This window comes from Homo sapiens, chromosome 7, assembly GCF_000001405.40.
Source record: "Homo sapiens chromosome 7, GRCh38.p14 Primary Assembly".
Taxonomy (NCBI): domain Eukaryota; kingdom Metazoa; phylum Chordata; class Mammalia; order Primates; family Hominidae; genus Homo; species Homo sapiens.
Genome location: NC_000007.14, coordinates 41465229 through 41537317, shown reverse-complemented (window position 1 = coordinate 41537317; position 72089 = coordinate 41465229). Strand labels below are relative to the sequence as shown.

Genomic DNA, 72089 nt, shown 5'->3' with positions numbered 1-72089 from the left:
CAGGCTCAACATCTGAATTTCCATAGGCAAGAGGGAGCTACTGCAGGTTTTTCAGCCAGGAGATGACAAGATGAAAACAGTATTTTAGAAAATTAATTAGGGAGTGGTAGTGGTGTGGGCTGGAGATGGAGAGATTGGAGTCAGAGAAAGCAGAAACCTTTTGCAGGCCTCTCCATTCCTGAGAGCTGAGGCTGGCAAGAGAGTGTGGAAGATGGAGCGACCCTCCTCTGCCTGTAGCATTGCACACTTCTGACGATGTGCTCCTCCCTCCAGCTCTTGGCCTCTGTGATGTTTCAGTCTCTGCTTCTCCTTCATCTCGTCTCCTCTTTGGCCTCCTTCACTGGTTTCTTTTCTCTGACTCACCATTAATGTAGGTGTTCCCTGAGATTCTTTCCATCTTCTTTCTCATCCTCCACTCTCTTGGCTTCAGCCGTAATCTACATAAACATTTATCCCAAATTTATGTCTCTATTCTTGATCTCTATCCAGCAATCTTTGCCTGTATTTCCAAGTGCCTCTTGAACATTCCCACCTGAGTATCTCACCAGCATTGCAAAATTAATGTCTAAAACAATACACATCATTGCTGAAGTCCAAACCAGCCTCTGCCTCAGATTCTCCTCTTTCTGTAATGAAAACAAGATTCACCAAGTTACAGAAGCTCAAAATCTCAGACACCCATCCAAAGCAACTTTTCCTCTTCCTGGCTCTGAGGCCATAGATGCAAAATAACTTGGCTACTTTTCCTTTGCTCTCAATAGTAATCAAGTGCTATAGATCCCAGCTCTTCTCCCATTTTTATGTCTACATAGCATTATAATTCTGACCTTCAGTCCTTCTCACTTACGCCTTTGACATTGCCACCCCACTCTGATCACAGCCCTGCTTGGCCCAAAAACTTCCCCCATGATATATGATCTCAGGGCAGTCTTTTCAGATGTTTAGGCCTTATCTCTCCTGGCTTTGTACTGTACTCCAGCCACAACTGGCCACGAAATATGCATTATTTATGCCCCAAATCTCCATGCAACCACACCCTTGCCTCATCATGTCTCTTGAGCATGAAACTCCCCATTTCTCCCTCACAATATGCATCTATAGAAATTCTTTCCACCTTTTGCGATCCATTTCAAATCCTACTTTCTCTGTAAGGATTTTCTGCATGTCCCCAACACAGGAGCCTCCTTCTTTTTTGACTCCCATCCCAGTGACATTTTTCTGCTTTATGTCCTGGTTCACTGTATTCCCACTACAGCATCTCTATGAGATGACATGTTTCTCATGGCCCAGGAAGGTGTCTTAATCATTCCTATTTTTCTTACAACTACAGGATGCCCTGCACACAGTGAACACTTTATCAATATGACAGAAAATAAATAAATCCAAATAAATGTAGGAAAGGAAACTTGACAAAATGTCGTGACAATTCACAGAATCAAAGAAATTGCAGGGTCAAGAGACATTGGTGCCATCCAGCAGAGATGGTCATTCCTTGGAACAGATGCGAAGGATTCATAGTGCCTTTCAGCTCTGCTTCAGGGAATAATTAATAGGTAAGTTGTGAGGACACAGATATAATTTGTGTTAGGTAAGAAAATAGTTCTAGCTATAATCTTTAATATTACTCTGTACTTCTAGTCTGAGGAACATATTTATTCCTTTGCCATAGGCAGCTTACTGGAATTCTGCTTTTTCTATAACAAACTCCAACAGAAGATTTGAGTTCATTCTTTCCTTAAGACCTTTTGCTTGTTTGTTTTATTTTGTGTAGGAGGAAATAATGTTAGCATAAGTGGGCTTATTTCAAAACATGTGAGTTGAACAGTAATTCTCTCCTTCATCCCACCACTCTGGCTGACTGGAACCAAGGAAAATTTACAGCCCAAAGCAATCCTAAGTCTGGTTTGTGTATTAGTAACGCTCTCTGACTATACAGGGCAAGCGAAGGCAGAGCTCATGCTCCACAGCTTTGCAAAGCCCTGTGTAATTTTCAAATCTTCCTGTGTTTTTTGTAATGATCTGGCAATCCAAACTCTTTGGTTTAAAAGCTGTCCTAACTCATTTACCCCCTCTGGCATTGTATAATGGAAACCAAAAAACTGCATTATGAATATTATAAAGACCATTCAGATATGAATGTAAATATATAAGACATGTATTTTTTTACAGCAGTGGCTTCAGGAATTCACGAAATTATAAATTTTGGTGTTCTGGACAGAGTTACCACCTCCCTGATTTTTAGTGGAGCCCTCTTAAAATAAAGCATAATGCCAACAGCAACCAAATCATAAGACAGGTTATTTTAAAGCATGGTGACAATAATTAGCTAAGTAATCAAACATCTTTCCAAAGATAAAATAATACTTCCTTAAATTTAGCCTTGAAACCCTCTCTAATCCCCTGGCTCTATTTTTTTCTTAATCCCAATAGGGCTGGCAAATAGAATATTATTTATAACTCAATTTTAGAGGATAAACATGTTTTACTATTAAAAATCATAGAGGCTGGGTATGGTGGCTCACACCTGTAATCCCAGCATTTTGGGAGGCTGAGCCAGGAGGATCACTTGCATCTCGGAGGTTGAGACTACAATGAGGCATGGTTGCGTCACTGCACTCCAGCCTAGGCCACAAAGCAAGATCCTATCTCAAATAAATAAATAAATAAATAAAGCAAAAATCATAGAGTGTAAGAACTACTGCAGATCCTTGGGGAAAGAATACAGGGTAACAATACTGTTCAGAGATTTTGTCACTTGAGTATGAGGTAATGATGGAGAACATTAGAAGAATGATTAGAAATAGATGACTCAGTTTTCACCAAACAAGAATCAACCCAAACATGATGATTAATTGACCCAGAGATCCACATCTTTTGAGGATCAAGTATATTTTGTTGTTGTTCTTTTTGTGAGTAAATGCTAGTTCTCTCTTTTTAAATGTTTTTATTTGGTGGGGAGAATCAGTAAAATAGTGAGTGAAGAGTTTAATAAATGAATGACAAGAGTAGAAATCCTTAAAATGAATTGAGGAGTTGGAAGCAGGTACAACCAAACAAAGCAGATATGGGAAATGGCATGTGACACGGGAGAGTAACCCCAAAGAACAGGCGTTCACAGGCTATGCTAAGCTCAAAGTCAACCTGGAAGTGATAATAAGACGTAGCTCCTACAGATCCCCTTCTCCAGTCTTGGCTTAGGGCAGAAATTCTTCTACCTATGAATGGCAAGCAAAAGGATCTTGAAATTGTAAGGCAAGGGTGGGACCCCTGAAAAAAGTAAATGGAGGTGATTTTTACATAGAATAAACATTGCTTTCTGCACTTAGAAAAAATCCTTGAACCTCAAAATAAAAGCACAACTGAGAGTAGATTTCGATAACAGGAAGGGAAGGCAGCCCCATGTACAGTGACGGGAACAAAGCACTGAGGGTTGAGAGTCCCGAGCTCTCTCCTGGGCCCTACTGCTGCTTTCTGCTAAGCCTGGTTAAATCACTTGGCCTCGGAGTGCTTGCCTTTCTTCCCTGGGAAATCAGAAAATGAAGTGACCTCTTCTTTGGTCAAAACAAAGAAACAACTGGCCACCCCTCTGGTGTTGCCTATATCAGTAAATGGCAATATTTTGTACCCAGTTGTCCAAGCTGGAATCTTGGTTGTCATTCTTGGCTTTTTCTTTCCCTTTAACTCTCACATTCAAATTGGACCAAATTCTGCTCATTCCCTTTCCTACATATCTGTCAAAGAAGCCCACACAGCTCTAGTTCCATTGATTCCACAGTAATCTAGCCCACCAAAATTTGTCCCCGAAATACTGCAATCATCTACAACAGATCTCCCCAAATCTTCTCTTGACTCCTGCCAAACAAGTCTCCCCACACTGCAGCTAGAACAAGACTTTAAGAACACAATCTAGTTTTTTCATTTCCCATATTAAAATGTTTCATTCAACTTACATTGCTCTTGGGAAAATTGTAGCAGCTACTTGCTCTGTTCTTACTATTCCATCTATGGCAGATTCATCTAAAGTCCTTTGTCCCTCCACAACTCTGTCCTCCAGCCTGTGCCCATTATCCTCCTTAACCCTGGAATGCTCCTTATGCCACCTACCTCTACCTAGAGTCCTTCAGGTCTTGATCAACATGACCTCAGGAAAGCCTTCCTTAATCCCCAACTCCAGGCCAGCCACCATCTGAGATGGCTCCATGCTCCATACTCCACCCCAGCACTTCTCACACCTGCACTTCTTTCTTTCAAGGTAAGTGTAGTGGGCTGAGTGGTGGCCCTCCCAAAAAGTTATGTCCACATTCCAACCCCCAGAACAGAACCTGAGAATGTGCCCTTCTCTGGAATAAAAGTTTTTGCAGATGCAATTAAGTTAAAAATCTCAAGATGAGATCATCCTGGAGTCAGGGTGCCTCTAACTCCAATGACAAGTGTTCTTCTCAGAGAAAGGCAGAGGAAGGTTTGAGCCACAAACACAGGTAAGACGATCATCTGAAGGCATATGCAGAGATTACAGTTACGCAGCTCCAAGCCAAGAAACACCAAACCCTGGAAGAGGCAAGAAAGGACTCTTCCCTGGAGCCACAGGAGAGAGTCCAGCCCTACAGACAACTTGATTTCACACCTCTAGCCTCCAAATTTGTGGCAAAATAAATTCCTGTTGTCTTAAGCCAGTGAGTGACAACTTGTTACAGCAGCCCTGGGAAGTAAATACAGCAAGAAAGAATATCTCTCCCCTGCTATATTGTAAACCCCAAGAGGAAAGACCTCTGCCTGCTTACCCCTGAGCTTGGCATATCACAGGCCACTTGTAACTGATAGACCCATTAGATGGCTAATTCTCAGCTTTGTGTAAACAGCCCTGAGGTCAAAATAACCTATGTTAACTGGAGAAATGGCCATCCAGGCTGCCATCTTGAAGAAGGAGTTATGGAAGAAGAGATGATTCTTCTTTACTCCTGAAGTTCAGATCCTCTATACAGCCTCCAGTAAACCAATAATTTAGCTCAAGGCTGTGGGTTAGGCTGGTGCTCTGCTTGGAAAACCACTGCTACCCATCACTCTGAACAGCAGTGATATTCAAAATACTTAACAGTATATCGTGAGTTCCAACCCAAGAGGATAACTGCGGTCATAGAGGAGGGCAGGATCTTGGAAACCCCTACCATGCTGAAAATTATCTCTTCAGATGTGTGTTTTGGGGCACTGTCCCTGGAAAGGATCTGCACTGGGGGAGGGGCAATGGGAATATTTCAATAATTCCACACCTGGCACAGTTCTTCTATTGTATGCAGACTGTATATATACATTCTGCCCCTATCATCCCAGTCACCTGCCCTGTAAGAATCTATTCATTTCTCTATTTTTCCATAAAACAGCTCCAATGACTCTAGCTTTTCTGAGCTATGAACTTCTTCACTCTGATATTCAGAATCACATTTGTAGCAGCCTGCATTAGCCTCTCATGATGGTACCTCACAGACGCATACTATATTGATGCCGTTTCTCAACTGTCATTTCAGATTCTTGACTGTAAAGGGTCATGTTTTATTTTTCTTCCTATTTCCTGGAGTTTGCTCAGAGTTTTTTGCGTTTATTTTAAAAGTTTGATGCTTTGTAATTTGTTTCCATGCTTGATTTGCAGACAATTGATATCATGAATTGTTCCCTGAAATCAAAGCCAGTTTTTGTGACAGCCATAGCTAGTGGAACTGTTCATAAAGAATACTGTTACTTGGAGTCAGTGCCATTCGATAAACTGGTGTGGATTTGTAACAGAGGTTGGCCATCTTTGTAACTTAATATCAACTTACTTCAACAATTGGTATAAAATATAATTTGTATTTGGGTGGAAATCAACTTCTTAAGCACTTTCATATCTTTTAGAGCATTAAGCCATTACAAAAATCTTTTCAGATAAAATAATTCTTTGAGATAAAAATAATGAAATTATGTGTTCAAATTTATAAGGAATCTATATATTATAAATATTTCTCCAAATATATTTGGCTCCTGGGTTTAGAGGGTGAAGATTTTATTTTATTTTATTATTTTATTTATTTTTTGAGATGGGGTCTTGCTCAGTTGCCCAGGCTGGAGTGCAGTGGTGCAATCTCGGCTCACTGCAGCCTCTGCCTCCAGGGTTCAAGCAATTCTCCTGCCCCAGCATCCTGAGTAGCTGAGTTTACAGGCATGTGCCACCGTGCCCAGCTAATTTTTTTGTATTTTTAGTAGAGACGAGGTTTCACCAGGCTGGTCTCAAACTCCTGACCTGGTGATCTGCCTGTCTCTGCCTCTCAAATTGCTGGGATTACAGGCGTGAGCCACAATGCCTAGCCTGAGAGTGAAGACTTTAATAGTGAGGAATAACTGTGTTATCTCATCTAGTTTTCACTAATACCTTGCCGAGTTCATATCATAGGATGAATAAATTCAGAATAACAGACAGTGACCTTCCCCAGGTCTCACCTTCATGAAATGGAAGTCTCAGGGTTGGAGCAATTCTTCTGACTCCATGTTCAGTTTTCTGATCATTTATTCCTGTTGAAGTTTATAATCTCATTTTGCTCACAAGGAAATAATCCCAGATAGACAATCCATAACATGGAAATTCAAAGGATAAGTAAACTGGAAACAGTATTAGTGCATAAAGGATACCTGAAGATCAGTTTGTCCTGCACATAGGCTTATGTGAAACCCCTTCTAGTGCTTACCAAGGTACACTGGAACCACTGGAGTGGATGGGACTCTGTGTTCTCCCAATTTCATGCAAAGCTACATTGATTTTATATAGTTTGTATCAATGAATCTTCTTAAAATCTTAGTTTTGGAAAGGATTCAACTCCTAAAAAAGCAAAACAAAACAAAACAAAACAAACAAAAAACCCATAATCACACAATATAAAAACCACATAAATATGGAATCCCTAACATCAAGGATGCAGACACATTACATCCTGGCAAAGCCAGGGCTAGAACTCAAGTCTCTGGCCTCCCAACCCTCACTATATGCTATACCAGGCCCATTTCCCCGTTCATGGCCTCAGGGAATGGGCCCTCCACGTCACAGGAAAAGGCCTTAGTTTTCCTTCCACACAGTCTGGAAGCATGAAACGTGGCTGAGAGGGAGAATGTCATGGTGGCCACTGAAGTCTGCACGTTCCGGCCCAGGCTGCAATTTCAGGCTCAGTTGTGTCTTCCCGGGAAAAGTAGACACTGAGGTCTGTGAGAGGAATCTGTGGAGCTTTTCATCCATTGCCCTAAGCCAGGCTCTTTTGTAAGTGTGATTCACACAGACCTAACAATAGACTGTAACAGCTGAGACAAGACCAAAGCTTGTCTTCCTCAGTTATGAGAATTATTTAGATAGGCCACATGTAAGCTGCTCACCTGGAATTTGACTGAGTTGCTCTAACCCTTCTAAGACATGCTGAAAGATCTTTAAAATGACCTCTTACGTGATCCTCGGAACATCCTTAGACCAATCTATATTGATAATACACATAGACTTTTCCCTTAGATCTTGGATGTTTGCCCAGGTTCCTATTGCAATTATCTGGATTCTGCCAGCGGAAGGCTCCACTAGTTACCAAAATCTCAAACAAATGAAGATAGAACCTTATTAGAAATTTGTAAGAATATTCTGCAGTTATATCTGTTATTGGAAGCAGAAGTGTGTTGGCCTTAAATAGATGAAGAACATTTGTCTACTCCAATGACAAGTGGTAGGAAGGCAAAAACAGGGTTTATAGCAAGTCGTTTTGGGAACAATGTACTTTTTGATACTGTACGCTTTCTATTAAATTTCGTATTATTAGCCTGTCTATATCAGACCAGATATCTTTTTACTCTTTTATTGAACTCCGCATTTTTACATCTGACTGTACTAAAGCCCTCCACAGGAAGTAATTCCTTGCCAACATTTAGGAATGACTGGATTGGATGGCTAATGAGAAATCCTAGAAAAGTAAAGACAAATGAACAAATTGAAAAGGTCTTCCACTTGATAGATGTGATAGAAACTTTTCTTCTTCGTTTTCCTGTCAGAAATGCAGTGTTCTTTTTGCCTGCTCCACCAAGGAGGGGCAACCGTTCTTAAACAAGATCTAACATTTACTTGAAACCAATAGTTTCCAGTAAAGGGTTTTTAGGATAAATGCAGGCTTACTGGTAAATATTGGTCTAATCTTCAGGGAAAATTAAAAGCTTGTGGTTTGGGGACTGACAGCAGAAGGCAGATGTATAAGGACTAGGGACTAAAGGGTTGGTAAATCCCCAAATAATGTCCCTTTTCCAGCTCCAGGCTAAAGAACCAGAGCATACCCTCTCATTTTCTCTTAAAGGAAAGAATTATCCCAAACTTAGGAGCCTTGAGTAAAACTCAATCACTCTTTTTCAATGCTTTGCTTAGTAGTGCCATATATTAAGCTCTCCTCATAACTTAGCCACCCAAGGGCCTGGTAGAATAGAAATCATGGTAATTTGTGCTACTTTTTGAGGAGACTCTGTCTTATAAACCGAGCATAATAGTATGTTGTGCAATGCCATTTATTGTCGAATTATAGTTCACGTGGGCATGTTTAGCTGAGCAGTGTTAAGTTGCTTTCTTTCACATACAGTCTTGCAGGAACTTTTGGAAAACATTTTTCCTGATCTTAACTTACTATAATAGTTGTGCATGTCTTATTTAACTCATTCATCCTACACGAAAGAGTTGCCTCATTTCCCATGAGCTCCTGGCTTCTGCTACTGTTTTTTGTTTCCTTTTCTCTTTCATGGTACGGTATTAGCCCTTTCAGAAAGAGTGCAGAATAGGACACCAGCAAGCATTCAGCCCCACTATCTGTGTATGTTTTGAAGTGAGGTTCACCCCTGAGGAACCAGAGGCCAGGAATAGCCATTAACCCCAAAAGGACACTTCCTGACCCTTTGTGTCCAACTCCCTGCCCCACCTCAGAGGATAAGAACATCACAACCCACTCCCAAGATGAGCACACATACAACCAAGGGAACCAGGCGTGGTTCAGCTAGCCACTTGCCCAGAAAAGGTTTTCTCTAAAACGTATCTGTTAAAGAGGTCTTGAGGTCAAGAAAATGTAGGAGACAACAACGTTTCACAGGGAAGGATTTCATTATCACTGTTGGTGGTTCATTTCATGGTTTTTCCTTATTATGTGAAAGATACCACAAGTAAAATGGGTTAAATTTTATAATGGGGCTGAAAGAAAAAACAACAACAGCAAAAACTAACCCATGGACAATGTTAGGCAGAAATGCCCTTAGCAGGGACCTTCTCCCTTGCATAAAGCCTTGAGGTGTCTGTGTGTCATGGAGGCCGTTGGTTGGTGGACTGCCAGGGAATCCTGCAATCTCTTTGGGTGACAAGAGCATGCCAGCAACCTGTGTACTTCCACTGCTGGGGGCATTTTCCTCAAGATGTAGTTCTCAACAGTCATCAAACAGTGTGGTTCGTCACAGCTGCTCAGCATGGACAGGTATTTTCTTTTTTTTTTTTTGAGATGGAGTCTTGCTCTGTCACCCAGGCTGGAGTGCAGTGGCATGATCTCGGCTCACTGCAACCTCCACTCCCTGGTTCAAGCAGTTCTCCTGCCTCAGTCTTCTGAGTAGCTGGGATTACAGGTGGATACCACCAGGGCTGACTAATTTTTGTATTTTTTTTTAGTAGAGATGGGGTTTCACCATGTTGGCCAGGCTGGTCTTGAACTCTTGACTATATGATCTGCCCATCTCGGCCTCCCCAAAGTGCTGGGATTACAGGCGTGAGTCACCGCGCCCAGCCAGTATTTCCATTTTTGACTTGGCTATTGGTCTTCAGCATGAGAAAATAATGTTTTGGGATACAGAGTAAGCAGAACACAACTCCCAGTGAAACAGGCTTGTTAGCCCAACAGAGACACAGAACACACAGAGTCCTTTATTATTGAATAATTATTAGATTGGTGCAAAAGTAATTGCGCTATTTTTTTTTCTGTCTGCCATCTTCCTCTCTCCTACCCAGTACTTCAGCCTGAAAGCTCAACTCCATTCTTATCTTTAAGACCAAACCTTAATTTCAGAAAAATGGTTTAGAGAAACCTCTCTAACCTCTAATGTACGGCTTCTGTATTAATAATAACTGAACTTTTGGCCTTGGTCTTGAAACCCAGACACTACATTCTTTCCCAGTCCTGGCAGTAAGTATCCTTATTTTCTCAATCAAGGCTGCCTTGGGTCCTCATGGCTATCCTAATCCTTCCTGCGTGGGAAACACTTTAGTCTTTACCATACGTCTTCCTAAGAGTGGAGTTCTGCCTCTGACCCTCCATTCCACATCCCCTAATCATAGAATATCCTGAGGCTGTTTATTTTTCTTAGTGTCACCTAATCCCAGACTCCTAATCTTTGTGTCCACTCCACCTGCAGGACACTCTTTCCCTTCAACAGGCATGTTAACACTGTCCACTGTTTGCCGTTGTTGGCCTTGCCCTTTAGAGATTCTCTTCTGCCTGCTAGACAGGACTTCTCCCAGCACCTGTGCTTCTACTCAGCTTCAGGACAACCCAACCCCAGGGACTGTGTCCTGCCTCTTCCTAGCCCACCCCACCTACTATGGTTGACCAGGTCAAGGTCTGAGATGCGGTACAGGGGTAGCATTACCTAGAAAGGAACATCACTGCAAACTGCTGAAGGGTGACGGTGCTTTAGACATAAACTGGAGAGGCAGGCAGGTATGAGATAGGCTGCTGTCCCTGGAGGCAGGCTGCCCCAGGACTGAGTGAGGATGGTGGTGAACGCTCCAACAGGAAGGGGCCATCAAGGCACACTCCAGGTTGGCAGGGCCCCTTCTCCTTCTTCCCTATGGAATATGCACCCTCACTTCAAAGGTAAATTGAGTAAATCCATTGAATCTGGAGAAAAGTGTCACCCTATGAAAGGTTGTTCATCAACCTAGGAAAAATTATGCCTATTTTTTATTCCTACATACCAAGGTCTTCATTGGAAAGTCTCTGGATAAAATTACATTGGTCAGTCTTAAAAATACGAGTGAATAGTAATTTTATGCTTACTATTATGTTGATACAAAAGTAATTGCGGTTTTTGGCACTACTTTTATATGTCAAAAACTGCAATTGTTTTTGCACCAACCCAGTATATACCAGGACCTAAGCTAAATGTTTTCTATATACCATATTATGTTATTTAATTTCCATGAACCTCTTCAAGATAGGTATTATTATACTCCTCATTTTGAGGAGAAAACCAAAATTTACAGAGATAAACATCCTTCCCAGGGACCCACAACTGGACGATGAAAATTTGGGGTTTGACCTCAGGTCTTTCTGCTCCAAAGCTGTATTTTTACCCATTACACAGATGCATTGCAAAGCCGGCACAAGAAGACATGATACTAGAACCTGTTGATTTCCCTTCTAGGTGTTTTAAGGAAACTTTAGCTTAGCACTTTCGAGATTCTGAGGTATGTTGTCAAGCTGAGTGCTCTGCCTGGCTCTGGATGCATCTAGATGTGCAGCAGAGAAAATGAGAAATTGGCAGGGTATGGTGGCTCACATCTGTAATCCCAGCACTTTGTGAGGCCGATGAGAACGGATCACTTGAGCCCTGGAGTTGGAGACAAGCTTGGGCACGTGGCAAATTCCTATCTCTACAAAAGATACAAAAAATTACCTGGGCTTGGTGGCACATGCCTGTAGTCCCAGCTACTAGGGAGGCTGAGGTGGGAGGATCACTTGAGCCCAGGAGGCGGAGGTTGCGGTGAGCTGAGATCACACCACTGCACTCCAGCCTGGGCAGTGGAAAGAGACACTGTCTCAAAAAAAAAAAAAAAAAAAAAGAGAGAGAGAGAGATAGGAATTAAGCACAGTCATCTAGGCCCAGGGTGAAAGATGGAGTGACAGAAACCATGAATAGGAAAAGCAAAAATTAATTGAAACAATCTTATAAGAAAACTTAATTATCTATTACCACCAAAAGGTAGGGGTAGGGTTAATCTTCTTCTAGAGCAAAAATAATTTTTGCATAATGTTTCCTGTGTACAAATTTTCTGAATGCAATGTGCCTAGCTTTTCTATACTATCCTTTGTTCTTTTGATGTTGTTATTTTTGTATATAAATAAAACCCTTTGTTTACATTACTGCTTCAGAGGCTTTGGGTAGAAAAAAAGAATGATTTCTTAAATTGGTCTACCCTCAAACGATGCCGTAGTTAAAACAATACAATGGAGAGAGCAGGGTGGCCCACTCTGTCAAGCGCAATTTTGACAACTGGAAACAAGTGTGGGGGTGGAAGCTGAGACTGTCACACAAATCCTCATAGGAAGCATCTTGGTTTTGGTTAAAGCAGTGTCAGTGGGAGAGTATGCCTGTGGCACTGGAGCACAGAGATGGACAGGAGAGCAGCCACCAAAACGTTGCATTTCCACAGCACAAGCTGTTCAAGTCAATTTTTTTTTTTTTTGAGACAGAGTCTCACTCTCTCACCTAGACTGAAGTGCAGTGGCCCAATCTCAGCTCACCGCAACCTCCACTTCCCAGGATCAAGTGATTCTCCTGCCTGAGCCTCCCAAGTAGCTGGGATTACAAGCGCACACCACTACCACCTAGCCAATTTTTGTATTTTTAGTAGAGATGGTGTTTCACCATGTTGGCCAGGCTGGTCTCGAACTCCTGACCTCAAATGATCCACCCACCTCAGTCTCCGAAAGTGCTGGCATTTGTTCAAGTCAATTCTAAGAATGTTGGTGAGATGTTGCTACAGGCTCAACATTAACTAAGAGCAGGGTCCTAAGAGAGCTGTGGTCTCATACTTGGAGTACAAAGCCAAGAAAAATTAAATAAAAGAGTAGCACTGAGTCAAACCTTGATGCCCAGGAAGCGGGACCATGGGGCGGTGAGGGGTTTTCTGGTAGGGACAGATGTGTGAGGCTCTGAGAAGATGGGTGGTAATGGAAGTGGCAATTAACAAGCAACTTGGGGACAGCAGGCTCTATGTTAAGATCTTGCTCTCTGGCCTTGTGTAGTACTCAAGGCCAGCAGTTGTGGGAAGTCAGGGACCTGAACAGAGGGATCGGCTGAAGACATGGCAGAAGATCATAAACTGTGAAGATTTCATGGACATTTATTAGTTCCCCATGTTAGTACTTTTACAATTTCTTATGTCTGTCTTTACTGCAATCTCTGAACATAAATTGTGAAGATTTCATGGACACTTATCACTTCCCCAATCAATACCCTTGTGATTTCCTATTCCTGCCTTTACTTTAATCTCTTAATCCCATCATCTTTGTAAGCTGAGGAGGATGTATGTTACCTCAGGACCCTGTGATGATCACATTAACTGCACAAATTGTTTGTAGATCATGTGTGTTTGAACAATATGAAATCTGGGCACCTTGAAAAAGAACAGGATAACAGCAATATTCAGGGAACAAGAGAGATAACCTTAAACTCTGACCACCAGTGAGCTGGGTGGAACAGAGCCATATTTCTCTTCTTTGAAAAGCAAATGGGAAAAATATCGCTGAATTGTTTCTCTCAGCAAGGAACATCCCTGAGAAAGAGAATGCCTCCCTGAGGGTAGGCCTCTAAAGTGGCCACTTCGGGGGTGGCCGTCTTTTACGGTCGAAGCTGTAGGGATGAAATAAGCCCCAGTCTCCCGTAGCGCTCCCAGGCTTATTAGGATGAGGAAATTCCTGCCTAATAAATTTTGGTCAGACCAGTTGTCTGCTCTCAAATCCTGTCTCCTGATAAGATGCTATCAATGACTATGTGTGCCAGAAACTTCATTAGTAATTTTAATTTTGCCCCAGTCCTGTGGTCCTGTGATCTCGCCCTGCCTCCATTTGCCTTGTGATATTCTATTACCTTGTGAAGCCTGTGATCTCTGTGACCCACACCCTATTCGTACACTCCCTCCCCTCTTGAAAATCACTAATAAAAACTTGCTGGTTTTACGGCCCAGAGGGCATCACAGAACCTGCCGACATGTGATGTCTCCCCTGGACATCCAGCTTTAAAATTTCTCTCTTTGGTACTCTGTCCCTTTATTTCTCAGATCGGCCAACACTTAGGGAAAATAGAAAAGAACCCTTGTGAAATATCTGGGGTGAATTTTGCCTGATATCTGGCTGAATTTCCCCCAATAGCCAGCTCTATGAAAGGAGGACTGTTGGCACTTTAGCACTGCCATTTTACAGATGAGGACACAAAACATCAAGAAAGTATGAACTTGCCAGAACTCACGAAGCCGGTAGATTGCAAAGATGAAATTCAGGCTAAGCACTAAGCCACGGTCTTAGCTGCCCTCCTGTGCTATCTCTTTGGAGACATGGCCTTTCAACAGCACAGGAGGATAGGGAAGCAGGCCTTCAAAAGCAGTTACATCGTAGCTATGTACTGGGCATTGCTGTGGACCTGATACCACCCTCCATCACTCTGTAGGCTGTCCATGTGCACTCTCTTTGGAGAGAGGTTCTGGCTGAAAGACTCCGTAGCCAACAACCCTGCAGACCCTGTTTCAGGGCTTGTGCTTGGTGAGACTGCCCAGGCTTCAGAAGCTGGGATCTCTTAGGAAGCCCTCCACCCCTTCTCTCCTCTTGGTCTCTCCTTTAGCAAGTTCTCTGCCTTCCCGTCCTAGTCTCCTGGGCTTCTGTGTTGTTGTCTCCCTGTGCCTCACCAAGGATGGAAGGAAAGGAATATATGAAAAGGACCCTGCTAAGATATTAAATGGATATGGACAAACTAAGAAAGGTAATCAGAGAAGGGTGATGGAGGTACTAAAATGATCATTTGCTGAGATGGGAAATGTGATGAGAATTACATGTTTTCTTGGGGGAAAGAATCTGGTTTTGAACTTGCTGAATTCAAACTGTTTATCAGAGGCATCTCTTTCCTCCTATCAATCTGAGATACTTTTTACTTTTCTGACATCCCTCTTCCTCTGAAATGGAGAAACTCAGGATGTGGGGCAAATTAATTTTATTTTTATAGTAAGTTAAAGGGGCTTTATTACAGAATTTAGTCAATTTTCCTGCTATTCCCACTTCATTCCAGTATAAGCCTCTTTGTGAGATTTGCGTTTCCCTTTTAGAAAGCAGATCTCCGCTCCTTCCTTCTTTTCCTTCCTTCCTCCCTCCCTCCCTTCCTTCCTTTCTTCCCTCTTCCTCCCTTCCTTTTTTCTTTCCTTCCTTCCTTCTTTCCTCTCTCCCTTCCTTCCTCACTCCCTTCCTTCCTTCCCTCTTCCTCCATTCCTTTCTTTCTTCCTCCCTCTTTCCCTTCCTCCTTCTCTCCCTCCCTCCCTTCCTTCCTTCCTACCTTCCTTCTTCTTCTTCTTCTTCCCTTCCCTTCTTTCTTCCCTTGCTTGCTTCCTTCTTTTCCCCCTCCTCCTGCTTTGCTTTCTCCTCCTTCTTCTTTTCCTCTTTATCCCCTCTTAGCCCTTTTATCTCTTCCTCCTTGCCTAGAATCTTCCCTTTCTTCATTCCCTAGTCACACTTCACTGAGTGGATATCAAGAACCTGGCAGCCTGTGATGCTTTGAGCCCAGGGACATGAGAAAGCACTCAGGAGCTCAGGGGTTCAAGAAGAAGTTCCCAGTCAGGACCTTAAAGGCTCACGGATTTCTTCTTGGTAAAATTAGAGACCTTCTTTGGGAATAAGTTTTCTGGAAGGGAAATGTTCACTGGAAATCTGGCAACAGATTTTTCCCATTAATATGCAAAGGAAGACACCATTTTCTGTGGCTTATGAAGACAGGTATTTGTTCATCTGTTTAGGAGATTATAAAGGGGTTCATTGGGGAGACAGTTCCAGACCGAGGCTACACAAAGCCAAACCCTAACTTCTAGCAATAGCTGTGCTCTTGATTAGAATGTGAAGTCAGCCAGATGCCAATAAGCAGTCCAACTCCTGTCCTTCAGAGGCACCCAACTGAACAAGTTGGGTGCTAGAGGACAAGTTGGTGTCCTCTAGCCAGGCCACTCACAAGAAAAGATCAGAACACTCAAAGCAGAAGACCCAGTCTTTTAAAAAAGATAAGATTATTAGAGAAACTAGAACTTATTAGGTACCAATAAACTCTCATGTGATAAACGAGAAACACCCTTTTTATCTAAACTCATCTTCACAAGATTTAGATGTGGGCATTCTCATTTTATTCTAAACAGACAGGGAAGTTTCTGGCTGGAGAGACTAAATGCATGCCTGGGACAACATGCCAGAAAGGTGCAGGGCTGGGATCTGAATGTGGGTCTGCACTGCCTGGCCTCCTCCCAAAGTCAGCCATTATCTTGTCCAAGATGCTGCATGTGAGTGCAAAGAAATCCTCAGGATCATGAAGCCATGCATGGCAAGGTCCAAAATTGCCCAATACCTGGGATGTTAGTTACCCCTGCCCAGGAAGGCTCCTGTTTGTCGGACATGTATTCATGTCTGTGTGTGCATACATTGATATAATCACATCCCCCTGCACACTCACAATAATCATCCACCAAATAGCCTTATCCGAAATTTCCCCTTGAAAGCCCACTGACCTGCAGTGACAGGCTCCCCATCTAGGGAATGGCATGCCGCTCAGGGATCCCCATCCCGTAGGGGAGGTCACCTCCGGTTTCGTGGCTCTGACACAACCTGTGCAGAATTTAACAGCTGATAAGCAGGAGCTTCTCTCCAGGCTCTGCCATGTAGTCAGACCTTTTCCTCCTGATAACACCAACCATGATATGGCCCAATCACAAGAGTTCGGATCTCAGCAGTCTGTGATATTGTGATGTGTGCTATTAAAAAGGACTTAAGCGTGCTGATGGGGATGGAAGCCAGAGCCTAGACATCAGTTCACACCCAATGTCCTTAAAGGTGAAAAGGAGGGGACAGCAGCCCTGTAGTCAGGGTTCTTCCCCAGTGTGAGAAGGCCTTACTGGGTGTTGAGGCTGCCCCCACGAAGACCGTGGGGCCCTTATTTCTGCTCCCAACCAACAGCAATGTCACAAACGGGCCCAAGAGATGTAGTGTTTTCAATGCCTGCAAAATAAATAATTTCAAAGTACAATTATGGAAAAATATGAGTTTGACTTTTAGATAATGAATAATTTGGAACTGATGCAAAATGGTTCACAAAAATTCACTAGTGTATATTACTACTCAGAGTCTTGAAAATCCAAGTTCTGATCTGAGAAAGGAGAAAGAATTTATATGCTCTCAAAATAACAAAAAAGTAGAAAATCAATGTATTTAACTACATGAAATTAAAACCTTTTGCATGACAAAAATATGCATAAATACAGCTAAAAATAAAATTCAGGCTTAGAAAAAATATTGAAATTAATATGGCAAGAGCTGATATTTCTAATACATAAATATATCTTTAATAAATACAATGTTTATATAAATTCTTTTAAAATTGAGTAAGGGACATGAACAGTGTACCAAACAAAAAGTAGTAGAGTTTCACAAATGGGCCACAACTTCAAGGTCATTAATAACAATGAAAAAGGAAATAAAACTATAATAAAATGTCTCTGATACAATTATCTAGATTTTTTTTTTAAATGACACTTTCAGAGCTAGCAAAAGGGTCTTGTAATAGTTATTCTCATACCTAGTTGGTTGGAATTTAGTTTGGTATAAATTTTATGAAAAGCATTTTGGAAATTATAATACAAATCTTTAAAAGATATTCTTAAACTAAAATATTTCCTTTCTGGAAATCTCCTCTAAGAAATAACACAAGGAAAATTTACACACGAAGATATTCATTGAAAATTATTTATAATAGAAAAATTTGAAACAACTTTGAATTCCTACATAAAGAGAACAGTTAAAGAAATCATGGTCTATTGGCCTGGTGTGGTGGCTCATGCCTGTAATCCCAGCACTTTAGGAGTCTGAGGCTGGAGGATAGCTTGAGTGCAGGAGTTTGAGACCAGCCTGGGCAACATAGCCAGTCCCTGTCTCTCCAAAAAAAATAATAATAATAATAATGGTATATCCTTAAAATGACACATAGAGCACCTATTGAAGGTGGAATTTTTGAAGAACAATGACTGAGATGGGCAAAAACTTCATAATGTATTAACTAAAAATATTATAAATAGTATATATAAGCATCTTATTTTATGTTGAATATGGATAGTTCTAATATTATTTTTAGAAACATTCTGTAAAGTAAAAGATGACTGGAATTGCAGAATTTATTAGCTGCGTTTTTCTGGATTTGGTAACCCATCCTCTGTAGCGATGTAACAGACCCAGAAAGAATACAAATTATTGCATGCAGTGATTACTGTGATACTAAAAAAAGTAATGCTGGCAGATGAAATTTGCTCTTCCAGGATTTTCCAGGGTGGAAACTGGGCCCCCATAAGTTCCTGGCACACTGTGTGTGTATGTGGTGGGGGTCTGGAGTTGTAGGTGACTGTTGCCCATTGATGGGTTTGACATGAGCTGAGGGAGACGCCCCTTGTTTTTGGTGAAGCTAGAGAAAGGGTGTGTGATAAATATTGAGTGTCAACTTGATTGGATTGAAGGATGCAAAGTCTTGTTCCTGGGTGTATCTGTGAGGGTGTTGCCTAATGAGATTAACATTTTAGTCAGTGGATTAGGAGAGGCAGACCTACCCTCAATCTGGTTGGGCACCATCTAATCAGCTGTGAGTGTGGTTAGGATAAAAGCAGGCAGAGGAACAAGGAATCACTTGCCGTCTAAATCTTCTGGCCTCCACCTTTCTCCTGTACATCAGAATCCAAGTTCTTCAGCTATTGGACTCTTGGACCTACATCAGTGGTTTGTAGGGGACTCTTGGGCCTTTGGCCAGAGTAAAGGTTGCACTGTTGGCTTCTCTATTTTTGAGGTTTTGGAACTCTGACTGGCTTCCTTGTTCCTCAGCTTGCAGAAGGTCTATTGCGGGACTTCACCTCCTTGTGATCGTGTGAGTCAATACTCCTTAATAAACTCTCTTTCCTGTATATGTCTATCCTATTAGTTCTGTCCCTCCAGAGAACACTGACTAATACAAAGGGCAATGGAAGAAAGGAGATGTCTTCTATGTCCCCGTTCACATGCTCCTGAAGAGAAGGAGAAGAAATCACACTCTCAACATCTGTGTTGAACACTGGTTCAGGATGGTCCCAGGCCTGTGAGGATAATGTACACCTCACAGCTGCACCTTCCAGAGTAATCAGCAAACAATCCACAAGCATTGTTTTTTCTTTCTTCCAAAATATTTAACTACAAAATACATCTAATATATAATTCTAATACAAATTGCCCTACTGCTATCTCTTATGCCCAGCGGTCAGCTGCTCCTACTGCTTTCTATTTGAGGTTAAAAATAGAACAGCCGAAACAGTGTGTAATGACAAGACAAGTGAATGAGATGGACTATTTGAGGCAGAACAATATACTAGTGAACAGTGTGGGTGTTGGAGTCAAATTTCTTATTTGAATCTCAGGTCTACTTGATTCCCTTGGGCAAGGTGCTTAATTTCTCAGAGCCTCAGATTTCTTGTAACTGAAGGTAGTAACCTACTTCCTAGGGGTGTTGTGAGGATTTAATGAGATGACGTGTATAAATCATTTAGCACACAGCAAGAGCTCACTAAATATTAGCTGTTATTATTATGAATGCTATAAAATTTACATAATATAAAATATTTATTTGAGCACTTAATGTTTTCCAGGAACAATGCCAGGTGCCTAAGATACAAAGATGTGTTCATTTACTCAATGGAGATGTGTATTGAGCACTTACTATACACCACATACTGATCTAGACCATTGGGATGTATCACTGAATGAAAGGAACTGAGATCCCTGTTTTTGTGAGGAGGACAAACCATAAATATCAAACATAATACACAATAAAATTATATAGTATGTGAAAAGGTAAATATTAGAAAAGAAGGAGAAGAAGGTTGCAATGTTAAATAGGGTGGTCAGGTATAGGATTCTAAAACATGACTTGGTTTTAAAGAGCTCTTGTCCTAGTAGAGACACTGACAAGACTGGCAGGAAATGAAATGGGAACACAGGGAGAGCATGATCAACTTGCTTGGGAAAAGTGGAGGTAGCTTTGCAGAGCTGGCTCTTGATGGACAGATGGGAAGCACATGTGAATGGACAAGACAGGAAGAGTGAATAGCGGATATGGAGGCATGAGGATGAAAGATGACTCACACCTGTAGCATTACAAGTGGCTGGGGTGGTGGGAAGGCAGGCTGTAGGTGCAGGAGGTGTGAGGTGAGAAGGGCTTCCTGGGTGAGACTAAAGATTTCAAATGGATCATGTAGGCAACAAGGAGGTATTGAAGTTTGAGCTGGGGAATCGTAGTCCAGTATACATCTTAGAAGGCATATTCTAGTGTGGGAGATCTATGTGTTTGGCAGTAAGATCTTTTAAGAGGTAATGAATAATCCAGATGGACCAAAACAACTGCAGAGAAAAAATGGATTTCAGACACATTTAGAAAGTAAAATAGACAATATTAATCACTACTTGAATGTAGGGATGAACAGGACAGAGGAAACAAGGGTGATCTCTACAAACTTGGGTTTGATGATGAAACGGACAGTGAATTATGATATGTGGACTGGAAGATGAACATTGTGGGAGTAGGGCAGGAAGGTGGAAAGATAAGGAGTCTTGAAAGCCCCAGATTACAGTAAACTCTGCTTCTTAGGGAGGAAAATCAAGGGGATTAAAAATTCTTTTTTTCAGTTGAGAATGTATAATTGATGTAATAACACAAAAAAAGGGAGCATTACATTGAAATGTGCCAAAATCATGCCTCAGAAAGACTACAGGAAACCATGACTCTCCAGCATTTAAATCAACACCACTACAGCCAGATGTATGTGGTATCCACCTGGGCAAATGTGAGAGCATGTCTCTCCCGGGAGCTCCCAAAGCCCCATGTCAAGTGGGTTGTGCAGGACTCTACCAATACCAAGGGCCCTCATTGGGACCACCAAGGATGTCTCGTAAGCAATATTGTTGTCTCAACTCCCTATTTCTGATTCTTACCTTAAGAGCGTATACAGGGCTTTCATAATCTTATTAAGGAAACTTGCAGATCTCTGTCTCTGCCATTTTAAATATTAAGAAGTCATGGCCCAGAGAGGTTGTAGGAATCATTCAAGGTCATAGAATTACTTTGTGGTGGGGGACAGGACAAGAATCCAGGTGAGTTAAAGGGCTTTGAGTTGCAAGTAAAAAAAAAACCTGTTTTCAAATGTACTTAAACAAGAACATTTATCATCTCATCTCAAGAGAAGTCCTATATTAGTCCTTTTTTGCACTGTTCATAAAGACATACCTGAGACTGGGCAATTTACAAAAGAAAGAGGTTTAATGGTCTTACAGTTCCATGTGGCTGGGGAGGCCCCACAATCATGGTGGGAAGCAAGGAAGAGCAAGTCATGTCTTACACGGATGGCAGCAGGCAAAGAAGGAGCTTGTGCAGGGAAACTCTCATTTTAAAAACCATAAGATCTCATAAGACTTATTCACTATCATGAGAACAGCATGGGAAACATCTGCCCCATAATTCAATTACCTCCCACCAGGTTCCTCCCACAACATGTGGGAATTTAAGATGAAATTTGGGTGGGGACACAGTGAAACCATATCAAGTCTGGAAGTCAGACTGGCTTCTAGCATGGTGCTACAGGAATCCTACATCATTTTTCTTCCTCTCTTTTGCTCTGCCCTCCTCTGAGTGCCAGCTTGTTCTCAGGCTAACTTCCCTCATGGCCCCAAGTTGGCTGCCAGTAGGAAGAGGGACAAAATTTTTTCCTATTCCTATTCATCAGGACAGAGGAAAAACATTTGCTCCCAGATGAAAACTCTTTTCCTTCAGCCTGATTGGTCTAACATAGGTTCCTAATCACCTCTAGATAAATGGTTATAAACAGGGGGATAGCAAGCATTGGTTGCCCTTAGCTTGGGCTCTCCAACTAGTTCCTGACAGGAAGGCATGAAATTACTATCATCGGCTTCCTAATTAGGAAACTCTCTTGTGATCACCTTCCACTGAATAATGTGGGCAGTGAAGAAGGGGGGGAGCTATTTTATTTTATTTTTAATGAATAAATAATAATTGTCATGGTGAAACCCCATCTCTACTAAAAATATAAAAATTAGCTGGATGTGGTGGCACATGCCTGTAGTCCCAGTTACTCAGGAAGCTGAGGCAGAAGAATCTCTGGAACCTGGGAGGCGGAGGTTGTGGTGAGCCGAGATCGCGCCACTGCATTCCTGCCTGGTCACAGAGTGAGACTCCGTCTCAAATAATAATAATAATTGTATATATTTATGAGGTACAATATGTTGTTTCCAGACATGCATACTTTGTGGAATGATCAAATCAGGCTAATCAGCATATCCATCACCTCAAATATTTAGCATTTCTTTGTGATGCAAACATTTAAGTTCCTCTCTTTTAGCTATTTTGAAAAGAGGGGAACTATTAAAAAATAAGGGTTCAGTTAACACTGTGCAATAGGATTTCTGGCAATGAGGGAAATGTTCCATATTCTCACCATCCAATATGGTATCTAGAAGCCAGATTTGGCTACTGAGCACTTGAATGTGGTCAATATGAGTGGATAATTGAATGTTTTGTTTGATTTCATTTTAATTTTTTAAATTTAAGTAGCTGCAGAGTTAGAAAGATGAAAGGGGGTGTGGATGCTAGGAGGTGATCAAAGTGTCCCCCACCCCAGAACCCACTGTGTTGTCCTCTGTCCTGCCCTCCAGTGCTTAGTCTATCCCTATGCTCTCTCTCATGGTTGTTTCTCTCCACTCTCTGTTTTCACCTTCACACATTGTCATTCTACGACATGCAAAGCGAAACTCAGGATCTGATGAGGAGGTCAGAGTGGGAGGAGAATGACAACCCTTTAAGAAAATTAAGCCATAGGAGTTGGATCCCCTGAAAATCACAGAATCCTCCTGCACACTGAAGGCAGATACAAAATAATTTTTTTCAATAGCACAGATTTCCCCCAAATATAAAAGATCATTTGTAATCAAAGAAGAAAGGATAATCATAACGCATAAATCCATGGAAAAGCAATGTATCAACAGCATCTATTAAACTCAGGGAAAAAATGTGAGTGATTACTACAGAAACAGAATACTTTAAAGGAAATTACCCAGAGATGGAGAAAGAGCAATCTTTTTTATAAAAAGAAAAACTGAATAATCAAAAACGATTATTGTGATAAGAAGTAGCTCTTCCATGCTTATATCCAAGCAAAACACTGAGGAAAAGATGATCTTGACAGCATAAGGACAGGAGCAAAGCCCATGGGTGCAGTGACTACGCATTCCCATCTACTCAAGACAGCTCTGTGTGCACACTTGTTATTCTGAAAATTAGTAGTAGTGCCCACTTTTACTCATAGAAGTGTGTTAGTTTGGACAGTAAATTCTGTGATCATTCTACCAATGGAATGCAAAGAGCCAGAGTGGTCTTCCTCTCTGGTGGACAGAAGGGCACATCTTCATCTCCAGCACATGCGAGGTGTACACACAGATCAGGCACTCACTGGCTTGCAGGGAGAGGCTCTTAGCACCTCTGGAAACCATCCCACAATGTGGAAAACAGGCCTAATCTCAGCAGCACGTTCCATTGTCTTCACTCTACATCACAGCCCGGGGCCCTGAGCTACCCTTGAAAGCAATATGGTGGTGGGTGAGGGCCCAGAGAGAGCAGCAGACATGGTTTATGGTTCAACTCTGCCATTTAGAATTATGTGATCTTGTTTGAGGTCTTTGACATGTCTGTCCTTATTCCTCAGATACATGGAACAGTGACCACACCTAAAAACCAAGTCATTGCAATGTTATCTCATTTGTATTACCAAGGAGCATGGAGCATGCACAATAGGGAAAGAATTGGGATTTCTAGTTTACAGTATTTGGTAATGTAAACATACCAATATAAATGTAATGTAAAAGAAATAGAAGGTTGTGTTTTTTGGTTTTGTTTTGTTTTTTATTGTTGTTTGCTTTTGTTTTTGTGTTTTTTTGTTTGTTTGTTTGTTTTGACATAGTTTCACTCCTTTTACCCAGGCTGGAGTACAATGGTGTGATCTCGACTCACTGCAACCTCTGCCTCCCGGGTTCAAGGGATTCTCCTGCCTTAGCCTTCTGAGTAGCCGGGATTACAGGCATGTGCCACCATGCCCAGCTAATTTTTTTTGTATTTTTAGTAGAGACAGGGTTTCTCCATGTTGGTCAGGCTGGTCTCGAACTCCCGACCTCAGATAATCCAGCCACCTCTGCCTCCCAAAGTGCTGGGATTACAGGCGTGAGCCACCACTCCCGGTCAGTTGTGTTTTTAAATAGAGCTATTGTAAAGTGGCTGCACCAAATTATCTCTATCAATAATTGTCTTGCCTTGGCTTTCTAGTCTTTAAAAATACAACTGTGAGCATTCCTTACTAAGCTTTATAATGCATACAATGTATCTGGAAGAGTGTTTGTGCTTATAGTACCATGATAAGTATTGGTCTAGGATTCTCGTACCTACTGGCAAGTGCGCTGAGCAGGACCCTTGTGCAGAAACAGAACGAGTGTGCTTTTCTGTAATCTCATGGAAACAGACAACTAGCTCGGAAATGAAATCACCATTATTTCAGTGTGTAAGGAAAATGTATTGTGACAGTGACATTTTTTCTTTCTCTCTTTTGGTCAGCCCAGCTAAGCTAAATCTTGGCTAAAATGACTCCCCTTTTTTTTCTGTGCTGCTCTCCTGCAACTAAACTTTTCCCTGGAGTTGAGGATTATCTGAAAAACCTGAAGTTCTTTCAGAGTTTCAAAGTCAAGGCAGCACTTACAAAAGCTACCTATGATGATAAGAAGCAACTTTTGGTCAGCTATTCACAACTTTGCAAAGCTCTCTCTCTGAAGAAGAATTTGATTGATGGTAACTTAGTGTCCACTTAGCCTACCACAGTGTCTGCAGAAATCCTTCCTGAGATGTTGCTGGTGGACACCAATTCAATGTCCCCTTCCATCGCTCTGGTGATGGGGAACTCTCTGGCTCACATGATACATTCCAATACTGGCTAGCTCAAAATTTTATTTTTAAAATAATCTTCTTTATATTACTCTGGTAGTTATCTAGCTCCCTACAGCCCCTCTTTTTTGGCTCTGGCTCTGTCATTTGGACAAATACAGGGAGTCTAGTTTCTCTTCCTTATGGAAGATTTAAAGTCATCCTTGGCAGAAATTTACATTTGGCCATTTTCTATCTCCTTCCTCAACTGGTCCCTTTTTTAGGCCTCATCTGATGGTTTAACAGTTCCATCATCCTGCCTCTCTCTATCTATCACTTTGTGACTATTCCTAGGATCTATGAACTGGAATTGCAGACCTGACCAGTGCTGAGTCCAATGGAACCAGGGCCTCTCTCTGTATCTAATATATTCCAGTCAGTGCAGTGTACACGCATGTATTTTTTTTATCTTGGTAACTATCATGAGACTGCTGAGCAAAGTGGTCCTAGACACTCAAGCAATTTAAATGGCTGCCATCAATTAATTAGGGGTGCCTAATTTTGTCTGTGAAAACCAAAGTGACAAATCTGTCTAATGATAGAAAACTAAGAGAAAATAAAAACATCTAGAACCAATTTTAAAATTCTGTAGAAATAAATAACATTAAATATGATTTTGAGGTTCGACACAAGTGTTTCTCACATGATGTAATTCTATGAAAAGAAACATGGAAATTTACTTTGTCAAGGAAAGAGACTCCTACAAATGCCAGGGACTGGTGATTTGTGTCATCACTTGCTGTCATCCTGGTTGCTCTGTAGTCATTCAGAGGAAGAGGTAAACTTGGGCCACAATCATTTGCTCCATGCTTTCCAGCTTCCTGGTTTTCTTCTCTGAGGAGGTCAGAGGCCAGCAGAGTCATATTGAGTCAGGGAAAATTCTCTTGTTTTTTAGGACATACGAAAAGAACAGTTGAGGAAAGATGTGCATTTTTTTTTTTTTTCAGACACATGATTTCCAAGAGTGAAGAACCAAGTGCGGTGGGTGAGTGACATAGAAGCCTGAGGTTTAGCTGCTAAATCAAGGCCATATTTGTCAACAGGTCTGTTCCAGCAAAAGGGCCAGAGTGACCATAGGATGGGTCCTCTGAGAAACATTCCAGAACAGACATCCAGGATGCGGGAGCAGCTGGATACTTCATAAGCATTCTGCAATGGGACTGACTGTGTGTCAGCAACGAGCTCAAGACTACAGATATTTTGAGTCATTGCCATGTTGGTGGAATTGTTGGAGAGCTAGAATTAGCACTTTTCGAATTGTCGGACCCAGTGCTTGGGGCTGCCAAAATCCGCAGGCTGTTCCTTTCTCTGGTCTGAAAGGTGTTTTTGAAAAGGTTAAATTTAAGATGCAGGAATATACAAGGAATTCATTTACTAATTCTGCTGCCATGGCATAATCACCAAAAAGGTGAGTTGATTTGATATCTTAGAACCAAGATTGCTGCGAGAAAAGCTGAGCACTATATAGGATCTGGCATGAATCAATCAATATTTATTGATCATCTATATGGATGAAACATTATGGGAAACATCCATAATGTTTTCAGGAGCACTAAGCTAAGCTTTCGGACTATTCAAATTGAAGACATGATCTCCAAACTCAAGCAGGATTAACTATAGGTAGCGAGTTAGGACTAATACATTTGAATCAATGCCCAGGTTGATAAGATAGAACAATATTTAAATGTTAAATGGCAGAGTATAAATCATCAATATTATAGGCATTCACAGAAGGGAGCCATCGATGTGTAGCTGATGCAGGGCCTTGAAGGGAGGGAATATTTCAGAGTGCCCAGAGATGGGAAGCTATTCCAAACGAAGGAAGGACATGATGAAGAGAGCTCAGAAAGTAAGAATGACCTAGATGAGTAGACACGGGATAGACTGCATTTTTATTCCTTAAGTACCTTCAATTCTAAAAGGAAAATTAAATGAGGGCAAGGGGAGATGAGTGGAAGTCTATCTGAGTCTGCATTTGCAGAGTTCTATGACATGGCATTGAAGAGTCCATTCTCTTTTGCAATAGAGAATCTCTAGAAATGTGGCAAAGGTCTTTAGTCTAATTAGGGAGGAAATAGCAAACCAATGAGTTCCCCTGAGCAGAAGAGCAAGGTTTTGTAGTACATATTTAGAGAAGATTGGACCTGGGAAGTGGTATGAAGTGTGCACTGGAGAAGAGAGGCTGGTGTCAAGGAAGCCACTGGAGATCGGTATGAGCAGCCTAGCGCGTACTGTGAAGGTTCAATGGAGAGGGTAAGAGCGAAGAAATGAAGGACTTGAGGCACTGTGAAGGAAGCAGAATATCAGACTATGGTCACTTACTGGTCCCAGGGGATCAATGAGTAGAGTAAGTGAAGGCTAATTTAAAGCTTTTAAGGCTGAGGACCAGGCTGGGCATGGTGGCTCATGCCTGTAATCCTAGCACTTTGGGAGGCCGAGGAAGATGGATCACCTGAGGTCAGGAGTTCAAGACCAGCCTGGGCAACATGGTGAAAACCGTCTCTACTAAAAATTAACTGGGTACAGTGGCACGTGCCTGTAATCCCAGCTACTCTACTCAGGAGGCTGAGGCAGGAGAATTGCTTGTGCCCAGGAGGCAGAGGTTGCAGTGAGCCAAGATTGCACCATTGCACTCCAGCCTAGGCAACAGAGTGAGACTTCATCTCAAAAAAAAGAAAAAAAGACTGAGGATCAGTGCTTCTGTTAACAGGAAGTTGTAGGATAGGGAAGATGATGAATATGGCATCATAAGCTTAGGGACATCCAGTTTAAAAGGTGCAGTAAGTCACTGGAGATACAGAATTATATTTGGGGTAACAGTTCAAAGTGGTCCAGGTTTGTCATTACCTGCAAACAAATATAGAAAAACAGAATTCTTCCTTTGCAGTTGGGGGTCACTTTATTTTGCATAATGCTCTCTGTGTGTCTGTTGTTTAACAAACACACACACATGTACTTTTTTCTTTCTAGAGTTGAGCTTTAAAAAATGTATTGCAATGCACACAAATAGAGAAGACAGGGAAGAGTACTCCCAGCAGAGTGACTGACATTAGCAAAGATTTGAAAGTCACAAAACAAGAAGAGAAAATGTAAGATAACAGTGGAGCAAGACTGGAAATCCAGCTCAATAATGTAACTGCTGTTTACGATGTGTTCCCTGAGCATGCCAGGCCAGGAAGAGGTTCACTGCTCTGAGCTGTACAGCTCAAAGGGCACTGACAACTTTTTTCCTACTTGCGTAAACATTTAATTTCCACTTTTAGATTACGAGATTTTAGTAGACAAGAGTACGTCAAAGTCATCATGGTACTCCATAGAAATGCATGCTTGATAAAATATTCCTGATTTGTTAATGGTCTGTTGTTTTTATTTTCAGGTTGTGAGGTGGCATTCAAAAATGTAAACAGGAAACAACCCTGCTTCCTTTATGCAGCCATTACCATGTGAAGACAGGCTTGGGACATGTAGGGGATATTTGTCATCATTTCAGCTCTCCATCTGATTTTTGAGAGATTTCTTGTTTTATGAACCCACCTCCCACTATAGAAGCTGGAGAAGCAGCATGGCCCTTTCTCATTCCATCTTGCAGTTAGGATGTGGGGATGTAAATTAGGCACAGCTCACAGTATTTTAGATATGGAACTACAGATACAGTGAGGGAACAACAGGGCAGAAGTTGGTCTGATGATAGCAACCATTTGCAATGTCTAGGAGCAGAAGTGGTGTCTGGGGTCAGCTCTCTGGGCTAGGGGCAGTTTCCAGCTGCTTATGTAGAGAGGAAGCATCAGCAGGAGGTCCTAGACTGGCCAGTGGCCTCACTCTGGCTCTGGTCACAGTCCCTCACTGTCTTTTCTTTGTGTTCAGTTTTTGAGTCTGTTCTTCTGTCTTTCTAGTGCTTCTTGGAGGCACATAATATCTTTTCAGCAAAACTTTTTTCTTAAATTGTCCAGAGCCAGTTTCTCCATTCCCAGTGATTACTGGGGATGCCCCATCTCTAAATATTTTCTATAGTACTTAAAATAGGCAGGATCTATTCTCATTCTCTGTTTAAGATCTAGAGGACTTCACTCTGCCCACCCTGAAAAACATAGCTGAATTTGTGACCTTGGGATGTGTTCACACTGGCCAAGCCTTTGATCTTCAGCAGCTTCCCGTCAACATGACATAAATCTACCCTGCTACCTCCTGCCCTTGGGAATAAAGCAAGCTACCACAATGCTATGCATCAACAGCATGCTTGATGCCAAGGCGGTCATGACACCCCAGGTTTGCTCAGGGCAGGTCCAGCTGGAAACCCCTTGCCAGGACAGAACCACAGTGAAATCCTCTCCATGTCACATAAAGGAGGAGAACTGTGGGAGAAGGAAGAAAGCCTTCCCTATGCCTTCGAGGAATATCTGTTTATTCACTTGTTCAGTTTTTCAATAAATACTTATTGGACACTTGCCTACTAGGTAAATAGACACATTCCTGGGCTTAATGAGTATGTGGCCTGGCTAGGAAGATTTGAAGGCCGCCAAATGAGTACTGCACAGTAGGGTTATTGATGTAATAGAGCCACAAAGTGAAATTGGGAGGGAAGGAGGATCTAAGATCAGCAAGGTGTCTACCAAGGCTTCATAATAAAGGACTACTGCTTTGTCTTGCAGGATGAATAGGAACTGGAGGAACATTCCAGGAAGAAGGAAAGATATGTGCAAATGTCCAGGCATGTGAAACAAGCACACATGCCAATAACCCCCCGTGGTCAGAATGTAGTATATCTAGGAAGGGGAGGTAGGAGATGAGAATTTGGCTTTTATTCTGTGAACCCATTTAAGGATGTTAGCAGTCATCTGCAACTTCTTATGTACTCAGATATTACTTTTAATTTTTATTTGTGCAGGAAAGCAAAAATGTTAAATTCTACAGTGTATGCAATTGGACACTGCCTGGCACATCAGAAGAATACCACATTTAGTGCCTGTTAGGTCAGTTAGAATAAGGGCACCTGGGTTGCAGAGCTGTTCTAGGTTTTCTGGTAGGACATTGGCCTTTTTGAGAAGGCCAAAGCTTTGTCCCTCTTTCTGGTGTTGGCTCTGGCTCTAAGCTGTGCTTGAGCCTGGCCATCCATCCTACAGAGTCCCTTTGGGTTAGGCTTCATGGGGAGTTGAATGGAAGTATGTATCTTCTTCCTAAGTTGTCACTGGTATATTTCATAAGGCCTGCATTCATGGAGGACATCAGAGCCCTGCAATTTACTGATCTTAGTGTCTGGAGCTGGGAATGTTTCCTTTCATGTTTTGGGAGGATGGGTAAGGAGCTGTGTATTGCGGCGGTTGGGGGGCACAAAGGGGTGGCTAAGTGGTCAAGGAAAAATGAGAAAATTCAGTAACAGCAGGGAAGACACAAAGTCATTTGCTAAAGATAGGGGTGTTGTGCAAGTAAACACAGTTTACTTTTAAAGGGAATCGCTTTATGACAATACAGGAAAAAATCTCTAAAGTTTATTTGGAAAATGTGAAACAGCTAAATTTACTTACAAAGCTAGTACATCCTCTGATACTTTTGCTAAAACTGGACAATGATATGAGGAAAGATGAGGAAAGAAAAGAGACCAAAAGTGGGAGGGAGAAAATGGCACAGAGAGTAGGAGACGAGGTATGAGTTTGCTGGATGATCAATATTTGAAAAACTCGTCCAAATAACTCAATATAACTCACATCTTGTACCTTCAATCTTCTTAAAAGAGTGGCTTCGATGACACTGTCAGTTATCCCCAAGCATGACCAGACTTCAAAGAGCCCAGAGGTTCAGAAAACTTATTTCTAGCTCCAAGAAGACAAACAACAAAACCTTCAAAGGAAAAATTAAACTACTTTGCATAAATAAATATATATTTGCACATATATATGCATTCATTAAATCTCTCCACCAAAACTTTAAATGATACTCTAGACTTGAAAATGTCACTTTCAAAGTCTCAAAGGGGATAAAGACAATGAAATGTAGGGGACTCCTAGCAAGTCTTCATGGCTGAAGCACAGGTTGCAGCCCAGAGAGAGGCAGGGAGTGTCGGTAACATCTCAAGTTCAGTCCTCCGAACGAAGATCCTGTGGGGACAGGGTTCTCCTGAAGGAATTTCAGCAGCTAGGTCATATGATCAGATTCTCATTTTAGGATGATCATCCCATGAAGGGAACTCAGAATGCCGGGACGGAGTTGATCATGGAAATAGGGAGATCATTTATAGGGTTGCTGCAAGAGTCAGTGATAAATAACACAATCCTAACCAAGGCAGCAACAGTGGAGCGGATTTGAATGTGTTGAGCAAACAGAGGTTGGGATAGTGGTGGCTAAGAAAGCAGGTGTTGTCCAGATTGCCTCCCAGAAAAACTAGGCAAACTATGCCATCGGTCATGAAAATGGGAAAGGCGGGGAAGTGTAGATTTGCTAGTGGGAAACATGATGAATTTCTTTATGGAGAGGAACCTGTATCCTGTGTCTCTTAAGTGTCATGCATTTGGAAACCAAGCTTTGGTTGAAATCTTGTATATTGAATTAAGTCACCCAAAGAGAACCTATCAAGATTCAAGACAAAAGACAGAATTTTACAGGATGCTATGCTTTATGGTCACTAAGGAAAGAAAAGCCTATGCAGGGTCCTAAAAAGAAGAAGCAAAAGAGCTAGCAAGAGAACCCAAGGAGGGAGAACAATGTCCTGGAATTAAACAAAATCAGAGACCAGCTCACGAATGAAGAAGCCAAAGGGGTGAGTTGCTATAGAGAAGTCAAGTGAGATGAGTAAAATCCCTTTCAGATGTGACAGAAGTTATTTAGCAAACATATTTTACTCTAGTAAGGATAGAAATGAATGGGGACAGGTCTGTCATTGGAGCGGTAAAAGAAAGATAGCAAGAGGAATCTGTTCTTTCAAGGATGAGAGAGAGTGTCTGCAAGAGAAAAAGTAAACTTGGCACACTTGGAACAGACCAGCCCATGTCTGTCGGCTGACGAGAAAGGACAGATAGAGAACTGGATAGATTCAAGCCATAAGAAAGGGGATAATATTAATATAATTAATAGATTATGGTAGTAGCAGAGATGGGAAGCCCAGAGCACAGGTATAAGGAGGAGGTTTGATTGAGAGGTGGAGTACTTCCTTCCCTGAGGCAGCAAGGAAAGCATTAAGTGGGGCATTAGATTTGCTTATAATTTGTGGGGTCATAACGTTGATGGCATCCAGTTCTGAGAGGCAGTTTGGATGTTTGGGGACAGTGTTGGCCCCTTGGGAAGGCTGATGTTATGATGAAAGAGGAAGCTGATGGTGGAAGAAAATTGCTAGGAAGAACTGCAAATGCAGCTGAGGTTCTCAGTCCTGGAGCTACAGGGGCACCGATCTGCACGGGGTTGTGAATTCCTAAGACAACACTCAGCTGCTTCCCTATGAAAGCAGGGAAAGGAGGAATCTGGACCATTCCAAGCAGGGTGAAAAATCTCTCTGTATTAAAGAACTCTGAAGTTAGAGCACCTGGGACTGTCACTTAAATCAGCACAGTGAGCTCCCATTATTCATTTGGAGGGAACAGGGGTTTAAACGCACAGAAACATTAGGTGGAAGCGCATACCCTGGAAGTAGAGTTTAGTTTGCCTTTACCCTGTGTAAATCCTCACTGCCAAATTTATACTTCTTTTTTTTTTAAAAAAAACCACTAAATAACTTTAGCAGAAGGGTCTTGCTTTTCGGCTTTGTAGCACTTGTTAAAGTACAAAGATTACTTTAAGGAAGGGTTGGAGAGATGGTTAAGGGGATGACCACTGGTGTCTCAATTATCCTGAGGGATGGGGTCTGGAAAACTGATGACTCAGACTTGGTTTGGTAAGTCGGCAAGCTCAGGAGTCTGGCTGTGAAGTCTCAGGGCAGTGGTGTGTCTCTGTGTGTGTGCGCGCACATACGTGTAAAACAGCCAACAAGGAAGTTTCTCTGAGACATATCCCTTTCGTTGGCTTAAGAGATTCTGCAGGAATCAATTAAATCCTGCATATTTTTCACCAGAGATGGAAATCTGGCAAGTAATACCTTCTAGGTTTCTTTTAGAAAAAAAGTAATATTCAGAGCTATGGTTTCATTTGCTGGGTTTCATTCATATCAGACTTTCCCTTTGAGGTAAACACCGTCTATGCTGGCTATTGGGCATTACGAGCCAAAGAAAGAATAGACTTTGGTTGCCAGCATTGCCCTAGCAAGCCTGAAGAAAATGCTGGAATGAAGGAGTTCCTGGTCATTAGTGCCCCCAAGAATGTAGCGTTCATTCAATGGCCTGTGGTGGCTTCTTTTTTCTCTTGAGGACAATTACCTTTGAATTTGATAAGATGGCACATGGCTAGGTTTCTTGAAGTTGTATTAAAATTTTACAGATGGCCTGTTTGTTCATGAGCTGCCTAGCTTCTCATTTCACTTTCTTGTTTGTTATCTACCTTAAAATCTGACAGCAAGATCTCATTCCATAGCATTTGAATTTGAAAGATGGGAGTAGTATCTTAGACTTACAGTCATAAAATTAACAGCATGAAGGGAACTTTGAGATCTTCTAGATGAGTGTTTCTCCATCATAGTGACAAGCCTAATGGTTGAGTCATGACTGAAAGAGCAAACCAGGAATCCACAAAAGAAAAGATACACATAGTTATATATAAATAAAGTTTTAAATGGTGCAAAAGAAACCATAAACAAAATTAAAATATAAATCATAAACTCAGAAAAATATTTTCAACTTGTATGACAGATAAAGGATTTATTCCTATAATAAAGAAAGAACTCTTAGAAACAGCCCAAAAGAAAAGTGAGCAAAGGGTATGAATAAGCTCTTTACAAAGAGAGAATCCAAAAAGTCAATAAACATATGAAAAGATGCTTAACTTCACTACAGATCAGAAAAATGGAAATTAAAGTAACAATGAAGTATAAAACCCATCAAACTGGTAAATATGAAAAAAAGTGGGAACCAATACTACTGGCTGGGATGTGGAGAAAGGCATCCCCTCACACATTGTTGGTGGATAGGAGAACAATCTGGAAATATCTATTCACACAAAAAGAACACACATTCCTTGACTGGCAACCTCAGCCTTTGGAATCTATTCCCTGGAAAATAAAGCAGGTCTTTAAAATGCTGGCAAAAAGATGTTAATTGCAGCATTATGGCTAGTGCCAAAAAAACTGCAGAGTGAGTTCTCAAAAGTAGTCATATCATAGGAGAATTTCAAGACCTTAAAGAGAATTAATAATACCAATATGAGTTGATTTGGCAGCTTTCTGTGCATTAAGTGGGAAAAAAAGCAAAATGTTGGAAAGTGTGCCTAATACAACACTATTTAGAAAAATAAAGACAAAACCATTATTTACACGCATGTATATATTTGTTCTTTTGTCTATGATTATGTTAACATGGAGAATGATTTATAAAAGAGTATATATCAGGTTTATAACACTGCTGATACTCAGGTGGAAAGAGGAGAAATGAGTGAAAAAAACTCACAAATAATATTATAATAAAACCTCTTCAGTGGTATAATTTGTGTAGCAATGTAGGAAAGAGTGGCCACTGACTGTTGATGGTTGATGAGATTTCAGACAACTTTAACTTTCTTATGCTATTTCATATTTCATTTTTACAATTAACAGAAGAAAAATGCATATTCCTGGGGTCCACATCACCCCAGTGAAACGGAATTCATGAAGATGAGGACTGGTTGTTTCACGCTCTCCAATGGGTTCTATGCATCTTACAGTGGTTTGTTAGCCAATGATCCAACACGAACTGTCAGTGGCATCTCTGAGAGATGATCTTCCAGTCCTTGGCTTGAATGCTTTCACTGCCTATCAGCATAGCCTTTTCCCTTTTGGGTCAGGTTATATCAATAGAACTTTATCTAGATAATGAGCTGAAATCTGTTTTTCATGGACCTCTGAAGTGGTAAGACAGCATTCAGATGCTTGGGGAAACCTGTCATCATCACCCCATGTTGTCTTCCTCTTGTGATAACCTCTCCAGAACACAGAGATTTGAGTATCTGATAGAAAATCAGATAAAGAGGTGACTAAAGAGGGTGACCATATTATCTATCATCTAAATTGGGATACATTTGAGAGTGAAAGGAGGCTTCAGTTGCATATAATATTGGGTCACCAGGTAACAGCACCCTATGACAAGTTGAATTTGCTCTCTATGGGATATACAGGTATCCATCTGATCATGTATTGAGCATGTTCCCTGCTTCTACCGGCTGCATGTGTGTGCCTGAAGAAAACCATCACACTGAAGAGTACAACAATCAAAGAGAAATAAGCCAGTGGCAATCTTTGAACACAAAGTAAACTCAGTTGCAATAAGTTGCTCTTCTTTGTGGCTCTAAGAGTGGTTATTAGTTTCCAGGGCACCACCATTCTAAAGAATACTTTCATTATTACCATCTTTTTATGTTCATGTGCATAACTTTCTATTTAAAGGTCAAGGAATGTTTTTCCCTCTTCTTTCTAACGACATAGGAGAATTAGCCACAACCTTAGGCTTCTGTAACACAGGCCCCATTGTCAATGATAAGAAGTTCAGGGCAGAGAACCCTGGGGAATAAACCACATGTTTATAAGGCTTTAAGCTGTGTGACTATACTGGCAGCTGTGGAGGACCTTTGCGAGACCACGGGACACAAAGTAAGCATCATTTAATGAAAAGTCTCCACCAAAGTGTGGATCCTTGCTGCATAGTAGAGAGTTGAGACACACCCATACACACCCCTACCCCCAAATATCTAATCCATTCTTTGTCAATTAGGGTGCAGATGACTTTGCATTCCGTCTCATTTGTTTCAACAGGCATCACGCTATACTCCGTTATATGGATAGAGCCAAGTAATGGGTGGAAATAAGGTTAGAAAAGATGTTTAGACCCCAGGGGGACATTGACATCACTACTTGATTGTTTCCATTCTAAAACTTGGTCAGATTCTGAAAAACAGCCAGTCACCAGCAACAACCAAGGTTTTTGTTTACACTTGCAAGAAGCTTCTGAGCACAGCAGTGTCACTTCTTGTACTCTCTGGCTGTCCGTTTTATGGTATAAATTAATGGCCTTCTTGGTTTGGCCGAGAATGCTGAATTCCTCTTCACAGAGTCACTTTTCCATAGCGAGACAGTCATTTTCAACACAACTTTACTCCTACGTTGGCAAGAAATAAAGCAAAGAACATGAAACTTTAGACGTTTGGAGAAGAATCTCATTTGGAGCTTTGGCCCCACCACCCATGGAGAGGAGATGTAATCAATACAGCAAGTGGGAAGCCAGGGCTGCTTTTGCAGACAGGCTTCTTTGAGAGTAACCAGTACGAGGGACTGAATGTGACAACGTGGGTTTCAGGCTTACCAGGTTCTCTTTTTTCTCTTCATGTCTCTGGAGTCTCTTTAGTTTGGGTTTATTGTGACCACCCGTCTTGCATTCCATGGACTAGTCCTCAAAGTCAGTAATTGGACTGTCATGTTCCAATATGCTGCTCCCTTTTATTTCAGCTTCACCCACTTGCATCATCTTCTCCCAACACGAGCCTCGCCCTGATGTCCATGCCCAGCCCTGGAACTCCAACACTCCCCTTCCACCATGGCACTCCCTGCTGGGATATCCTATGAGAATTTTGCAGCAGGTATAACCAGCACTCCTCTGTCTTGCCAACAGCCACCATGCTGGACCACATGTCTGCTCATTCTCCACTTGCCTTTTGTGGAGGCCCTTTCTCCAGGCCTTTTCTCACCAGCAGTGTGGTAGACCTTGAAGGGGTCTGAGCACTGCTCTTTCCCACCCACCAGTCCTTCCTCCCATCCCACTCTACCCCATAGATCACTTCTTATTTTTAGTTACAACTTTTAAAAGACGCTTCCTTTTGCCACCAAGAAATCTAACCTGTGACTTGTTTCTGCTCAGATGTTTGACACAATTTGTTGCAGAAAATTGTATTAAGACAGAAGAACTGAACTGAGGTCTTTGGATTTTTGGAATAATTTAATCGAGAATATTACTCCTTCAATATATATTTCAAAAAGTACCTCTACTTTCAGCCTTGCTGCTTCTTGACACTCAATAGGCTTTGAGGTGGTGAAGAAATATAGGCTAATTTTCACATGGGAGCAAAGAAATGGGATAATCACTAAAGTATTCAAAATCAGATAGAAGTGATTTTTTTGAAATAAATTTTCTGTTTAAAGATTTGTGCCACTATTCTTTCCTGTTGCCTAAAAACACAAAGTTGACTCTGCTAAATCTTTAGCCTCTGTAATAAACATTATTTTCCTGTTTGGCTGGAAATGAAATGAGGTGAACTAACCATATTAGTAGTCATAACTGTGGGATATTCAGCAACATGGTCAATGTGCCTGATATGTTTAATGTGAACAAAAAAGTTCTCTTTACAAAGTCTGCATATTGTACATCTCCGCCTTAAGTTTTTGGACATATTTATCTCTCCCTCTCCACTTACCATTGTCTTTAGCAATACTTGGGCAAGTTTCTATTTATCCAAAGTAAGAAAGTTACTAGGACTTTGACAAGCAAAAGAAGGCAAAAGAGACTATCCCTTTAATTATTCATTTTCTTCCTCAGCAAAGTGTTTGTGGACAAGTGACTAACTTTCAGAACATTAGGTGTTTAAGATAGAAATACAGGACTTGGTTCTTGCCCTGAAGAAGCTCACCGTTTTTCAGTTTGCAGTATATGCTTAAATTCTCTTTTATGAACCAACACAGGGCAAGTCCCATCTCTTCAGGTACTTTTTCTATTTACTTTCACTACAGTAGGCCCTAGGTAGTTTCTGACAGGTCAGTATGAGAGAATTACAGTTTTATGGTGATAGGCCAAGTTCAAGAATGAAAGAAAGCCCTTGGGAGATGCTCATCTGCCCTCTGAGTCCAGGCACAGTTCTTTTGCTCCCCCACTTTGTGCATGAGTATTTCAAACCTTTCCTGCTCTGATAGAACTCCTTCAACATGTTCCCAAACTAAAGCCTGCCAAGGTCTTCTCCAGCCTCCATTTTGTCCTTCCTGTTATGGCAGATGAGAGCATGTCTTGTTTTATCTAAGGTCATTTACTCTCTGCTTAGATACTATCAATAACGTCTGCTCTGTCCTGTTCATCCCACTGCCCTTCTCAACTGGATTATTTCCATTGGTATTAAACATGCTCAGAAGTTTCTCATACTAATGACTTAATTAATGAATTCTCCCTTGGCTGAAATTGTGGGCTACACTTTGTCACCTCCCACACACTCCTTAACTCACCCTAATCTGGCGTTAGCCCCAATACTGGTGAGACAGCTCTTGCTAAGGACATCTGTGGCATCTATGCTCCTAATTTTGATACATTTAATATAATTCTTCAATATGATTCACTATAAATTCCAAGATAATTGTTTCAATTTACTTAACATAAAGAAAATTTCTCCAAGCAATTCATTTTTGTGTCTAGTTTAAAATGTCAAGTTGTGCTACAAAGCACCACCCATTTATTCAGCATTTATAAGGCATGGACTCAATGCTTTCCAGCTTCCACTGAGACTGCGTGCAAGGCTAGCATCATCTCGATCCCCGATCATTTGCGTGTGATCTGTGTTTCCTATTCTTCTTCCTTCTGCCCTGCCACCCTTTCCCCATTTCTAGAATCTTTACAATCTTCTTGTAGTCCCTGGTGTTTTAAACTTTCCCAGGTCTTAGTGTGGCTCTGTTTTCTTTTGCTGGACACTTTCTGGTTCTTCAAATTTACAGATGCATGTTTGGTTTCTAGCCATTTTTCTTATAGTATTTTTTAATGATTTTCTTCTTTCTTTTTTCTATATTCTTTCTTTTTGAAATTCTTTTTATTGAGATAATACAGATTTGGATGTTTTTCTTTTTAAAAATCTTCTAATTTCTATCTTTTGTTCTAATTTCTCAAAGAGTTTCTCAATTTTATATTGTATACTTCCTTTGGGTATTTTTTAATGTCTACCATCACATGTTTAAGTTCCAAGAGCTGTTTTTTGTTTTCTGAATCTTCTTTTCTTTCTTTTAAAAAATAAATCCCATTCTTGTTTCATGAGTTCAGTATCTTGTATGATATTGATTAGTGTTTTTAAAAAGTTTTTTATTTTGCAATTTATCAACAAGTTTCATTCTTTTTGGCTTCAGATATCTTAAAAAGTTCTATCTAATTTATCTTTATGATCCCAGCTAGCACCCCAGTCCAAGCCACCACTGCCTCTCACCTGGACCTCCAGTATCATTATCAAGACATCTCTGCCTTGGTCCATCCAGGCCTGCTCTAACAAAGCACAATAGACTGGTCGGCTTATAAACAACAGAAATTTATTTCTCACAGTTCTGGAGGCTGGAAAGTCCAAGACAAAGACACAGCAGATTCAGTGGCTGGTGAGGGCCCCTCTCTTGGTTCATAGAGGGCTGTCTTCTGGCTGAGCCCTTACATCATGGAAATGGTGAGGAGCTCTCTGGGGCCTCTTTTGTAAGGGAATTAATACCTTCCATGATGGTTCCACTATCTTGGCCTAATAACCTCCCAAAACCCCACCTGCAAATCCCATCGCATTGGGCATTAGGTTTCAACCATGAATTTGGGGAGGACACAGAGACTCAGTCTATAGCAATCTCTTTATTGTGCCTCCCATTGACCCTTTATACCACAGCAGAGTGATCTTTTCTCAAGGCAAATATGGTGTTCCCAACTTCCTGTGTCAAATCCTTAGATAGTTTTTCTTATAAGGCCTTGAAATGCCCCCATCCTATACTACTGTTGTCTATTCTTTATTTCATCTGTAGCTATATACGTATAAGAATATACACATATATTACATATAAATATTTACTTATTATATTATATATAAGTATAAATATATATATATATTTCCAGTTTCTTAGATTTGCCATTCTGTCTCTTCCATATAAGATTCTTTTTCACATACCCGTCTTTCTTTTTCTGGAAAGTTCTTTCCACATACATATACATACACCCCCACACACTTTGTCATATGTGAAACTTTACTAACTTTTTAGACTTCAACTCATTTGTTCCTCCATGGAGATGTGTCTTAACACTCCACACTGAAGGAGGCTGCTTATTATGTACATAGGGCCATATTCTTTCTCTGGGACAGTTACTTCAGTCTATTATTCTGTATTAACTAATGTGCTTAGTTTTCCCCCAGTAGCTGTAAACCCCTTGAAGACAAGGTCATGCCTGTACTAGCATCCCATTATATCCCCACACTTAATGAATGAGTGAATTCTTGGGTCTCATAGATTATCTTAGTTGTCTACTAAATATCTGTCGATGTCTTGATTTTTAGTAACAGAAATTCAACTTTATTTGGATAGTAAATATGCCCAAATAAAATATCACTTCCCCAGCCTGGGCAACATCATGAGACCCTATCTCTACAACAAAATTTAAAAAATTAGCTGGGCACGGCCAGGCATGGTGGCTCACACCTGTAATCCCAGCACTTTGGGAGGCCAAGGTGGAACCAGGTCAGGAGTTCGAAAACCAGCCTGTACAACACAGCAAAACCGTGTCTCTAATAAAAATAAAAAAATTAGCCAGATGGTAGTGGCACGAGCCTGTAATTCCAGCTACTCAGGAGGCTGAGGGAGGAGAATCGCTTGAACCCGGGGGGCGGAGGTTGCAGTGAGCCGAGATCACGCCACTGCACTCCAGCCTGGGTGACAGGGTGAGACTCCGTCTCAAACAAACAAACAAAAAATTAACTGGGCACAATGATATGCACCTGTAGTCCTAGCTACCTGGGAGGCTGAGGTGGGAGGATGGCTTGAGCTCAGGAGTTTGTGGCTGCAGTGAGCTATAATCATGGGTGACAGAGTGAGAACCTGTCTAAAAAAAGAGAATCACTTCCTAAAGTCCAGTGAGGCAAGGGTGTCCATCTCACACAGATTTGGCTAAACAGACATAAGCTAATATCTGATGGGGTCCTGGGAAAGCTATTGCTTTCTTGAAAAAAGTCACCTATTCCTTGTTTTGTCTCATTTTCAGCACTGATATGGAGATGGGTATGAAGCAATTATCATGCAAAAGTGGGCCAGCAGAATGCGGATGAAAACCATGTGCCAAGGACAAGGGGGCAGGATGACAGAGGGAGCTGGGGCGGTGGGGGGGGGGTTCCTGGTGACATCATAAGGCTGCTGCTCCAGTCCTGGAACGCTGACCTCCAGATGGCTTGTTTTGCGAGAACAGCATCTATGTGGTCAAATCACTCTCATCAAGTTTTGTGCCACAGAGATGAACCCAATTACTACCTGTCCAAGCCTATCCTGCCATAGCTCATGATTAAATTCATGTATAAAGAGACTTGTGTAAACTTAACGTTATATTCCTTTGAACAAATTTAGAGTATGGGGACCTGAATTGTGTGGGCTTTGGCCAAAGACTGAATTTGGTGAGAGATGCATGGTCCAGCTGCCAGGGTCCACCCTGGCCCTGCTGCTCGGTGGCCTTTGCTGCTAACTCTGTGATTATGCATGATGGTTTGATTAACTCGGACTGGCACCTGAGTTTCCATCCTCGGAACACTGACCTCATTACTTCCGTCTGAACCTTTGCTGAGTTGATCTCCCACACTAGTTTCCTCAAGGGATACTTACTGATGGCCAACTATGTAACAGACACTCAGCTAGCTCCTAGTTGTCATTGTGGATAACATATTTCTGACCTTCAGATTTTTTGCAGCTACCTTAACATGAGTGTATGTTAAAATGAGTTTATCAGCCTCTTGGCAGGGCAGCTGATAATGTTAAAACAGTTAAATAAATGAAATCTGTCTGCTTTTCCTATAGATTCTCCATCAAAGAATAGGTACTCACAGTGGCCTCGGCTCCTGAAGGTAGTCAGGGTAGACTAATTGCTGTGATAAATCAACAACTTCATATCGCAATGCTTAGCTCAATAACAGGTTCGGTCTTTGCTCATGTCACAACCCAGTTGTGTATCCCAAGAGTGATCTCCCATATGGCCAACAAAGGGGCTTCCTCTTCATGGTTCCATGATCCCAGGGGCACCTAGGAGTCTCCATAGGATCCTTTGCACCTGTCAGGAAAATGATGAGGGAAGCCCGTATGTGGAATGTCCTAGATGAGGCTTGGAAGTGTTTTATATCACTTTTGCCTGTACTTCATTGACTAAAATTTGCTCACATTGCCCCATTTAGTGGTAACGTGGGCTGGGGAATAAAGCCCAGCTATGAGCTTAGGAGGAAAATGAAACAGTTTGGCAAATGTGTAACATTGTCTTTGCCACATTCTCAAAACATACTTGGAAATATTTGTCTCTATGTCTTTGCTTACATTATTTTCTCAGCACAGACTGTCTTTAGCCTTGATTTCCACTGGCCAAATTTACCTGTTTTCCAGAAACAACTGAATGGGCCACTTCCATCAGAGTCTTCTTAATAATGTAGTCACCCCATCAGCTACAGGGAAACCACAGCTTCAGTCTGTCCTAAAGATGTGTGCAATCTGGTTGAGAAAAACAGGTGCACATAAAACATTTTAAATAATAATTTAAGGCAACACTCTCTTATGACTGCAGCTGAAAGGCACAGATAATAAGTTTAGGTATCAACTCTGACGTCTCCATCACAAACTTTTTTGCTTTTAAATGATATATATTTAGGTATTTATTTATTTAGAGACAGGATCTTGCTCTGTTATTCAGGCTGGAGTGTGGTGGCCCAACCATAGTCCACTGCAGCCTTGAACTCCTGGGATCGAGTGACCCTTTTCAACTATTTTGCTTTAATTTTTTGTAGAGATGGGGTCTCACTATGTTTCCCAGGCTGGTCTTGAACTCCTGGCCTCAAGCAATCCTCCCACCTCAGTCTCCCAAAGTGCTGAGATTATTGGCATGGGCCACTGTGCCAGCCTAGGCATTTATTAAATGTTTAATTTTTGGTCTACCCCTAGTAGATCATAGGATGGTGAACTTATTGAGGACAGAGATCATGCCTAGTTTGCTCAACAACATGCTCCTAATGCCTGAACACAAAGGGGGCACTCAGTATATATTTGATGAGGCAATGAATCATTGTTTTAATTAATTAATGGAAGAGTTGTTCAGAAAAGGGAGATGTAATTAGGAAAAAATAATGAAAGAGTAGGGCTTCAGCATAAAGGGCACGACACTTTTTGTAGAAGAGAACAAGGATGTCTATCTGTTTAGAACTTTAAGACTAGACTCACACATCTATTAAGTCAGTGGTTCTAAGTAAATATGCTATTTGAAAAAGGCAGTCATGTTCCAATGAGTGAATGGATTTTCACTAAAGAAGATATTTGTGTACAGTTAATATAGTGCATGTTTTAAGGCAAGTATAATGTTTTCAAATAGTTATTCCTGTAGTTTGAGGAGATATTGAATACAGTGTTGTGGGAAATACTGTTAGGGTACAAAGATAAATAAAGCATAGAGCCGCTCAAAGATCTCTTTCCCTTCCTCTCTCTTTCTCTTTCCCTTACTCTCTCTTTCTCTTTGTTCTTCCTCTTTCTCTTTTCTTTCTCTCCTTAAAAAAGATCTGGCTGTTTGACTCATTGATTCCTAATCAAATTATCAGCCTCATCTCATTTCAAGGATTTGTGAGACTTACCTACATTTCAATTCACTTCAACATATCTTTTCTTTTAGTGGCTACATTGTACATGGCATTGTGGGAAATACTATGAGTATAAAGATGAATACTACATAGAGTTTCTCTCAATGTTCTCTCTCTCTTTCTCACTTCATCTTAATTGTTCAATCATAGGCATTTAATCAAGCCTCTGTCACGTTCCATAAGCTGTGCTAGGTTCTGGAGATATCAAAGTCAATGACATACTCCCTGCTCCCAAGGAAATCAGAGCCTGGTTGAAGGAGAGTGGATTTGTCAAGCAGAGTGAGATAAGTACAATGGCAGAGCCTAGGGAAGGGTGTCTTGGGAACAGAGAAAGGCAGGACTAGGCTGGGGTGGGAAAGACAATAGGGAATAGCTCCCTAGAGGAAGCAGTCACTGATCTAATGTCAAGGTTAAGTGGATGGGTTCTAGAGTTCATCCACTGGAACTTGAATAAGGGCTCCATCATTTACTATCTGTCTGATCTCAGCCATGTTAGTTAACTTTTTTGTGCTGTTTTCTTTCAGTAAATTCAGAACAATAATATTAAACTCAACAATTATGAAGGTTAAATAAGATGTGTGTCACATAATGATTTGCATCCAGTAAGCATTCATTAAATGCTACCTATTATTATCATTATTATCATTGGGTAAGAAGAGAAAGCCTGGATAAAAATTGTACAAAACACCATTTCAGTTTAAGGGAATGACATGTGAGGAAGCAGAGAAGCATGTGAGGAAGCTCTAGGGAGCTTCAGCCAGACAGTTCGGAGTGCACTGTGGGGCTGGAGGAAGGGCTGTACCTTAAGGGCCCTGGAAGCCGAAGGAGGCTTCTGACATCAGCCTGCAGGAGCCTCTCTTTTTGCAAGGGTGTGATGTGAACAGATTTCCACCTAGAAAGGCCACTTTGATAACAAGGGGTGAGACAAAAAATGGTCGGGACATAGATGCTTTTTCTGTGCGCCCTTCTCCAGCCCTCTCTATCCAGGGGAATTGCCTAAGTCACCCTGAAGCTCCCCTCTGCTGAATCCAAAGAAAGGCTTTCCTGTTTTGCTTTGCTGAACATACTCGCGGTCCCCCCTCCTTCCCACCACTCCCTGTGAGGAGGGTCTGATTCTGTGACTTCTGCACTCCTGCTCTCGCGGAGTTCCCCTCACTGTCTAACCAGCCCTTTCTGGACTCTTCTATAGATTTAAATGCCCTTCTTAAGGGCTTTCAATCATTGGCTCGCTTCAGAATGACCCACTTGGATAGATTGAGGGGTGAGAACAAAGACATGGAGAGTAATTGAGAGATCACTGTGAACATGCACTGTGTCATAATGAGGCATTAATGAGCAGCAAAGGAGGCTGATTTAAGAGTTGTTACAGAAATAGAATCAAGAGGTCTTGAGATGATTGGCTGTGAGAATGACAGACTCCAGGCTTGGGTCATAAGGTCATAGGGTGATGATCATTGAGTGACTGCCAAGGCATCATTAAGAGTTAGGAGTAACAAGAGCAACAGAGCTGGGTTTTTGTTTGCATATGTGTATGTGTTTTTATTACACTTATTTTGGTTGTTTGGCTTGAGAGGCAATGAGATCAGTTTGAGTTGTTAAACTGCAGTATCTTGTGTAACATCCATTTAGAGATATCATGCAGGAAGTTGCAACTATAAACCCAGAGAGAGAGAGAAGGAAGGGAGGATGGAGGAGAGAGAGATACAGAAACATACAGAGAGACAGAAAGAGAGGGAGAAGGGAGGAGAGAGAGAGAAAAAGAGAGAGAGAGCAACAGAGAGAGAAGAGAAAGAAGCAGAGAGAGAAACAATGAGAGGGAAAGAGAAAGAAATATACAGAGACAAGGAAACACAGAGAGAGAGAAAGAGGGAGGGAGCTGAGTTAGAAAAAAAGTCTGGGGAGACAGCAGTGGGTAGGTGGGAGTTGAAGTCACGGTGGGCATAAAGGGGGTTCCCTTAGGAGCACTGAGGGCTACAGATGAAGCCTGAGGAGTATTCGTTTTCAGGCAGAGTTTGTCGAAGTGTGGCCCTCAGGTCACCAGCACCACAATCAACTGGAGTGCTTGTTTAAAAAAGCAAGTTCCTGGGCAAACCTCCAAAATTGTGTAGGAGTATTTATTCTTTCCAAATATACATCTGACTGTATATATAATGCTTAGCCCCAAATCTATCGAGTCTGAGGAGTGAGCGGGAAGCTGCACATTTCACAAGCACTCAGGTGATTCTGAAGTTTGTGGATGATTGAACACCCTTTGTGGGGGAATTCAGATCCATAGAACGGACCACAAAGGAGTGGCTAGACAGTGAGAGGAACACTAGGAGAGCAGGAGTACAGAAGTCAGAGTCAGACCCTCCTCACAGGGAATGGTGGGAAGGAGAAGGGGCTGTGAGGACTTCCAGCAAGGTGAGACAGGAAAGCCTTCCTTTGGATTCAGGAGGAGGGAGCTTCAGTGTGACTTGGGCAATGCAGATTCCACTGGGTAGAGAGTGCTGGGGGAAGAAGGCGCAGAAAAAGCAGCTATGTCCTGACCATTTCAAGAATCATGACTGAAAGAAAGGGCAAGAGTAAGAGTAGCCAGGGGAGGGAAAAGTTGAGATAAATGACTTTTGTTGCTTCTCAATGAAAGGAGGTGAGGAACAAAGGGTTTGAGCAAAGTCCCAAGAAGTTTGAAGCTTGAGAATGCCCAGTGCAGGAAAGGAGGGTTAGGCTGCATGGAGAAACAAGGTCTTTCATAAAGACACAAAGTGAAGAGGGAAGGATGAGTGTCAGCAAGAGGCTGGGGAGCGGGATGCGGCAAGAAGAGGAGCAATTTCCTCTCATCTTCTGAAACTTTTCCCGGAAGGGTTTCATATCCAAGACTCAAATGAGACAAGAAAGTGAAGATGTGGCAGCAATTCTTGCTAATTATTGCTATGTAAAGCAGGTTTCTTGTTGCTCCTAGACCTGAGCTACAAGGCCAGTAGAAATAAGGGAAAGCCTGCACTTGGCTCATCCCTGAAGTAGGACGTGTTTTACTGAGAATGCTCCATTTTATTACTGACTCTGTGCATGGCCCAGAGTAAAAGGGAAAACAATAGAACAGTCTTAACGGGGTGCACCGGTGGCAGGCACCAGAAGCCATGCATCCAGCTCACTCTTTTGTTCATCACAGGGCCCTGAAGTGGTTAACAGAGCTTCCAATAGTGCCTTGCTTCTAACTTGGGAATAGCTTTTACTCCAGGAGATTCTGACGCAAGGGTAAGTTCATGGAACATGTTGGTTTTCATACCACTTCAAATGGAGCCTAAATCAGCTGTCAGATATTTACAGGCAATTTTCCTTATTGCACAAAACTCTCTGTAATTATTATCCTTGGGCAGTGCTTGAATTTATTTGCACATAAGCATGTCAAGGTGGGGGAAAGGCTCCCTAAGCTGTGCCAGGAATATGTCAAAGCGCCCCAGTATTACTTAAGATTGGATGGGATGAAATGTTTGGCTCCTCTGCAGAGCTTGTCATCACCCTTGCTCAGGTATCTAGGCTTACCATTTTCTCTCTACAGACTTCCCTTTATACACCCCATGCTGAAAAGGCAGAATTCTGCCTGTGCTATTTAATAACCACCATGAGGTCTTGCGACTGACTCTTGGGACTTTTTTCAAGGGACTCTGGCAAGTTCTGTGTTCAGGTGACAGGAATGCAAAATGAAATGAACTGAAAAAGACACCTCCCAATCCAAACATGGGTGACCAGGGACACCAGACAGATGACTAAGAGTCACAGAAAATATGCCTCTTTAAAAGCGCTGTGAGAGTCCACTTGGAGGTCTTGGCAAATGAGTTAAATGGAAACAAAATATAAAAATGTTTGCGACAGCTCATCTTTTGTTTTGTGAATTGTGAAACAGGCTAGCAAAAGGGAAGGTATGTTTACCAACCCATTCTGTGTTGAATTCATGTTTTTAGAGAGTAAAATTAATACATTTGAAGATGATTTGTGTACAGGATACAGGACAGCATAATGTAGTGGGAAAAGAGGCCTAGATGTATAGCAGGGCAGACTACGGTTACCATCTTGGCTCTGCCACCCACTAGCTATGTGACTTTGAGCAAGTTTCTTAACTTCTGAATCTTAGCTTCTTCATCTAAAAATTGGAAAGTAATATACCCAACTCATCGGTGGTTGTGAGGATTATGAGAAAATATAAGTATCCTAACTAAAAGTGAACTAGTACAGTGGCTGGCTTAATGCAGTCAACTCAATATGTGATGCGAGGGTGGCAGTCCCGTGTATCGTGCTGGTTAAGAGCGCATGTTCCCTGCTCTTATGGCCACGGCCGGTCCACACAGAGTAGCTTTGCCAGCCTTCTAATCTTTAAAATTGGAAAAATAGAGTGTTTGTAAGAATCCAATGAGACGATACTTATAAAAGTACTTAGTACAGTATCCAGTAACTTAGTCCACAGCTCCTATTCAATAACTGTTAGCTCTTCTCTCTCTCTCTTTTTTTTTTTTTTTTTTTTTTCTGAGACGGAGTCTTGCTCTGTCGCCCGGGCTGGAGAGCAGTGGCACGATCTCGGCTCACTGCAAGCTCCACCTCCCAGGTTACGCCATTCTCCTGCCTCAGGCTCCCGAGGAGATGGGACTACAGGCGCCCGCCACCACTCCCAGCTAATTTTTTTTTTTTTTTTTTTTTTTTTTGTATTTTTAGTACAGACGGGGTTTCACCGTGTTAGCCAGGGTGGTCTCCATCTCCTGACCTCGTGATCCGCCCGCCTCAGCCTCCCAAAGTGCTGGGATTACAGGCTTGAGCCACTGCGCCCGGCCAACTGTTAGCTCTTCTTACATGGGGGCACCGCCCTCTAGTTTTTCCCTCACACCATAGCTGTCAGGAACTCCATCCATTTCACCGGCTCAGGGCACGCTGAGGCCTTTCATCCAGCTCATCTCGCTATTCCCACCTATCACAGGGCCTACCTCGCTGGGGTTTAATGGGTCCTTAATAAAATCTTGTTGAATAGTGAATGAATAAATACATAAAGTGCTTGTCGCTTAGGAGATAGTAACATAAGTGCTTTCTCCTTTCTGACATCAGCTTCCCTTTCACTGATTTGAATGGCAGAAAATACCATCTCAGCTTGTCATACTGTATATTTTTGGAGAAAGGAAAAATGAACCATTTCCATGAACAGTGAAAGAGTTTAGTGAAAGAGAATTTAAAACCAACAATCTGGTCGATTCTAAGGGTATAAATTAAGCTAGTTAAGCAGTCTTAACCCAGGATATTGGCAAGACAACTATCAGGCTCTGGCAGTTATATATCTTCATTCTTCTCTAAGGTTAGGGCATAAAATTTTAACCCAAAACGTCAGAGGTTAAAAAAAACATGGTAACAACAAAATAATTCTAAATAGTTCAGTGTGGATTGGAACCAAAGAATCAGGGCAATGACTGTCAGCCACATCTAGGTCCTATATTGCTAACAGATGGTGAACATTTTCATGGGCTTGGGACTAGTTTAGATCAGAGTGAGAATCCTCCACCCCCTCCCCCCACGAGGCTCTAATTAGTACATAGGACATTAGAGCAAGTTAAAAATCTGGGCTGACATCTTATTTGTTAGTTTTAGATTGAACTCATGCCTTAGGGTGACTGAATTTGCTCACTGAAACACACACATGTGCTCACACACACTAAAAGAGTAACTTTTTCTTTTCTATGGGGATCAAAATAAAGATTTTCAAAGTCCTCGAGAAAAGGGCTCCAAAGATTTGTTGGATATCAAATAGCTCCTTCAAGACAACATTTTGATGAGTTAAGTGTAAATGAATCAGAAACATATGGATTAAGTTTCCCTTGAAATACACAGGGGCTTAAAAATCAAAGAGGAAACAGTGCCTGGCCCAGGGTCTTGCAGGTTGTGCCAAACCCAACACATTTGAGCAGCAGTTCAAGATATTTGAGGGATCCAAGGACGAGGCTGGCCTGACCCACGCCTAGTTCCTACCGTATTGAAATAGAGAACATAAGTAATGCCATTTATATTGCATTATTACTAAAAATTCCTCCTTCCTTGTGGTTTGAAGATTAACTAAACTGAGACTTACAAAAGAAAACCCTATCAATGGTGTCTGCAGCACAGAAAGCTCTCCAAAGGTTAAATGAACAAGTTCAAAATGTTCTCAGACAGCGTAGTTGTTATTGTCTGACAATGCAACAGAACTTGGGCAACGGCACAGCCCCAAGACTGTTTAAAAGTGGCGTAACTTTAGACTTGCTCTTCAGAAGTTCTTCATGATATTGCCAGAAACATACATTGAAATATAGAATAATTATTTCTTAAGATAAGTCATACATTAATTAGCATTTCCAATCACCCCTCTTATTTGCTATAGATAATGGATTTTAAAAACTTCTAATTGGTTAATCAGTAAATTGACTATGTAGGAAACTTACATTTGAATCTCATCACAGGAGACACAAGCCTCAAATAGATTTGAACAGTTAAATACATAAATGCTAAGTCTAATTTTAATTAAGTAGCTTTTATAATTAGCCTGCTTTTATCACTTGTGACAAATAATTAATCTTGGCATAACCTACTTTGAAGATTTACCAATCTGGTGTTGACCAGCCACATAACTAAATCCAGAAGTAAGCAAAGGAATATTGATTTATGGATCAACTTGGAAATTAGAAACACAGTTTATTTTATTATATTTACATTATTTTTTATATTTATATTACATTAATTTATAATTTTTGTATTATTATATGCAGGGTTTGTTTTAAATGTGTAAAGTTTATGATAAGTAATACATGTCAAGAGAAAACCTTTAAAACACAGAGAATGCAAAATATTGGGTGCAGGGGAAATGTCACCAGGAATCATGCCATCAAGAAATAACAACTTTAAACATTATGGTGTCTTTGTCTATTGACAAACTATATGTATTAGAAATACTCCTGAGTGCTCTGAGTTTTTCAGTTAATACATTGCAAGCATATGTCCAAGTCATTAAACATATTTCTTACCACATCACTGATAATAGCATGAAATTTCATAGATCTATTCTAAATTATTTAACCAGCTACCAGCTGTTAGGTGGTTCCCAATATTTAGTTAACAAACTGAGATGAACATGTTTTATGGCTAGTTGTGATTTTTGCCTTATGATAAGTTCCTAGAGATGGAATTTCTGGGTAAAAGTGTTTGGATGTTTTCAGTTTTTGTTCATCATAAAGGCAAAAAAGCATATCTCCTTGATTTAATATGCTGCTTCTTGACACTAGTGGATTTAAATGTGAATACTGTTTATTAGGTCCTTATATATCTTCTTTTGTGATTTACTTGTACATGGCTTATGTTTATCTTTCAATTGGTGTGTTTCCTTCTAATTGATTGGTAGACATCTTTTATATTTTAAGATATTAATACTTTGTCACATAGCTTACAGTATTGTTTTTGATATATAGAGACATTTAATATTATTTAAATCTATCCACCAGTCTTTTCATTCTGTATCCAATTTTGTGTTCATGTTTAATAGACTTTCCAAACTGAAAATTATATAAATATTTTGTTATACACTTGTCAGTTCTTTAACGCTTTTTTATATTTAACTTTAAAAAATCATTTGTTATCTCTGTCTTAGTGAATAGTACATTGAGGATACATTTTAAATTGATGAATTTGGCAAATACTTGTCAATATGTTTGGCATTTTGTTAGGCCCTGGGTATACATTAATAACTCCTGAAGCTCAGTAGGTGTTGTGGACAGACTCAATGAAAGTAGCCCCATGAACCCCACCTCCTGTGGTTCATGCCTTTTTGCAATCCTGTTCCCTTAAGTGTGGTGGAACATGTGACTTATTTCTAAACAATAGCATATGGCAAAGATGACATGCTGTTATTCCCATGACTACATTATTTTACGTTATTTAAGACTCTGGCATGACACCAGACTTATCTGAGACTCTTGCTGGCCTGGTGAAAGGAGAAGCCATGCTGGAGAAACTCATGTATCAGTGAACTTCAGGCACCTCTAGTTGCTGGGGCAGCCTCCAGTAGATAAACAGCAACAAGCTACCCTCAATCATAAAGCTGCAAGAAAATGAATTCTGCCAACAACTTGAGTGTGCTTGGAAGAGAATTATTCCCCAGTTGAGCCTCTAGATGAGAACAAAGCCCAAAAAAACCTCGATTGAAACTTTCTAAGACTTTGACAGAGGATCCAGCTAAACTGTGTTCAGACTTGCTCAAAGCCATAGAATGCACAACATCAAGAGTGAACACTAATGTAAGCTATGGATTTGGGTGATAATGATGTGTCAGTGTAGGTTCATTGTACCAGATGTACCACTCTGGTGGGGTATATTGACAGTGGAGGACACTGTGGGTATGTGGGGGAAGAAGGTATATGAGAACTCTCTGTACTTTCCATTCAATTTTGCTGTGAACGTAGAACTGCTTTAATAATAAAGTATATTAAAAATGGCAAGAGAATAATAATTTATATACTTTTTTTATTTACTCAGAAGTACTTCTGAAAATAGACCAAAGAAAAAAGTGACATACGCTATTTTGAGGAAAAACAAGTGATAGCTGCTTGATCTTTCAACTTTGTATAATTTATTTAAAAATTAATTTTCCTTAGATTTATTTTCTTACTTCTACTTCCTGTCCATTCTTAAAAAAAAATAAGTGGAGTCTCACTGTTTCTCTCTGTCACCCAGGCTGGAGTGCAATGGTGTGATCACAGCCCACCGCAGCCTTTAACTCCTGGCCTCAAGCTATCTTCCCTCTTCAGCCTCCTGAGTAGATAGGACTACAGGCAGACGTCAGCAAACCAGGCTAATATTTTTTATTTTTTTTAGAGACAATGTCTCACTATATTGCCCAGACTGGTCTCAAATGCCTGGCCTCAAGCGATCCTCCTGACTCAGCCTCTTGTATTGTTAAGTTTTAAGAGTCCTTTGTATACTTTGGATAAGAGTTATTTATCAGATACGTCTTTGCAAATATTTTCTCCCAGTCTGTGGCTTGTCTTCACATTCTTTTGAGTGTCTTTTGCAGAGCAGAAGTCCCTAATTTTAATAAAGTCCAGCTTATCAATTATTTCTTTCATGGATCATGCCATCGATGTCATATCTAAAAAGTATCACCCATACTCAAAGTTATCTTAGTTTTCTCCTAATTTACCTTCTAGGAGATTATGGTTTTGCATTATTACATTTAGGTCCATTATCTATTTTGAGTTAATTTTAGGAAGGATGTAAGTCCTTGTCTAGAGTCTTTTTTTCCATGTGATTGTGCAGTTGTCCCAGCACTATTTGTTGAAAAGTCAATTTTTGCTCTATTGTATTGACTTTACTCTCTTGTCAAAGATCAATTGACTATATGTACATAGGTCTATTTCTAGGCGCTCTACTCTGTTCTCTGTTCCATTGAAAGGTTTGTTTATTCTTTTACAAATAGCCCACTGGCTTCATTGCTGTAGCTTTATATTAAGTCTTGAAGTTGGGTAGTGTCAGTTCCTGACATTATTTTTCTCCTTCAATATTGCATTGGCTATTCTGGGTCTTTTGCCTCTCGATATAACTTCATGTCAATGCCCACAAAATAACTTGCTGGGATTTTGATTGAGATTGCGTTGAATCTATAGATCAAGTTGGAAAGAAACAACATCGTGATAACATTGAGTCTTTCTATCCATGAACATGGAATATCTTTGCATTTACTTAGTTCTTTGATTTCTTTTATCAGAATTTTTTAGTTTTCCTTGTATAGATATTATGCATATTTTGTCAGATGTATACCTAAATATTTCATTTTTTAGCACTAAGGGTAAATCTTTTCCTAAACGTTGTAGTCTTTGTTAAGGTAGATAAACTTCAGGAATATTATTAAGTGAGGAAAAGACCAAACCCTAGATATTCTGGAGAAAGATTTTTGACATTTATATGTATGACAAATATATGGTATATATATGTGTATACGTGTGTGTGTGTGTGTGTCTCCAGAGAGAGAGACAGTTTGGTCTCTAGATTTTTAATTGTCTCCCACTTACGGCTTCTACAACCAAGGTTATAGGATTATAATATTTACAGTGTTACAATATGTTTTATTATATTTCACAGAGGAAATTGTATCCTATTCTAACAACATTCATTTCTGATTCTTTTTAGAGAGATCTTGGCTACTTTAGCATATTTATTTTTCCAGTTCAACTTCAAATCTTTTTGTCAAGACCCACCCTGCCCCCAAGCATCTCTTTGGGACTTTCACTTCAATTTTGTTAAATTTATTAAGTAACTTGGGAAGAATTGACATCTTTACAATACTAAGCCTTCCCTTCAAGGAGTGTGGTATAAATTTCTAGTTCTTCAAATATATTTTTATGTCTCTCATTAAATTTCTGTAAATATGCCATGTTCAGGCACATTTCTTCATAAATCCCTAGATACTTTATACTTTTTTTTTTTACAGTTGCCAAGAGGGTCTTATAGACAAAGTTATACACAGACACACAAAAACACATTCACACATATAAATACATTATTGTTGCTGGTATATAAGAAAGCTATTAGTTTTCACTTGTTTATTTGTAATGCAAGGCTATAATAAATTCTCATTCATTCTTATAGGATTTTAGACTAATATATGGTTGTATATTAGTAAAATATTTTTATGCAAATATTTTTATCTCTATCCTATTCCTTTACCTAATTCCTATTTTTTTCTGTCTCATCAACTTCACTTAAGCTCTTAGAAAATAAGAAAACAGAAGTGTTCATAAAGGGGATACTTTTGATATTCCTAATTTTAGTGGGGTATTTACTTTTGACCATTTCATATAAGATTGACTCCTAGGCAGGTTTGAGATAAGTATTATTCGTCATGTTTGGAAAATATTCTTCTCATTAAGTTTTATTTTTTGTGTTTGTTTTGTGCCCTCCTTTAAATAAAAAATGGATACTGAATTGTATTAAATATCTTTTGAAGCACATTAATAAGAATGATAATTACAATGGCCATCCTTCACTGTGGGAAGACGATTGTCTCTCTCCTTTCTTCTTTGTTTTCTTCCCTGTGGTGTGCTGGCCTAAGTCACTGTCCTAGCCACACACCGTGTGTTCTAGGCCTGTTCAACCTCAGGCATTGTGAGCAAATGCTTTCTTTCTTATCATGCCTCAATTTATTTTTTGATACTAGAAAAAATGGTCTTTAAATTGTTATTTCCCAGAACATAGAAAAAATTCTCTTACGTTTGCAAGACAACCAGAGAGAGACCCAAAAACAACCTCTAAAATATTGGTCCCCTATGTGGACTTTGGATGAAAATGTTTAATGATCAGCATTAGGGGCAACAAAACAAGGCTAAACTAAAGAAAGAGAAATTTTCCTATCTCTATTATTATTATTCCAGGACTTGTGAACTCATCTCTGTCATCCCCATCTTTTCCTCCTTTCATCTCCAGTTGATAATCTGACAAGACAGAGAACAAAACCTCTATTTGTCTATTTTTATTATATAGAGAAAATAATATCTGTGTTGGTGGGGTGGGGGCAAATAGTCAGAGCTATTGGATGTCTATGTGATAACTGCATTAAAAATGCCAAGCAAATCTTGGCCTCTCTTTCACTTCCTGGTTTCTTATGTTTAGGTGGGTCAATTGGTTGAGAGATTCTCTCTGTCTTTGTTCATTTGTCTCTTTCTTCCCCATGTCTTTCTCTCAGCACAGAGAAGAAGTTACACTTTTGCACTGTGATGAATCCAGTACTTGAGTCCCAAATTTTACAAGAAATAACTCTATTCAATAATAATGTTTAGTAATAGTGCTTTTACCATTTATTCCTGCTATGGTTCCCTCAAGAAAGACTCTAGGAATGAGTAGGTGCATGATTTATGGGAAATGATACATCTAATGTTTTTGCTTTCATTGTTATTTTTTCCAAGTAAAATCTGCTTTATACAGTAACACTATTGTGCAACCTCTGCTTTATTTAGTTTATACTTTCCAGGTTTTGAGATTTCTTAAGTCTTGCTTTTCATTTTTCTGAGATTTTTTGCTTATGGGTCACTTTTGAGCATAGCATAGAGTATATGTTGTCTCTCTCTCTCTCTCTCTCTCTCTGTGTGTGTGTGTGTGTGTGTGTGTGTGTGTGTGTATCTTTTGATAGGGAAGTTTAACCTACTTGCATTTATTCTCATAGCTGATTAGCTTGGTTGTCTGTCACCTTATTTTAGGCTCTGGTTTTAATATTTTTTCCCCCTTACTGTCTCCCATGAGGTCCATGTTTAGCTATAGTGGGAGAGCAGAAATATTATGGACAACTCATTGCACTCTATCAGGTGGTTCACAATTTCTATTTTCCTTATTACTGATTATCTTTACTCATTTGACTGAGGTGTTATTATTCAGCCTTCTCCACAGTAAAGTTGCACTTTTTCCATTTGTATTTAAGAAGTATTTTGTAGAGAAATACTTTGAAATTCTGTATAGATCATATTCTTCATAAAACTTTTTAAATATTTCTGTCAACTAATCATTTTCCATATCATTCCATGGATTATAATCTATTAACACTGTTATTTATTTTAATGCTCAAATTGCCCCCTCAATTAGGCAGTGGGAGTTCCTTTAAAATGGCACCTGCATCGTTTTGCTGTATCACCATAATTTCTTGCACAGTAAAATGCTCAATATTTACCTTGTATTTTTCCTGCTCCAGTCCTGAATCAGCCACTTCTCCAAGAAACCCTTTTAGTGGAGAATGGTATTTAGAAACCAAAATCTGGGTGCCAGGTGTGCTCATTACTATTGAGGTATTGCTGCTTTCCAGCATTCTCATTGGACAGAGCTAGCAAATATATGTAAACACACATACACACAAGCGCACACACATTTTTAAAGGTCAGAATCCGATGGCAATGCCAGCATCCAGGTGTCCACCCACTGCATGCAACAGAAGGACTTTGGCAGAATTACTTTGGGAGGGCAGGAGGCAGGAGAGAAGCCAGTAACTTTCCTTGGCATAGTGAGGAATATTCCTTGAAACAGAGCCAGCTTGATTTGGGAAGTAACTGTTCTGGGAGCCTTGAAGTCTGAAAAGGTGAATCTGGAATCCATTTAGAGTGTCTGTGGCATTGAAAAATGTGATTAGTGATGTGGAGAGCCAGGTTGAGAAACAGAATGTTGAGCAAAGGAAAATAATCAGAAAAAAAATGTTGACCGCTTAAAAGTAAAGGCAACAGAGATCCATTGAAGAACAAACCATATGAAGTAGAACAGAAATAATACAGAGAGGCATAAAAGCACACTATTTTGTCCTAAAAAAGATCTGAATTTGGGTACTTAAAGAAGTCCAGGGCTATCCGCAAAACAGTAAATATAGACCAATGCATACAAATAAAATTTTCAACTACCAGTACTACAACTACTATGATTACTGCTAGCTGTACATATACATTTCTGAATATACGTGTTACTCTCTGATACCAACACCCGCCTTAGGCCTTTAGACTAGGGAATGTTCCTGGCGTTTATTATCTCCTCTGTTGTTTTCTTATGAAGTCACATTGTTTTCTTGGCTTTCTGGGGAGAAATTTTGTAGGAGCCCTGGGTGTCCTTTTAAAACTTGATTTCATCTGTAAAACATCTAGTGGAAATTCTTGGACTTTTCCATCATTTGCAAGGCAATCTTTCCTAATTTATAACACTAGGACAAGTTTTATAATGATGATGATGATGATTTTGCTTTTCCTTCATTGTAAAAGTTATTTGGTAAATTCCCTCTTTTGAAATTGGAAAGGAAGGGGTCAAATATCTCCTCTCATGCCACTAAATTTTGCAGACATCTATTTGATCTTTGTACATTTCCTTTTATTATTATTATTATTATTATACTTTAAGTTCTAGGGTACATGTGCACAACGTGCAGGTTTGTTACATATGTATATATGTGCCATGTTGGTGTGCTGCACCCATTAACTCGTCATTTGTCATTTACATTAGGTATATTTCCTAATGCTATCCCTCCCCACTCCCCTCACCCCACAACGTTTCCTTTTAACTACTCTGATAAGATGAAGAAAATGTCACAGCCAAGACAGGAAAGTAGATTAATGTAAAGTTAGCTTCTCCTGTAATATCTTTCTCTCAGAATGAATTGGCACAGACCGTTGACCACTCAGAAAGCCTTACTCCTTGATGACAAGTGGAAAGTAAATGCTGGTCATTGGTTATTTGGCTCAAGTTTCCCCAGAGGTGAGCTCTGGACAGTGTACTAGGCTTACAAATAAGGACCCTCTTGTTTATCTCTTGTCCATTTAGAATGGTAGATTTAAAAAATTCCCAAGCAGTCTATGGCAGTCTCACTTAACACAATGTTTCTGGCCTTTTAAAAGCTCTGAAAAGTTTTGCTTTGTTTTGTTTCAGTGCCACTGTTGTGGTTAATGGAATATTGTTAGGAATTAAAAACAGAACTTGACTTCAAGGCCAAAAGCTGAAATTCTGATAACAAAAGTCCACCAGAAGATCAAATCTCTTAAAAACTGTGGTGCATTCCTGTGAAAATCCAGATTCTGAAAAGGTAAAAAAAGATCTGACCTTCAAAAAAGAGAATGTTCTCTGAAGATAATATTTTCTCAGCAAAAAACTTGAGCTCTAGCTTCTCTTCCAAAGATAAGTATATTAAAAAGATTTCTAGAGTTCTCAGCTATTACTGCAAGATTGACCACTTAAGGTTACATGGTTATAGAAAATTCATTACACCAAAACTTCCAAAACTGAGTTTTGGAAACAAAACACTACTTAACTCTTGATTATGTGACATATATGTTTCTATGTCTCAGTTTACTCATTTGAATAATGAAATAATTTTATCTGTCCTGCCTTCTTCACAGGATTGTTTTCAGAATCAGATACAGTAATGGAAATTAAGATCCTTTGTAAAGAAAAAAGAAAAAAAAAACACTACACAGATGAATAGTATTATTTCACTACGATTACTGTCCTAGCATCTTCCTAAATTGATTCTGAGTCCTATAACTAATTTCAGCATGTGGGCCTAGAACTCAGTTCTGCAATTTCTTGAAATGGGCAGTTTATCCCGAAGCATTTGCTTTGATTTCAGAAATAGAAAATGAAAAGAAAAAATGATTCATAGGGGAAGTTAAGAAATGATAAGATTAGAGTCAGTCATGCAACATAAAATTACAGAAATCTAAGAATTGAACTTGATTTTGGATGTGATCTAAGCTAGTGGTTGAAATCTTTTTAACTGTGTAAACGTTTATACAAATGAAATTTACTCAGAGGCCCTATGTGTGAATCAGGAAGCATCAAAGCTGCTCTGCTGAAGCAGTCGGCCCTGGGCCCCTCTTCCTGGTTTTCTGTGCTCTGTTGAAGGGCTCAGTTTAGAAGCCATCGATTTTCTTCAAAATGCTTTATTTAGCTACAGGATCCTTGTTCAAGTATGCCTTACTTGAAGTTAGAGGCCCAGTGCCAACAACAGATAAAGGAGTCATTGCTCTGTGGAAGCATTTGGGAGTTTTGGGGCTCATTTCTCCTGCCACACAGTTTTAAGTGGCCCTGAGAGAAGGGGTTCCATCTAGCACAGTTAGGAAAGCTTTGATCTCATTCACTCTTTCATCCAATCAAAAAATAACTTGGATAGCATCTTTGGCTAGCGGTCATCCATTGACTGCTGTTCTCTCTCACTCCTTAAAGAGGCAGCATACTCTGACATTCCACGGTTCTAGCTGTTTAAAAAATCATCCTGGGGTGGGGCTGAAAGCACAGTGCCTGCAGTGCAAACACACTGCCCCTGGCTGTGTCACTCAGAGCCTCTCAGACTCAGTTACACTTTCTTCTCTATGGTTGCTCCCCATGTTTTTGGAGTCTTTACATCTTCTCTCCAGTGCAAACATTTCTCGTTTCCTCCATTTTCTCCAACCTCCTCATTATGCTTGCTACTTGCCATGGGGCTAAGTGTTCATCAATATCCTTCTTAACATGTGGGACTCTGACATGCACCCAACACTCCAGAGCTGGTCTCCTCTACACATGTTCACTAGAAGCATTGCTACCTGCAAACTGCACATTGTACATCATCTTTTAAGGTAACTATAGCTCAGAGTCCATTTATTGAAGAGTTGTTGTTTATTGAACCCCTTTCAAGTTCAATAAACAGTACACTGGGCTGTGATTTGTTATGAAGTGTGAGAAGTCTACCACTGTCATTAATGCATGCTAGCAGGAGATGATGTTGTAAAATTTTATCCTACACACTTTGCTTTTTTCGCTGAGTTTTCTTTACTCCTTTAATGCTTTCTTCTTATTTAAGTTGCTATTGAACTGCCTATCAGCTAGTTATCAAGGCGGCCCAATAACATTGTTAGATCTTAGCAATCTTCTCTTGTGTAGTCATCAGGTAGGGGCTAGAGGTCATCACTGAGATTTTTCACTGACCAATGAATGGGCCTCACCTGGGCCCAAACACTTAACCAGCCAGAATTGTGGAAAAGTCTTGAACCTGTTTAAGAAAGTTTTAGCTTCTTCACAGTTGTACAGTCCATCAAAAATAAATAAATCAGTATATTTTAGAATTTTCAGATTAGGAGTTTTTGACTTTCACAATAGTCACCCAATGCCCTTTTAGCACCCCAGATGGAGACATTTTGAACTAATCCAATATTGGAATTACATTAAACAGTTTAGGAGAGTCTGTGAGTATAGTAGCAGCGGAGCAGGGTGTTACTGCTTTTTAAAAATATCTCAAAGGTCCACATGTGTAATAATATTTACTCTTGTTTTAAGCATTCTTTCCTGGGTCTCTGTGGAGTTGTGAGCTTTGAGACACAAAAGAAGGAAAAGAGAAGTAAACAGTTTCTACAGCAAGTAGAAGACTAATAATTCTGAAACCATCTTCCTCCCTAGGGTGAAAATTGGGGTCTTCTACTGAGAACCTGTAGTGGAAAAAACAGCAGTTAAACCATCTCCCTTTTGCAATTGTCTCTCATTTCTGAGATCACACTGTGTGGTAATTCTAAAACCTCTGAATGGAAATTGCTGCCATCATTATGTAATCCCTCTAAGCCATCAGTAGCACCTTTGGCTCCCCGTTTTGTTTTCATAATTCTAAATACACAATTTAATGAGTGACAGAGCTAGATGAGAAGTCCCCAAATAATGAAATCCAAGAAGGGAACGGCTGGCTGCAACCTTGGCTAATGCCAGTCTTTTTGTTGATCCAGATATTGTCCTCCATGTCTCCCCCTCCTGTTAGTCCAGGAACTAACCCATTGACACAGAAGTTACTTTGTGACTTTATCTATAACAAGCAGCATAATGCAGCTTGTGAGCATAAAGCAGCATAGTGAGCATTTAGAATGCACATCTAGTTTTCAATATGTCAAATCTAAAACTTTTCACCACAAAGTTAAAAAAGGAAGCAAATCAGTGAAAAACAAATGTTGGGGGTCAAAATATTGAAAAGGTTTCTGCAGTTATGTAGAAACATTTTTTGCTCGGTCAGTTATCAGCAGATGGATGCATATCTTGAGTCATTTAAGCAAAGCCAGACTGTACTTGTCCAATACATGACTATTTCCTGTTTTGGGGTCTAGCTTAGATGACCCTGTCTTCTGCTTTCTAGTTCTGATTTTCATAAAATCAAATTCCTCATTTTATCTTTGGACTTTCTTCTTTGGGAGCCAATGCTGGTTGCCTTCCTTCTGGGTAAACTGATATTTTAGGGGTGAGGGGATGCAGGGATAATGTGTTGGTAGAAAGGATTTTTAAATAGCGATGCCTAGGGGCCACTTCCAAAGACAGAGAACTTGAGCTCTTCAGGTGGAAAGGAAGCTCGGTGAGGAAGGTAGAGGTCTGTCTCTACTCATGCCCCAAGTTCATTGAACCCTTATCTTTTCTGGATAAACCTAGAGTTGTCACCCGATCCCCCGATCGTAGGAGCTCCCTGAGAACCACAGGGCTATCGGAGCCAGGAGGCTGGGAATTAACAATGAGGTTAAGTAAATAGATAAAGCGCTGACATTGGTTTTATGATTATTATGTTAAAGTTTTTACATGCATTAGCCTCTCTAATGCTTACCACAACATCATGTTATTACTGAAGGACAGAGGAGTACAATAGATATAAACCCACATGTTCTAGAGCAGGGCTGCCTTGAATAAGCTGAGTGACCCCGGGGGAGTTGCTTTACCCCTCAATGGCACAGATTTCTCATCTGTGAAATAAAAGTAAAAACATCAGCCCTAAGTGTTCATACCCAATTTACAGACAAGGCAACAGAAGTTTAAGACCTTACTCATGATCTCATGATAAGTAAGCACTGAGATTTGAGCCCAGGGAGTCGAAGTCTTTATAGTTGACCATGATTCTATCTGGCCTGTGGCAGTTACATTTATAAATTGTTTTCTCCTTTTTAATTTTCTCACCCTGAAATAGTATCTAAGGCTGTGCTTCTACCACTGGGATATAATAAGATGGTTCTAGTGGAATTAAGCAGCTGTCTATGCATTTTGGTCAGCTATTCCCAAAGTTTTTCAGCTCCTAAGCCCCTTCCCAGAATAGATCCCATAGATTTCTTGGGTATGATGTGTGAAAGGCTTCTTGCTCACATCTGGGATGTGGTATTTCTTTAGCCACTGCTGCATAATAAGTTACAACAAAACTTAGTAACTAAAACAATAATATGCATTTATTACTCACATGTCATTTGAGTATATGAACCCAGGCGCAGTTTAGCTTGGTGCTTCTGGTTCAGTGTCTCTCCTGAGGCTGCAGCCAGGATGTCAGCCTGAGCTGCAGGCACCTGAAGGTGACAGGGGCTGGAGAAGCCACTTTCCAGATGGCTTGCTCATGTGGCTGTGGGCAGGAGGCCTCAGTTTCCCACCACATGGACCGCTCTGTAGAGTTGCATGACTATTTTCATGATTTGGCCGCTGACTTTTTCCAGAGCAAGTGATCTGAGAGAGAAAGAGAGGGCAAGGCAGAAGACACAACGTCGCATGCTGTCACTTCGGCTGTATTCCACTAGTCCCACAGACCAGCCCTGGTATCATGTGTGGAGACAGGGGGTGGGGGCCTATAGCATGGATTACACCGGAGGTGGGGCTTATTGGGGTCCATCTTAGAAGCTGACCTTCTGTCTTATCCTTGTGGGTCTAGTCATCGATTGCAAGTGAAAGATAATTGACTTACATAACCCCATATTTTCCTAAAAATTGTTGTGATTCTTCGTGGTACATAGCATATTGTGGGTCAGTTTTCTCCCCTGGAAGTGGAGAGGATGTCATTTAAACAGTTGATGACCCTTCTTCACACGCCTCTTCTTTCTCAGATTGAGACAATCGAGGAAGGAGATCACCTGAAGTGAGTAAGCTTTCATGGCAAGGGAGGTGGAGCAGATGTAGGAGGGCACAGCACATGTGGTGTCTGGAGAAAAAAAGACTGGCATGCTTAGGGTAGCTCCTTATTACCAAAGACAAATAAAGATGGCATTGCACCCACGGAGTGTCCACAAAGTCTGGGAACATAGGTGAATATGCATAATAGTATCAAAGGCATATTCACTTTGTAGAAGAAACTATGTTTCCAGGATTTACGGCCACACACTTTTTTTTTTTTTTTTTTTAGACAAAGTCTTGCTCTGTCACCCAGGCTGGAGTGCAGCAGCTCTTTCTCAGCTCACTGCAACCTCTGCCTCCCAGGTTCAAGTGATTCTCCCACCTCAGCCTCCCAAGTAGCTGGGATTACAGGTGCTCACCACCATGCCTGGCTAATTTTTGTGTTTTCAGTAGAGACGGGGTTTCGCCATGTTGGCTAGGCTGGTCTCGAACTCCTAACCTCAGGTGATCCACCCTCCTCGGCCTACCAAAGTGCTGGAATTACAGGCATGAGCCACCACACTCAGCCTCTTTTTTTTTTTTTTTTTTTTTTTTTTGAGACAGGGTCTCTCTCTGTTGCCCAGGTTGGAGTGCAGTGGAGCGATCATGGCTCACCTCAGCCTCAACCTCCTGGGCTCAAGTGATCCTCCTGCCTCAGCATCCAGAGAGCTGGGACTACAGACGCATGTCACCATGCCCTGCTATTTGATTATCTTTTTGTAGAGAAGGGGGATCTAGCTATGTTGCCCAGGCTGGTCTTGAACTCCTGGCCTCAAGTGATCCTTCTGCCGTGGCTACCAACACACACATTTTAAAAATGCATTAAATAGAAGTTTCAGGAGGCTTTGACTCTCAAATAAGATGCATTTAACATGGACATCTTATTTGTTTTGAGAGTCAAAGGCTCCTAAAACTTCTATTTAATGCAGTTTTTAAATGGATTGATATCAAAGTTAACTGGGGAAGACTCTCTTCCACAATTTTTAATTATTTAGCCTACACTTTATGTTTTCTTTTTTTTAACTAGGTTCTAATTGCTTGAAATTTAATGCATTTTAGACTTGTAGTCTCCTTCGTTTCATGTCTGCTTGTCTTGGAAAAATGTTTGCATATAAAGTGAATTCTGTCTTAGGGATCTGCTTTGCTGTGTCTAGTCTTCCCTGCATATGTTCAGAGGGCAGAGCCTACCTCATTCTCTCCTCCCTTCTCTAACCCTCTGTCTGCCCACAGGCCCACTGCAAGGAGGAATGTAGTGAGGGTTCCTTTTGATTAAAGGGACTGGACTGCATTCCATAGAGAGCACACAATATCAAATTGCTAGACTGCAGCATGCTAGGGAAAACCAATATTGGTGGAGGACTAACTATATTGCAATTTCAAGAGACAGTCCCAGCCCCTTGTTGCCCATGGTCTTCATGCTGCACAATAAGAATCTCTAGGACAAAATCCTGGAAGATCCTATTAGATTCTACTACCCTCCGCTGAATGACTAGGACTTCTTGAACTGATCATGCTAGGTTTGTAAACCTTGCTTTCTTAATATTTTTGCTTTGGGTGCCCTTTTAAAAATGAGTCATCAAGAGTCTAAAATATAACCAGCTGTTTGGAATGTAAGAACATGGGTTATTATATTAACTCCAAAGTGTAGAGAGGCAAATTGTAGGTACGTAGTTTCATTTCAAGATCTGGTTCCTTCGGGTCTTTCTTTCCTTCTTCCTGTCTCCAGTTTCCCTTCCTAATACTAACTCAATTATTTCCCAGGGCCAAACTAAATTGTTCTCTTTGTCAGCCCATTTACGTCTAAAGAAGCCTGTCTGTTTTTCTTAGCCTGTGAACTTCAGGTTTCATTCAAATCTACTCTTAGAAGCTTCTGGACATCCTTGTCAGCAAAGCCCACTGATTTTCCTGGACCAGAAATTTCCCTAACTGTCTCTGTAAGTAGAGTGACTTGTTCTCCTGGGACGATTCCAGTTTCTGTGTGTTGTTTTGGCGTGATTATTAAGAGTGGACTTCTTCGGTCACAAAGGTGTTTTGGTTTTGACAATAAATTATACAGTCACTTTACTTATAAGGCACCTTTCTTATTAGTTCACAGGATAAAATACTGGGCAGGCAACTGTGGGAGATGCTTACTGAGATCCTATTTCCTAGCAAAATAGAACAATACATCTCATGTAAAATTTTAATCAGTCCATGCTTTGGGGTTAATATCATCTCCATTTTTCTAATGAGGAAGTGAAAGCTCAGAGAGGTTAAGTAACTTGCCTAAGGACACCAAGACAGCTCATTGCAGAGATCATGACCTGGACCCAAACTTTCCTTCCTTCATAGACCACTTTTTCCATATGTCCTCCATCACCACTGTCATCCTAGTCAACATGGACGCAAAGCCAGACTTTTCCTTTCTTTCTTTTTTGAGACAAGAGTCTCACTCTGTCGCCCAGGCTGGAGTGCGGCGGAGCGAACTCGGCTCACTGCAACCCCCGCCTCCTGGGTTCAAGTGATTCTCCCTGCCTCAGCCTCCTGAGTAGCTCAGATTACAGGCACCAGCCACCATGCCCGGCTAATTTTCTATTTTTAGTAGAGACAGGGTTTTGCCATGTTGGCCAGACTGATCTCAAACTCCTGACCTCAGGTGATCCGCGTGCCTCAGCCTCCCTAAGTACTGGGAGTACAGGCATGAGCCACCGCGCCTGGCCCAGACTTTTTCTTTCTCTGTGACGTCCTTTGTTGTTGTTGTTGTTGTTACTCTCACTTTTGTTTTTCCTATAACTCCTGAAGACAATCATCGAGATATTCCTCATCTTCCACCGACCTCTGTAACATGTGGCACGCAGCATACAACAATGCATGTAAAATGAGTTCTGCCTGCCTGCCATGATCTAGAGAATGTGCTCAAGGAAATCGTAGTTGTAAACAAGGTTGCCCTACACTCCTCTGCAGCTGCTTTCCTCTTCAGAACCAAGGGAGGTCTATAGAGGGAATCCTGAACCCTCAGCAATTTCATCGACAGTAATTTGCAACAGGGATGGGCAAAGGTTTGTAACAGGTGAGACATTATATTAAATAGTGGGAAAGTAATTTAAGTCATTTTTCCCTACCTGCCTCATCTGTGAACCAGGAGTCAAGAGTTCCTTAGCTCACAGAGCTGTAACTGACATTATATGCTCAGCACACAGTCTGATGCAAAGTAAGGGCTCATGAAATGTGATTGCCTTTCTTCTTTACCCTCCGAATGTTTGCTACTGCATTTTCATGTACCCTGAGAGGTTTTGGGGAAAGGAGAGAAATAAATATAAGTTGTGAAATTTACAAACAAAATTAGAAAAAAATTATTTTTTCATTCAAAGAAAATAGCTCTTGGCCTTGTACAGCAAATATGTGGGCCAAGACCCTTTTTTGGCCCCCTCAAGCCCTGGAAAAATTTAGTTTACTCAATACGGAGACAACTTCCTTGCGGAATACAGGGTTAGTGGGGGCTCCCTGGGCACTGCCTGCTATCAGGTGAGGTCCACCCAGACTCGGGCAGTGAAAAGGGGTCTATTTACTTTTACATTTTCGATCACAACAGCTGATGGGCAAGAGTTAGGTGAGATGGCCAGTCGTCATTCTGACCTCATCTGTGCACACTGACACTGTCATTGTCCCCAGAGGTTCTGTGGAGGTAACAGAATGTGAGCTTCGAATGTGCCAGCCTGCCTAATTCAGAGGCTTGTGAGAAGCCATCTCCTTTTTTGTGAGTTAGTACAGAGGCTCAGGAGAAAGTGTGACTCGAGGCTGAATCCTTGCATCCAAGGGACGGGAGCGGGCAGTGTAGGTGGCAGAGCAGAAGCCAAGAGCAGAGCCCAGGTCAGAGTCTGAAGGAGGAGGGAGGCAGCTACAGTCAGACAGGGAGGGTGCAGACTTCAGAGTCTCCAGGCCTGCCAGGGGGCCCCTGCAGTACCTGAAGTCTCCTGGCAGCTCCAAACAACAGCTAGTCCTAAGCCATGGAGAACATTTCATTTCCTAGAATTCCTCTAAGGAGACATGATCCTGATAGGAAACTCTGATGTGAGTTTCCTCAGAAGGTAGGATTCGGGTCCCCGGGTGTGTCTGTTGGAAATCATCACACTTTTGTGAGGATTAAATGAGATATGTGTGAGGTGCTTAGACAGTGGTGGGCTCGATGGGGAGTGCTATGCAGAAATTTGCTACACCTCATTGCTGCTGCTTATGTTGTTGCTATCATCACTCAGCCACTGACTGCTGCTCCTTCTGTTGCCCTTTTTAACTTTTCTACTGCTGATATGGAAATGGTTTCTTGTTTTCTTTTTACATTAATTAATTTATTGTCATTATTATTATTATTATTATTATTATTATTATTATTTTGAGATGGAGTCTCCCTCTGTCACCCAGGCTGGAGTGCAGTGGCGTGATCTCGGCTCACTGCAACCTCCACCTCCCGGGTTCAAGTGATTATCCTGCCTCAGCCTCCCAAGTAGCTGGTATTACAGGCATGCACCACCACTCCCGGCTAATTTTTATATTTTTAGTAGAGATGGGGTTTCACCATATTGGCCAGACTGGTCTCGAACTCCTGACCTCAGGTGATCTGTCTGCCTTGGCCTCCCAAAGTGCTGAGATTACAGGTGTGAGCCACCACACCTGGCCTTTTTACATGAATTTAAATTATACAAAGTTCATGAACAATCTCCTGGTAGATTTTTTAAATATTGTAGATAAGACAGAAGCTTTTACTGCTCCGAGTGTTGTACCTTTCCCATCTCCAGAGAAGTAACCACAATTTTCCATTTTCAATAGTGTATATATATTTTTCCAGAAAATATACTCACAGGATATTCACAGAGATATATTTATACTCCTGTACATAACAAGGAGTGTATATTTACATACACATATTTGACATATAGCAAATGCCTGCGTAGCACTCTCCATTGTGCCCACCACGGTGCTAAGCACCTCACACATATCTCATTTAATCCTCACAAAAGTGTGAAGATTTCCAACTGGCACACCCGGGGCCCGGAATCCTACCTTCTATATAAAGTCCCATCAGAGGATATGTGTGTATTTATTCCTATATAAAAGGAATATATGTACACACACGTCACTGTTCTCTTTATCTCTAGGCACACTCACTCATAGGAAATAGATGGCATTGTTACTTGTGTATAGTCTTTTAAATAATTGTTAAATATTGAGCTACCAGTCTGTAACCTGCTTTTTGACTCAGTAATACATTTAGAAGATGCCTCTGCATCAACGGGAAAAGATCCACTTCCTTCCCTTAAACTGCTGTGGAGTAACCTACAGAATGGCTGTAACTAATTTAATTTGACACTCCACTGCTGAAGGAGATTTAGGTTGCTTCAACTTTTTCCTGATTACAAGTTATACTGCCAGTAAATATCCTTGCCTATATGAATGAGGGCTTCCGTAGGGAACTTCTGTACCACACAGGATACATTGAACTAAGTTGAAATATAAATGAGCAGCAGAGAGAAAATATTTGCAACATATATAACAAGCTGTGACATATATTGCAGTTCTGGATTATGATCCAGAATCATATAAAGAATGCTTACAGATCAATAAGGAAAAGGCAGAAAGAACCAGAGAAAACAATGAAAAATGGGTAAAGGGCACAAACAGGTAATTCTGAGAAGAGAAAATTAAATGATTGATAAATATATAGAAAAATGATCTTCCTTTCTTGCCAGCAGGGAAATACAAATAGTAACAGAATATCTTTCATGCACTAATTTCACAGAAATTAAGATCCTGATGCTATCCAGTGCGTATAAGAGTAGGAGGAAGCAGGTTTTGTAATCCACCACTGGTAGGAGCGTAATTCGACAATTCACTACTTTTTTTCCATTTATCTTTTATTTAATTGTTTAATTTTCTTAAATTTTAATTGCCAAATAATAATTGCATATATTTATAGGGTACAATGTGATATTTTGATATATGTATACATGGTAGAAAGATGAAATCAAGCTAACTAACATATCCATCGCCTTACCTACTTTTTTGTGGTGAGAATGCTTAAAATCTACTCTTTAGCAATTTTGAAATGTGTGTTATTATTAACTATGGCATCATGCTGTGCAATAGACCACTAAAATGGATTCCTCCTGTACAACAGAAATTTTAAAACCTTTGACCGGCGTCTCCCCTTTCCCATCCTGCACACTCCCCAGCCTCTGGCTTTTAAAGCAGGACACCCAGGGGCCCAGCATGCCTCCTGCCCCCACTGCCAAATTCCCTTCCACCTGCAGATTCATGGCTCCTTTCAATGTGCCCCTTTCAGCCCAGGGGCTCTGCAGGGTGGGGAAGTGTGGGGAGGGAAACCTTGATCAGCCTGGAGGCAAATACCAAATGCCCAAATACCAAATAACTGTTCTCCTCCCAATCCCAGGCCATGTGGCTGATAGCTAATCACCCCTCATTCCTTCCCCACAGGGTAGAATTTTTCTCCAGATTCCTCCAGGATCCCATTATAGTATAGCTTCTTTCATCCTCTCTACGCCTCCTCCACCAACATGTTCAAGGCAGACTGCCCGAGTTCAAGTCTCACCGTGTGACTGTGACTCCCTTGTCTAACTCACCTAGGTTTCCTCCCCTACCTAATGGGAGGCTATTCAGGGCACCTGCCTTATGGGCTGATGGTGATTACGTGATGAACTACGCCATTAAAACATCAGAAGAGGGCCTGGTATGAGCAAGAGCTCAACAAGGTTAGCTTCATCAACTGTCTCAAGCCTATCTGTGGATGAGGTTTAAATTATTCAGTGGGAAACTCCTAATCCCCCCTCTCCCCAGTAAAGCAAATGCAGTGGGATCTGGGGAAGGAGATGAGAGCAAAGGGAGTATTCGTATCCAGCATGGGCCTAGTGCTCCTTTCTACTTCCTCCCGTGAAGTTTCAACTTTCTTTAGGTCATTATGTTTTATTTTTTGCATGTACCACAAACCACAGAATAGGACCAGTGACTTGTATACCACGTACTTTAAAGATGTAAGGTATGTGTTGATCACACAATGGGTGAATACTTGAGGGCTGGCAGGAGCAGGAAATGTGAGGTACAGAGCTCTTGTGAAGAGAAAAAGACAACTTGGTATAAGGAGAGTGGAAATGCAGTGGGAGGAGGAGGAAAAGTGGTAAGAAATGACAGGTGACAAAGGCATGCTACAAAGTTCAGTGACTGACATTAAGTGGGGTAGGGGACAAATATTTGCTGAGCACTTGCTCTGTGCCAGACATGTACTGGGCGAGTTCCTATATGTCACATGTAACCCTCACAATAATAATGAGGTCATTTTGGCCAAACTCATTGCTTGTGTTTGTTTGCATTTGTTTTGTTCTGAATGAAGAAACAAGGCTATCCAAACGTACCTCTGACTGATCCCCGATACTCTACTGCACCTGTTTTCTAGGAAACCTTCTTGAGAACTTTAGGTAGGGGATGGTAGATTACATGTAAAACCAAGAATGGAAGAAAGAATTAATTCTCTGGCAACAGCAGGATGAAAGCACTTTTGTGCACCAATGATTAGCAGATGTTGATCTGGGGTTGCAGTTATTGATGGAAGAGGAAAGTGGGCAAAGGGTTAAAAGAGAGAAGCAAAGTGGAGATAGGGGATTTAGGAATCGTTTACCAAGAAATCTACAAGAGAAAATGAGAAAACACAAAATGCTTGAAGCAGTTTTAAGCAAGTTGGAAGCAGAACCCCCCAAAAAGCCAAATAGGTCGGAGTAAGGTGAAAGAGAAAGTAATCAAAACTGTTACAGAAGAAAATAAGAACAAGGAGCCATGGGTTTGAGTTGAGGATGCGTCTGAATAGCCATCTGCTAACCTTAGCCTGAAGGAGAATAGCCCAAAATTCATGCTCACTTAATAAGGACAGAAGGACTAGCTGATTTCATAGACACAGTGGCATTGACAGAGGGTGTTATTTCAGTAGATTTGTTATATTGTTTTCCAAAACCAAAGGCACAGTGCGGTGCTGTGAAATAGAGTTTTTCAGAAGACTCTGATTTTCGGTGGCACAGTGTTTCCTGGCACTGTGGTAGTCGAGTAAAGGGATGCTTGGTTGTCATTACCTGGAGAGCAAATTGTGGCTGATTTCAAATGGAAAGATGCTGATGCCATGTAAGCAGCACCCCCCAAGCAGTTACAACTCCTCCACTTTTGATACTACAAAAAGGAAATCAGTACTATCCACTGGCATAGCAAAATTTTCTTACCTTCTAAATTGGTTCCCTTTGCTCTTTCTGTGAAAATGCCACACAGTCCGTAACCTTCTAATGTCCACATTGCTGGGAATTATTAGGAGGACAAAAGTTCCCAGGACAAAGTTTCACGCTTTATGCAAACACAGCCTCATTTCTATTATTTTCCTTTTAACCCTGAGCAATTAAGCTGGAAACACAAACATGAATTTTATTTGTGATGACTTTGCGTGTCCTCTGACATGAACCTCATTCTCTTTGGGATCAGCAGAACCCTTACTGTCATGTACGGATGTCTTTGTTGCGCTCCTCCACTCTTGCATGATTAAGTCATTTATTAACTTGATAAAACATGAAGCTTGATTGTATAAGGCCAGAGTCAAAGTCCTGAATTACCATTCTTGTCTAAAACAAAACTCTAAATGACAAGTACTGGTTTGAGGAACATGACTTGCTCTTCTTCATGCCAGATCTCCTTGGGGGTTACTGCTGCACATATGTGGGTGAGAAAGGGCTTAATGGGGGGGATAGATTTTTTTTCCACCTGTATCCCATAAAACGTCCTGCAGATAACTGTGACCTAGTGTAACAAGAGATTTGGAAAAAGAATAAGAAGAATGTTAAGAGAATATGAGAAGAGAATGAAAGCAGAAAAAAAAAAATGTAGAAAGGCTCCAGAAAGATTCGTTTTTATTTTTAGTACTTGAAGATATC

General features: G+C 40.8%; 1 long non-coding RNA gene across 1 annotated transcript, besides 1 other annotated feature; it reads right to left on the bottom strand.

Moving 5' to 3' along the window:
• Positions 1 to 41225: 41225 nt before the first annotated feature.
• Positions 41226 to 71495, bottom strand: LOC107986787 (uncharacterized). The gene is made up of 5 exons (XR_001745183.2): positions 71391 to 71495; positions 62462 to 62718; positions 42495 to 42610; positions 41960 to 42182; positions 41226 to 41336 (listed from the first exon to the last, which is right to left on the bottom strand). It is a non-coding gene; the product is annotated as an uncharacterized LOC107986787 (long non-coding RNA).
• Positions 68900 to 69399: an enhancer, noted in NCBI's record as "H3K4me1 hESC enhancer chr7:41507517-41508016 (GRCh37/hg19 assembly coordinates)". NCBI's record gives its function as "activates a minimal SCP1, AML or CMV promoter by ChIP-STARR-seq in naive H9 embryonic stem cells {active_cell/tissue: H9 hESC(naive)}" and the evidence as "EXISTENCE:reporter gene assay evidence [ECO:0000049][PMID:30033119]".
• Positions 71496 to 72089: the final 594 nt, after the last annotated feature.